At 45.5% G+C, this 60,948-nt stretch overlaps 1 protein-coding gene across 1 annotated transcript; it reads left to right on the plus strand.

The window, feature by feature from the left end:
• Nucleotides 1-15,896: 15,896 nt before the first annotated feature.
• C1H4orf54 (chromosome 1 C4orf54 homolog) lies at nt 15,897-58,438 on the plus strand. Its single transcript, XM_029597247.1, has 2 exons — nt 15,897-19,906; nt 55,314-58,438. Exon 1 carries the CDS (start codon nt 16,013-16,015, stop codon nt 19,880-19,882), a length of 3,870 nt encoding a protein of 1,289 aa, XP_029453107.1. The 5' UTR covers nt 15,897-16,012; the 3' UTR covers nt 19,883-19,906; nt 55,314-58,438.
• The last annotated feature ends 2,510 nt before the right edge of the window (nt 58,439-60,948 follow it).

Here is a 60,948-nt window from a genome sequence, read left to right on the forward strand (position 1 = left end):
AGAGGGGAGACAGTATGAGGGTCTGTGTGTGCGTGCATGAGAGAGAGGGAGCCTCTGTGTGTGTGTATCTGTGTGTAAGAGAGAAAGAGGGAAAGAGGGGACCTGTGTGAGGGGCAGTACTGAGAGAGGGGGTCAAACTCTGGGAGTGGAGATAGAATGGAAGGGATTGAGCCTAGAGGGGGAAGGGAGAGATAATGGCAGGTGGAGGAATTGGGGCCTGAGAGAGCAAAATGAAAGAAGACTGGCCAGGCGAGTGTTGCACACTTAGGCAACATCTGCATAGTATCTTTACCTTTGCTCAAAATAACCTGGAGAAGTCTGCCAGAGATAGAAAAGCCTACTATGATATGAAGACTACTTCTAAAGAGTTTGAAATTGGTGATAAAGTGTTTTATTACAATTTTGGCAAGAACAAAGCAAAGTTAATTTTTACCTTGTTAGAAAGGTCTATTTCCAAATGTGGACAAAGCATCACCTGTTGCATATCTTATCCAAATTAAGAAAGACACTGAAGGTGAAGATCTCTTTAAATGGGTCTACATTAATCAGCTTTGACCTTGCCATTCTAGCAAATTTCTTGGCCAAGAATCTATTCTGGAAATGATGGATACTAACCAAGGCACAGACTAGTTTATTTTTCTTTTACAGATGGAGAACCTAGCTATGATTTCCTGATGCTGCCACTGACAGAAGCCGAGGTTGCCAAACTGATTAAACCTGGTCCTTCCTCAGAAATTGAGAAGCAGGACACCTCTGGGTTGCTAATTAACCCATCACAGATAGTTACACAGAGTATTCCTGTACTGTCTGGAACCAGATCCTATCCCTTCCGAGGCAGAAATCCTGATGTGTTTTGTGGAAATTCCATCAACTTTAGTGAAGAGTTAGGTGATTTGTTGGAGTTTAAGGATGTCCATACTATTGAAATATATATGGACCAAAAAGCCATACATATCGCAGTCTACCATTATAGTTCTCTTGATGCGGATATTTTACAGACTATGTTGTAATATGTGTTCTTCCTACTTTTTGCATTCTTTTGTTTATACAGTACATTATTTTGATCATTCTGAATAGAAAGATTAGGGCCATGCCCTCCCCCGGGCAAAACTGTGTTTTCAGGATTTAATGGAAGCCAAGATTACTGAGGTATAATTTTAAATGATGCCTTAAAGTACTCTTAGCCTTGAATAACCTGAAGGATGTAAGCTTGCTCATATCATATAACAGGATTAGCTCACACTAAATATATTTTATTTTGATTTTTCACAGTCACATGTTAAGTGAAATATATTTACCCACATTTTATTCATGCATGATTATTTTTATCACATATTTTGAGTATATTCATCAGTAATTATTACATATTTTTACATATGATGATGCACCCATTTATTCCAACAGAAATGTCTATTGATTAGGCTTTATTTACTTTACTCTTTTTTGCATTGATACTAAGCACTGATATGAAAAAATTCTCATTTTCCCTTGTGTTACTCTCAATTCACAGTTTTATTTGCTTGTTAGGTTTACGAGGCAATGCGTTCCTTGCAGAGCGTTCCATCTTAAAAGAGAAGAACTATAGAGATAAGCCAGACACGCTATAAAAAGGAGTGTACAACTGAACCAAATTGTATGCAGGACTGAGCAACACTGGATGGAAGTCAAGCCATAGGATGGCTCTTGCAGTTTAATGTGAATGCCTGTGAGAATTGCACTAAGGAGAAAAAGCTGCTACTCTTCTCAGGGCCGGTGCAAGGGTATTCTAGGCGCCTTCTGCCTTGAGCCCGCCCCCTCCCCCGTTGCTCTGCCCTGCCCGGACTCACGCACTCTCTCACACTCCTCTGCGCTGAAGAAGCTGGAGCAAGACATCGGGAGGCGGCACGAGCCGGGATCCGGCCTGAGGGATCCACCACATGGCTTAGAGAAGCCCTGAGTCGGGTGAGGCCAGACGGGTCGCTGGCTCTTGCTGCCACGGCTGCTGCTGCTGCTGCCCCTGGGACCTTGGTGCCCTAGGCCCCTGCCTGGTACTCCTAGTGGTTCCACCGGCCCTGACTGTTCTCCATATCGAGCAATCTATCTTCACCATTCAGTTCAGCTGGTACTGCCAGACACAAATTTGCTAACTTGTGGCTTTGGCAAACTTTGTATCCAATTATGAGACCCAGTATTGTTCCCCAGGTGTCTTCTACTCCATGTCATTATTCCCGTGAAAATAAGCATATACTTACCAGCTAAGAAGAAGTCATATCAGAAGCCCACCAATCCTATACCAGTGGATTGTGGTAATCTCCAGTCAATATCAACTTTTTCATCCTATGCATATGTATGAAATCCTGCTGAAGAAAAAGGCTTTGGACTTACAGATTCGGGACCACCTCCACACACTTCACACAAACCTCGCACCCTGAGACTTTCCATGAGGCTTCTGCCTTGTACCAAGCTTCGAGACTCAGCTCTACTCAGCTTCGCCCTACTCCATCAGTTTTGGACTACTTGCCGTTCTCATCCAGAGCTCTGGAGTCTCAATGGGTAGATGAGATGATAGTATAAGGAAGATTTTGTAAGGAACGGCGGAACTTTTGAGGAAGGGGGAGTCTTTTCTAAAGGGACAGGCTCCAAGTTAACCAGGGTGGAACCAGGCTGCTGGCGCTAACCTTTGAAAAGGAGATAAAGCAGATTTTAAACTAGAACAAAGGGGAAAGCCAACAGTCGCTCAGCAGTGCATGGTTTGGAGGATACTAATGATGCATTAGAGTTAGCGCATCCCAACAGAGAGGTTCCAATAAAAGCAAAGGTAGTCCATGTGCCTATAAGTAAAAAATCACCTGATCTAAAAGATTCCAAATTATTCCTGTCAATTAAAAAGCAGATTGTTAATATAAATAAAAAACACACTTTGAAATGTCTGTAGGCAATGCCAGAAATCTAAGAAGTAAGATGGGAGAGTTAGTGTGTATAGCAGTGAATGATGACATAGACTTAATTGTCATCTCAGAGACATGGTGGAAGGAGGATGACTAATGGGATAGTGCTATTCCAGATTACAAATTAAATTGCAATGATAGGGAGGAGCAACTTGGTGGAGGGGAGGGGTGGGGTGTATACTTTATATCCGGAATGGCATAGAGTCCAACAGGATAAAGATCCTGTAAGAAACTACACGCACAATAGAATCTTTAAGGGTAGAAAATTCCCATGTGAGTTGGGGGAAGAGTATAGCGATAGGAATATACTACCATCGTCTGGCCAAAATGATAAGACGGATGATAAAATGCTAAGAGAAATTAGGGAAGCTAACCAAATTGGAAGTGTAGTAATAATGGGATATTTCAATTACCACAAAATTATGACAAAAGGAGTCAATACAGTAACCCAATAGGTAAACTGTCAATAAAGAGGGAAACCAATTAGAATTTAAATTTTCGCCTATAGTGACGGTGTCATCAAGCCAGACGTTGTGATTTCAACCCAAAATCCAACCGGACCTCTAATCATTCACCATCACTGTAAAACCTATTTTTATTAATTGAAACTATTTTTTTGAATTTTTAAATATTTGTATATATCATAAAAGGTCAAAATTCAGTCAAGACGACTTTCAAATCACAGTCTTGAATGAGCACTCCACTCCATTGACAATGTGAAGAGGAAAAGTTGATAAGCACACTCTCAATGCACGGTATATACACAGCCCTACACGGCCGGTGTTTCGCATAACAAGCTTCCTCAGGGGCATCTAAATGACATCAGCATAGGAGTGTTTGCCAGTTCAAAATGGACACGAAGTCTCCATAGTTCTCACTGGCCGTGTAGGGCTGTGTATATACCGTGCATTGAGAGTGTGCTTATCAACTTTTCCTCTTCACATTGTCAATGGAGTGGAGTGCTCATTCAAGACTGTGATTTGAAAGTCGTCTTGACTGAATTTTGACCTTTTATGATATATACAAATATTAAAAAATTCAAAAAAATAGTTTCAATTAATAAAAATAGGTTTTACAGTGATGGTGAATGATTAGAGGTCCGGTTGGATTTTGGGTTGAAATCACAACGTCTGGCTTGATGACACCGTCACTATAGGCGAAAATTTAAATTCTAATTGGTTTCCCTCTTTATTGACATATTTCAATTACCCCAATATTGATTGGGTAAATGTAACATCAGGATATGCTGGAAAGATAAAATTACTGGATGATATAAATGACAGCTTTATGGTGCAATTGGTTCAGGAACCAATGAGAGAGAGAACTATTTTAGATCTAATTCTTAGTAGAGCACACGATTTGGTGAGAGAGGTAAATTTAGTGGGGTCACTTGGCAATAGTGATTATAATATGATCAAATTTGAATTAATGTCTAGAAGGGGGACAATAAGTAAATCCATGGCTCTAGTGCTAAACTTTCAAAAAGGAAACTGAGAAAATGAGAAAAATAGAAAAAAACTGAAAGGTGCAGCTTCAAAGGTTAAGAGTATACAAAAGGTGTGGAAAGTGTTAAAAAAACACCATCTTAGAAGCGCAGTCTACATGTATTCCACTCACGAAGAAAGTTAGGGAAGGCTGTTGTAAACTAATGACGCCTTAAACCGTTGCTCTCCCAAGAAAATTTTAGAACAGTATTACAAGCATTGATAACAGGATTAGATTACTGTAATGCAATGTTGTTGGGCCTGCCAAGAAGCACTTTACGGCCTCTACAGATTTTACAGAATACCGCTGCACGTATATTAACAGGCACTAGAAAGAGAGACCATATCACTCCAGTGCTCCTCCCTATCGAACAGAGGATAATTTTTAAAGTTTTATGTATTATTCACAAGATTCTACACGAAGACATGACATACTGGTTAAATACAGAATTAGATTACATGTACCGCAATGCAATTTGAGATCGTCAAACAAAGGATTACTCTCAATCCCGAACATTAGATCTGCCCACTTGTGTGAAGTTCGAGAGCGAGCGTTATCAATTGCGGGTCCTAAACACTGGAATAAAATGCCAACGGACCTGAGATTGCAGCAGGATAAGAAGCAATTTAGGAAAGAATTAAAAACATGGTTATTCCGCCAAGCATTTGTAGATGAGCAATAGCGAATAGTGGTGCCTGAAGGCAATTAGTACTTTTTTAGCAGGCTTATCCTTTTATCTAATCTTTTACTGTTTTATTAGGTTTGAAATTTTATATTTCTTGCTCTTTTTAGCTTGTGGTAATTTTATAGCCTTATAGTTTTATAATTTTATTGTTAATAATATAGTTTTATTGATATTTACAATTATAAGAAGCTGTATTTTTCTACTTCCTGTTTTTTAATATGTTGAAAATATGAACCATAGAGATGGACTTTGTCTGCACAACGGTATATAAAATTGTTTAAATAAATAAATAAAATAAAACAATTGCCAGTATGATTAAAAGGTGCAGTGAAAGAGCAATTTTAGCCAAAAGATCTTCCTTAAAAAATTGGAAGAAGGATCCACCTGAAGAAAATAGGAAAAAGCATAATCATTGACAAGTTAAATATAAAACATTGATAAGACAGGCTAAAAGAGAATTTGAAAAGAAGTTGACCAGAGAAACAAAAACTCATAATAAAAACTTTTAAAATATATGCAAAGCAGGAAGCCTGTGAGGTAATTGGTTGGATCATTAGATGATCGAGGGGTTGCAGGGGTACTTAGGGAACATAAGGCTATCATTGAAAGATTAAATGAATTATTTGCTTTGATAATTACTGATGAGGATTTTGGGGAAATATCTATTCCAGAGAGAGATTTTAAGAGTGATGATTTAGATGAACTGAACCAAATCATGGTGAACCTGAAAGATGTAGTAGGCCAAAGAAACAAACTGAAGAGTAGCAAATCGCCTGGATCAGATGGTATACACACCAGAATTCTGAAAGAACTCAAAAAATAAATTACAGACCTATTACAATTAATTTGTTACCTATTATTTAAATCATTCATTGTACCTGAAGGCTGGAAATGGCCAATGTAACCCTGATATTTAAAAAAGGCTTCAGAAGTGATCTGGAAAATTATAGACTGGTGAGCCTGACTTCAGTGCTGGGAAAAATTGTGGAAACTATTATAAAGAATAAAATCACAAAACATTTAGATTGACATGGTTTTATGGGACATAGCCAGTATGGATTTACCCAAGAGACGTCTTGCTTCAGAAATCTGCTACATTTTTTTGAAGGGGTGAATAAACATGTGGATAAAAGTAAATGATGTGGTGTATTGGGATTTTCAGAAGGCATTTGACAAAGTCCCTCATGAGAGGCTTTTAAGAAAACTAAAAAGTCATTGGATAGGAGGAGATGTCCATTTGGGGATTGAAAAACTGGTTAAAAGACAGGAAACAGAGTAGGATTAAATGGTCTGTTTTCACAGAGGAAAAAGGTAAATAGTGGCATGCCACAGAGATCTATACTTGGACCAGTGCTTTTTAATATATTTATAAATAATCTGGAAAGGAATACAATGAGTGAGATGATCAGATTTATAGATGACATAAAATTATTCAGAGTAGTTAAATCTCAAGCGGATTGTGATAAATTGCAGGAGGATCTTATGAGACTGGAAGACTGAATTCCATATGGCAGATGAAATATAATGTGGACAAGTGCAAGGTGATAGGGAAAAATAAACCATGCTGTAGTTACATGATGTTAAGTTACATGATGTTAAGTTACATGATGTTAAGCTCCGAAGCTTCTCCTGCTGCCGAGGAGTTCAAGAGGTTGGCCGGGAGGGAGCAGAGCCGAGCAGGAGGAACGCAGCTCCCACGGCGTGATCGCACGCCGAAGGAGAGAAGCCCAGCGATTTGGCATGGGAGCATGCTGGGAGAAGAGCTGTGACGACAAGGTAGTGAGCAGCAGTGGCGCCGTCGCACGACAAAGAGCAGGCCAGCACTGCGAGGGGCCATGCCAAAATCAAGAAAGTGCAGCAAGGGGAAAAGAAGACCCTGAGAGGGAGGATCAGTGTTAATACCTGGGAGCAGCCTTGGAGGAGTTGGTCAGCTGGAGAGCGACATCTCAGCAGTGCTGGAGAAATAAAGAAGTCTGCAGCAGGAAGAACAGGAGGCTTGAGGAGCCGCTCTTAAAGGGGCAGTTACCAATTTAAAAGTAATTTTTCTAAAAGAGCTGGATCACAGAAGAAGCCTTAATGTATCCCAGACTGGGGTCAAGCACTGCAGCAGTGACCTGAGGCTGGAACCGTGGCCCCACTGGAGGCGGTGTGACCTGCATGCCAGTCCAGATGAAGGATGGCACCTGTATGAAGAATTTGAGCTGTCGCTAATTTGGGCATCCTTTATTTTAATTGAAGAGGACTACAAAGAGGCTATTCAGTATATTGTTTGCCTATGTGTTTTCTACGTCCCACGATGTACCCTGTGACCCTGAACTATGTTTTGCTGTTATTTTGTTTTGCAGGTGGTGACCTACCCTGCCACTCAGAAGACCTCAAAAAGCTGTGGGTTGGTCATCCTTTGGATTTAAAACTTTTGAGTTGTGAAGAAACCTTTTAAAAAATAGAAAAAAAAATTCCAAAATTGTTTGAAAATAGTGTCCTCAGATTTATTTGTATTAGAGATGTGCATTTGTTTTAAACGAAATAGACAATAGCAATGAAATTGTGTATTTTGTCTTGTCTTGGGAGCACCATAAAACAAAAAAACAAAAATGACGAAATTTCGAAAAATTATATTTTATGTTAGCGTGCACTAACGGGACTTAGTGCGCGCTAACTTGATGTCCCGTTAGTGCGCACTGACTCCGAAATTAGGGAAACCCAAAATAAACACCCTCTGAACCATTTTAAAAATGAAATCAAACAAATAACAACCGAAAACAAAAATGACAAACAAAATCTGTGCACATCAGTAATTTGTATCATCCACTTTCAAGTAATAATTTCCTTTGTAGGTTGGGTGCAACTGCCCATCCGGTGCGCTATAAAATTTTTATCACAGGTAGAGACCACAGAAGGAGGTGACCATCTGAAGAAGGCAGACTAATTACTAATTCTCTCATAAGAACATAAGAAAATGCCTTACTGGGTCAGACCAAGGGTCCATCAAGCCTAGCATCCTGTTTCCAACAGTGGCCAATCCAGGCCATAAGAACCTGGCAAGTACCCAAAAACTAAGTCTATTTCATGTAACCATTGCTAATGGCAGCGGCTATTCTCTAAGTGAACTTATTTATTTATTTATTTATTTATTTATTTAACACTTTTTTATACCGACCTTCATAGTAATAACCATATCGGATCGGTTTACATTTAACAAGGGTATAACTTAATAGCAGGTAATGGACTTCTCCTCCAAGAACTTATCCAATCCTTTTTTAAACACAGCTATACTAACTGCACTAACCACATCCTCTGGCAACAAATTCCAGAGTTTAATTGTGCGTTGAGTAAAAAAGAACTTTCTCCGATTAGTTTTAAATGTGCCACATGCTAACTTCATGGAGTGCCCCCTAGTCTTTCTACTATCCGAAAGAGTAAATAACCGATTCACATCTACCCGTTCTAGACCTCTCATGACACCTCTATCATATCCCCCCTCAGTCGTCTCTTCTCCAAGCTGAAAAGTCCTAACCTCTTTAGTCTTTCCTCATAGGGGAGTTGTTCCATTCCCCTTATCATTTTGGTAGCCCTTCTCTGTACTTTCTTCATCGCAATTATATCTTTTATGAGATGCGGCGACCAGAATTGTACACAATATTCAAGGTGTGGTCTCACCATGGAGCAATACAGAGGCATTATGACATTTTCCGTTTTATTCACCATTCCCTTTCTAATAATTCCCAACATTCTGTTTGCTTTTTTGACTGCCGCAGCACACTGTACCGACGATTTCAATGTGTTATCCACTATGACACCTAGATGTCTTTTTTGGGTTGTAGCACCTAATATGGAACCCAACATTGTGTAATTATAGCATGGGTTATTTCTCCCTGTATGCATCACCTTGCACTTATCCACATTAAATTTCATCTGCCATTTGGATGCCCAATTTTCCAGTCTCACAAGGTCTTCCTGCAATTTATCACAATCTGCTTGTGATTTAACTACTCTGAACAATTTTGTGTCATCTGCAAATTTGATTATCTCACTCATCGTATTTCTTTCCAGATCATTTATAAATATATTGAAAAGTAAGGGTCTCAATACAGATCCCTGAGGCACTCCACTGTCCACTCCCTTCCACTGAGAAAATTGCCCATTTAATCCTACTCTCTGTTTCCTGTCTTTTAGCCAGTTTGCAATCCACGAAAGGACATCGCCACCTATCCCATAACTTTTTACTTTTCCTAGAAGCCTCTCATGAGGAACTTTGTCAAACGCCTTCTGAAAATCCAAGTATACTACATCTACCGGTTCACCTTTATCCATATGTTTATTAACTCCTTCAAAAAAGTGAAGCAGATTTGTGAGGCAAGACTTGCCCTGGGTAAAGCCATGCTGACTTTGTTCCATTAAACCATGTCTTTCTATATGTTCTGTGATTTTGATGTTTAGAACACTTTCCACTATTTTTCCTGGCACTGAAGTCAGGCTAACTGGTCTGTAGTTTCCCGGATCGCCCCTGGAGCCCTTTTTAAATATTGGGGTTACATTTGCTATCCTCCAGTCTTCAGGTATGGCAGAGATAGCTCCCGTATCTCATCAGTGAACAGTGAGTCGAGACCAGAGGAATAATAGAACAGAGTTTTCATCTTCCCTTATTAAGGCAGAAGTTTTGCACTTTTGGGTACATGTTTACAGCATGGTGCGAGAGTCCACAGCATTGAAGGGTAGTGGCAGTACCCTCGGATTTCCAGTAGAGGTAGAACTGGCCTGTCTTTATTCCATTACCATTCTCCATCCAAGTTTGGTGTAGTGTAAATATATTATTTGGTTTTCCATTGAAGGATGGAGCTTGCATGCCAGTATGCTAGTGCCTACATCAGCTACAGAGCCTGCTTGGGCCCTGGATCCAATCCAGACAGACTTAGATGCCTGTGCTCCAAAAGTGAGCTGTATTATGTTGTGCGTCACTATTATTTTGTGGTATAGCTGTGGTACTGCAATGCAATAATATGTGTTCTACTGTAAAATTTATGCAAGAGTAACCCATGCCCAGATTTTGCCTACGAGGGAGAGGGGTGTAGCCCAACTACCCTCTCGGTTACCATTAAGCCCAGGGAAATACTAGATAGAATAGATTAATGAATGGCGGGAAGACCCATTCAAATTCAATCCCTCCCTTTGAGGGGGCTGTATAACAGCTCTCTCCTGAGAGTCTGGAGGCCGTCCTTTATAAGTTTCGAAGAGTTAGGAGATAGTAGGCGCTTACCTTTTTTGCACTTTTCAGACCCAGTCAGAGGGAACGGGCTAACTCAGCCTAAGATTCCTAACTCTGGTTGGGAGGGCGGTCCTGCCAGTCTGCTCTTTAGCTGGTATGGATACTCCTCAGGGTTGGTTTGGGAGGGAGGGAAGGGGTTAACTTTTCATGGTAGGAGCATCACTAGACACCCGGACCTTTCTTGGATTCAGGGCATGGGGAACCCTGTGTCTGGGATGCCCAGGGATAGGGAGGAATTGCCATCCGAGATAGTGGCCTGTTGTGAGGAGTAACTCCAATGTTATATTCGGTTAATGGAAAAGGGCCTTAAACTGAGACATCCAGGAGGAAGAGAGAAAGTTTACTCTCTGTCTAAGGATTAGGTTTTTGGCCACCGTGGAAGGGGTTTTCCTGTCCAGTTTAAAGGTTGCCCTGCCCGCCGGGACCTCTTCTTCACCTAATCCAGGAGGGTGGATGGATCCCTTGCTATTAAAAGACTCCTGCACAGACAGAGGAAAAAGGGATTGTAGAAAAGAGCCAGAAAGACTGTGGTGCTGGAAGCATCTTTATTGTACCATTTCCAATTCATTTATCAGTAAAGACTTTAATTTCAGACACTGACTCAGTGCATCCAACATCTTTATTTGGGCCCGCCGCACTCATAGAGAAGAGAGATTACCCCTCTCCCCGGGACAACCGGGAGGAAGTTAAGTCACCCCTGCACTGGACCCTGAAAGGAAACCTTTCTCCCCAACCAAAAGGATCCACACCCTGGGGAAGGGGCAAGAGAGAAGAGCATAAGAACATGCCATACTGGGTCAGACCAAGGGTCCATCAAGCCCAGCATCCTGTTACCAACAGTGGCCAATCCAGGCTACAGGTACCTGGCAAGTACCCAAAAACTTGGTATCACACTAACTCAAGTGTCCCCCAAGACTGCTCTAACACCTATTCTTTTTAACATATCCCTACTTCCTCTGTCATCTCATAGAAACATATAGAAACATAGAAATTACGGCAGAAGAAGACCAAATGGCCCATCCAGTCTGCCCATCAAGTTTCACACTTTTTTTTTTTCATACTTATCTGTTTCTCTTGGCTCTTAGTAACCTTTTGGTTCTATTACCCTTCCACCCCCACCATTAATGTAGAGAGCAGTGTTGGAGCTGCATCTAAATGAAATATCTAGCTTAATTAGTTAGGGGTGGTAACCGCTGCAATAAGCAAGCTACACCCATGCTTATTTGTTTACCCAAACTATGTAATTCAATCCTTGTTAGTTGTCTGTATATAGATCCACTTTTCTTCATTCCCCCTGCCGTTGAAGCAGAGAGTTATGCTGGATATGCATTGAAAGTGAAGTTTCAGTCTTTCTCCCCTGCCGTTGAAGCATGTCAGGGTTCCTGCCCCCAAGAAGTTACAAATGCTTTTCAGGTCCCACCCGTGCAGGATAGGCCCACCGGGGTAGGGTTACACGAGGAAAAACTTATCAATTTCAATCGTTTTTTCATAACTCCTGAACATTTTAACCAAAAATTGTCAATTAAAATATTCAAGAGTTGCGTGAAAGGAATCTGGCGGAACAGGCTGTCGACCGGCTTGTGGCACTCGAGGACCAGCGCTACCTACTTCCTATTTAAATCTTGGCACACCACTTCATAAATGTTGCCTACCCCTGAGCTACACATAGGGAGGTCAATATTCAAAAGTGAACATTTATATTAAGTTAGCCGGATAAGCCTTATCAGGTTAACTTACAAGGAATATACTGCTGATTATCCCCATATTCGGCACTACTTAGCCAGATAAGTTATATCCGGCTAAGATAGACCTGCTCTATGGCACTTATCTAGCTAAGTACCTGAGTCACTAAGGGGTAGATTTTAAAAGATGTATGCGTGCGACCATGTGCATGTAGTTCCCAGCGCGCAGGGTGTGTGTGAGTGTGAATATTTGCAAATGACGCACGGCGATGCAATCGGGGCCTTCCCCAGTTCCCTCCCAGTCCGCTCCAATTAAGGAGCGGACTGGGAGGGACTGGGAGGGAACTCTCTCCCAGTCCGCTCCAATTAAGGAGCGGACTGGGAGAGAACTTCCCTAACCCCCTGCCTAACCTTCCTTCCCCTTCCTCTCTCCTCCCCGACCTCCCCGACCCCTATGCTAACAATAAGTAGGTTTTTTGTTTTCTGGAGCAGAGGTAAGTTACGAGTGCCGGCCGACTGCTGGCGTGCACTTCCCCGGGGCAGTGGCTAATGGCCTCCATCCCGCCCTGCTCCTCCCCATGCCAGACCACGCCCCCTGCCCATCCCTTTTTTCAGTGCCTGGCACTTGTGCACGTATCGGTGTTTACACACGTGGCTGGGCCCTTTAGAAAATGCGTGTGGCGCATGCAAGGCCCGGCCACGCGTGTAAACACCAAAATTTACGTGTGCTGGGCTTTTAAAATCCGAGCTTATGGGTTTTTCCGATAGACACAAAAGGGGAGAAAAGCCTTAATGAATCTGGCCCAAAGTTATCTGAATAAGCAGTGCTGTCCCTTTACGCCCATGGCCTGTGCCTGACTTACCCAGCTATCTACTTAGCTGGATAAGTGGCTTCTCTGGCTAAGTGGCAAGTGCTGAACATAGCCTGATGTTCAGCAGCTGCTACTTAGCCAGCTAAGTGGCTTTGAATATCAGGCTCAGGGTCTTTTTAAACTATTGCAACAAGAATGATTTGCTCTGTTAAAACACAAATTTAAAAACAATATCTACCATTTATAAAACCATTGTACATGCTATGCTACTACAATAAAACTCTTATTATGTACCTCAAAAAGGTGCAGATATTCTACTCCCTTTATATGAACTTGCGACGTACACTATCTGATTTAAATAAGCCAGATAATCTGTAAATCTAGTTGATTCCCCATAATATTCTTCAGCTGGAAACATTTCTAAGTCCCAAATCTGAATGAATCAAATATTTACTCCTGACAGGTTCTTCACATGTGGAATTCATTTTCTTTCTGTCTCATCTCCTCCAATCAAACCCAAACGAAGTTGCCTCTTCAAGGCAAAGACCGCTTTTCCTTTTCAGCAGGACAGTGACCTCAGGAAGTTGCTATGGTGCTAGCCATATAATTGTTTAAAATAGAGTTTCATTCATTTAGGGCAACTAATGCATGCCTGCAATTTCCTGGTTTAGTGAGATGGCCTCCACAGCTTTGACCAGTGCCAGCGGTTGCCGCTCCAGCACTAGTCAAAGGGACCTTCTGCTCTCTCAACAGCAAACCTCTTCCCTTTCAGCTCCCTGACAGTATACAGTCTGTGAAGAAAAGAAAGTATCCAATGTTTTTTCTCTACCACTTGTCTGTATCCTACGAGAGGCAGGCACTATTTCTTCTTCACAGAAGTAAAAATTAGCAAGGAATGATAAGAGCAGGGGCAGATTCCGGGTAAAGATCGGCCCGGGGATTTTCCGCCCAGGCCAGCCCAGGAGGTGGTCTGCCGAGCGTGGCTCTGTCGTGGCCATGCTCGGCAGACCACGTGACCAGAGCGACTGACCCACCAGGGGATGCCCGCTCCCCCGATAGCCCAATCCGCCCCTGGATAAGAGAGAGGGCAGAACTAGCTTTGACTTTCAGCAAAAATATTGGGGCCGATATTCAGCCGTGGAGCAGTTAGTTAAGTTATCCGGATGCACCTAGCTAGCTAGCTTAACTGGGATATTCAGCAGCTAACTTTAGGACAGCCCTACGGTGCAAACCAGAGTTAGATGCATAACTTAACTTAACGCTGCCTCTCCTGGAAACGCCTCCCGCCCACCTCCGGCCTCCAATTTAAGCAGCGTTGAATATCATCATTTTACCATTTCGACGGATAGCTTTTCGGTTATCCATCTAAATGGCTTTTGAATATTGACGTCATTGCTTCATTTCTACCATGTGCTTTCACTTCCTCTGATGTGTGGACGTGAAATGTAATGTAAACAATCCCTGCCCAAGGAAAGAAATTCCTCCTTCTGGGCTTCATGTATATGTGATGGAAATTCAAGGATGATTAATAAAACTGTTTGGTTGAGCATCTCTTGGCAACCACAAGTCACCCTTCAGATCAAATTTAGGTCTGCAAAAATAACTTTTGACCCTATCATCATCTGAATGGTATTTACAGAACGTGCAGTATCAAACAAACACTTCTTTATGGCAAAAGACATTTAGAGGGTCATGTATAAAGCCATTTCTGTGGCTAAAACAGCGTTTTCCTGCAGAAATGAGCTCTTGAAAAATTGCCCAGCCGATATCTGGGTAAAAGCACCAGGCAGAGCCACTAAGTGCAGCCATTTACCAGCGCTGGGGGGGGAGTTCTAAGGGTCAGGATTTGGAATCACATGCATGAAAAAATTTAAAAGTATGCATCTAGTTTAGTCAGAAAAGTTACCGGCACAAAAAGGCATGCAGATATGACTGTGGGAATTCTCAGTGAAAGCATGCAGGTATTTTCACTTTGGAAATTAAATTAGTATAAAGTCCATGGGTAAATGGGATCCAAGGATTTTGCAGATACGCAGCCAGTCTGAGCCTTAAGCCCCTGCACTGCTGATTGCTCTGTATCATTGGAGCATCTGTATGTGGTCATCTCTTATCCTGAGATCGTTCTGCATCACATTCCCCTGTCCACTGGTTGAGCATTGCTTTCATGGAATACAATTTTTCACAAATTAGTGATTCACCCTCTGGTGGTGTGGGTGTGTGTGTGTGTGTGTGTGTGTGTGTGCAATCTTATGTATAGTAATGTGATAATCAGATATTGGAGCCCACTTAGGGTGCCTGGCTGCATGTCACTTCAATACGCTAACTTATTCTTTGATCTGAGCTATTAGGTCGAGCCATTTGTGTAGACATTTCCCCTTTAGTCATTCTTTATTGAAAACAGCAACAAAAGTCATGGACTGGAGGTACTTTTTGTCCCAAACATGACAGAGTAAGATTTTTAATCTGGGCTGAGTACTATCTTTTGTTTTCATTCCTAATTGTATCTTTACTTCTCTGACCAACTGAAAATCAGTTATATTTAGTAAGTTATCTCTGCGCAAGATGTAAACATAGCCAAGTCCATTTATAAAGCCACTTTTATGAGTTCATGATTTGCGCAACTTGTTGGGGGACATCATGTATAATTACTGTTTCCGTTCTAAGACGTACTGGGGTCAACAGAGACCACACAACCCCCCCCCCCCCCCAACCCAATAATATCACCTTTATTTAAGTTTTCTCCCCGGTTGCTGCTCGTTTACTGCGGAAGGGAAGTGGGTGGCGGAGAGTCTCTGTCACTTGAAATAATTGCAGGGTGACGTGTGCATCCCATTCAGGAAAAGGAGAATTTCCTAATGCTTTCCCTTCATTTCTGGCTGCCGGGGGGGGGGAGGGGGGGGTTGTGTGTGTGTGTGTGTGTGTGTGTGTGTGTAGGGGGTCGGGCTGCAGCAGATGCTGCCTGGATTGCTCCTTCTGTTACCGCTGGCATTCAGACTGACAGCTCTTGCTGGAAGACCAACAACTGGGAGCAGGAAAAGAACAGGGAAAGAGAGCTCGACGGTGGCAACAGAAAACAGCGGCCAGAGATCCGCCAGGCCCGATCCTTCTCCCGGGAAGGGCTGCAGGAGTCCCAGTGCTCCGGGCCCACCGCAGCCATGAAGAGAATGCTGGCTCAGACCCAGCTCAAGGCTTCCGCCCGGCCCAGTCAGGAAGGCACCCACGTGGAGATCCACGATTCAACCAGGGGCGCCGGGAACAGCCCCCAGACCATCAAGCTGAGCTTCGCAGGGAGCCAAGTGGCTTTTGTCAGACCGAAGCAAGGCGCTGGAGGCCCAGGAGTATCTGGAAACAGAAACCCCCTGCACCCCGCCTCAACGGCCCACAGGAAAGACTGCTGCCAGATGCGGGCCTGTCATGAGGCGGGGGGAGACCTGCAGCCTGCCACCTCCGGCGATGAGAGCGGAGAGAGCCCCCTGGACCCAGACGGTGCCACTGCCGCTACAGCAGATTGTGACTCTCCCCCTGGGCGGCGGCGGGGGCGGCCAGCGGGTGGCGGCGGTGAGGAGCCCTTCTATATCACCACCCACGAGATCCAGCTGTGCGAAGTGGACCACCAGCTGGACGATGACGACAGCATGGGCCCAGCGGCCTCCCGCTGGCAGTTCGAGGAGGACAACGTGATCTACTCCCTGGTGGACTATGCATCCTTTGGCAGTGAAGAGGGCACCCTCACCGAGGAAGACAGCGATGACAGCCAGGAGAGCGACTCCAGCTGCTGCAGCCCTGCGACCACCATCAGCGGTGGTGAGCGGCCCCCGGCGAGTGAGAGCACGGATCTGGTGAGCAGCAGCAGCACCACCAACACCACCACCAGCAGCGCCTCTGAAACAGATACCCCTGGCACTGGGAGCCAGAGAGCAGAGGGCCAGAGCCAGCAATCAATCAAAGCGGCTCCCCGGGCTATCAATGAGCCCAATGAAACTGTGGGGAAGAAAAACATGATCGTGGCTGCTGCCAAGCGTGGGAAGGAAGCCACGAGCCAGCTGGCAGGCAGAGTCAAGCAGCAACCGCTGACCACTAGCCATCCCCAGCACGAACTGGCCAAGCACATCGCCCTGCCAGGGCGCCTGCAGACTCGGGGCTGGGGTGCCCCCGCCGAGGCCTCCAGTGGTGCCTCCAGCGCTGTCAGTGAATTGGACGAAGCGGACAAGGAGGTGCAGAGCCTGACGGCCCGGGCCTTCCATAGCTTAGCCTACCCCTACTTTGAGGCAATCAACTTCAGCTCCAGCGCGTCCTCCTCCACCGTCTCCCTCCCTGAACAGCGCTGCTGCTCCACTGCCACTCTGCTAGACTGCAAAGCTAGAGGCGCCCAGCCCAAGGAGTCTATCTCAGACGAGCAGAGGAGCATCAGGGCTAGCGTCTTCAAGCAGGAGCCCCGTGGCAATCAGCATTGTCAGCTGCCTGTGGACAAGACAATAGGCAGCCAGGCCTGTGCAGGGGCTGCAGAGACATTCACCGGGTTCCCCAACCCTCCAGGAAATGCAGCAGCATCATCAATTTGCAGGGATGAGATTTCAGAGAGTGGCATGCCAAGAGAGCTGGGGGCTAGTGCTGGGGAGCAGTCCTGCCAGGTGGCAGAAGCCATGGAGGGAGTCCAGAAGAAGTCTCACCTTGCCTCCACTCTGCTGAAAAATGTCATCTCTAAGAAAATTCAATTGGAGCAGGAGTTTAAGATGGAGCGGGGAGAAATTACAGAAGCCATTCAACAGCGTCATTCTGACTCTGCACCGGTCAAGGAGCTGGATGGCCCCCTCGGAGTCTTCCAGAGGCAGGGCTCGCACTACCATGAGGGTGGCTCTGACTGCACCGTGGTCGCAGTAGACAAAATCAAGCAGCTCTTTGAGGAGAAGGCGTCCCCAAGCTGGGACTGCAGCCGGCAGAATGGAAGTGCAGATGCCAGGCTGCCCAGCCTGGAAGCTACTGTCAGTGATGGTCAGCTGAGCACAGCTGAAGGGCTCCTCCAGAGCAGCCAACACAGCGCCTTCCGATCATGGCACCAGAAGGAGCTGCAGAGACTGGACCAGAGCCAGCAGAAGGAGAAAAAAGTGGCCCGGGACAAGGACCAGAGGGCTGACCTGGGCGAGGTCTCAGTGGGACGCTCCACCAAGATGTCTCGCCTCTTCATGCCCAGCATCCAGCAACAGATGCCCTTCAACAAGCAGTCTGAGAAGCAGGTAACCAAGGACTCGGCCACATCTGCCCTCTACACGCATCAGACCTGCTTCAGCCATGGTGGAGACCATGGCAAGGAGCCACCGGCCGCCCATGTCACCACCCAAACACCTGAGATCCAGGTCACATCCAGGATGGCAGAGAGCAAGGACCAGCCCTTCAGCATTGCTAAGCTGCTGACCCCCAACCTGGCTTGGGCAGCTGAAGACAGAGGGCGACTGGTAATGCCACTGCCTCCAAAGGGTGAGGAGAAGCTGCCCCAGTTCCTGGTGCGGGATGTGCGAGAAAGCAAGCCCAAGTCCCTGGGCACCTTACACCAAGTGAGAGACGTCCGCAAGCTGATCAAAAGCTCCCACCTGGGTGGGAGCAGTGGTGGCAGCGGGGGCAGTAGTGTCTGCCCATCGCAGGCCAAGTCCAAGCTGGTCCTGTCTAATGTCCCTGCCTCATTGTCCCCGCTGGTGATCACCTGCCAGGCAGTGAACAACAAGGAGGAGAAGACAGGGGCAGACAAGCCACACCCCTCGCCATTGCTGGACACAGTGCTAGTACACAGAACCTCTGGCAGACTACCTGTGGCTACCATCGCGCCCAGCAAGACCAACCCCCGCTTGCCGGTGGTGAAGATTGTGTCCAAGGCGGCCAACTGGAAGATGGACAAACCCAAAGACGAGGAGCCAAAGGAAGAGCCCAGTGCTCTGCAGAAGCTGACGGCTGCTGTGAAGAGCATGGAGCAGCTCTACACCTTTGAACAGCATAAGTGGAGGCGTAAAGATGAGCTACTGGGGCCGGTGACTGATAGCCACGTGCTGTCAGCGCTGGTCAGTCAGGAGCAAGAGGACGAGGAGGAGGAAGAGGGAGAGATCAGGGTCCCCCATTGCCAACGTTCGGCTCCGAACACCGCCAGGTTCCACCAGACAAAGGCGGTGGCGCCTGGGTTGGCATTCCATGAGGTGGGAGAGCAGTCCAGGAGGAGGGCCCTGCGCACCCCAGGCACAGAGAGCAATGGCCCTGGCAAGAGCCTTGTCACACTCAGTGGTGCTCAAAACCTACCAGAAATTACCTGTAATTTTCCGCCTCCTCCCTCCAGCCCCGTCACCACCGCTAAGCTGCACACAACCAGAACCTCCAAAGCTACCCATCCTCCGGGGCTAGAGGAAGGTGGGGGCAAAAAAGGAAGCCGCACTGAGCAGGCAGGTCTGCATCCCTTGACAAGCAAGCACCAGCCAGGGGTCATCGACTATGGCAACTACCTGACCGTCTTGGCCAAGGGCGCTGGCGGCAGCAGCAATACGACGAGTGGGGCAGAGGGACCCGCGCTGCCAGCCACTGCCTACCCTCCGCTGCTCTTCTCACCACCGCTTTTGCCTGCCGCCGCACCCGACCAGCAGCGCAAGCTGATGCTGGACCTGAGCACAGGCCAGTATTATGTGCTGGAGGTGCCCAAGCACAGACTCTACGAGCCCGAGGGCGGCCGACGTCTAGAGGTCCCCGGCCAGCCCATCGCAACCCTGCCCATCTCCCCACTGGCCCTCAGCCCCGCCTACATGCTCTATCCTGGCTTCCTGCCCACAGGCGGCCCCCTGCTCCCGACCAGCAGCCTCTTCTCCGACAGCGGCTCCGAGGTGCCCGAGGCAGGGAGCCCCTATTTGCAGGCCATGGGCAAAGCTACTGCTTCTTCCCCCAAAGACCAGAAGCCTGGGGTCAGTATGGCCGCTCCCCCGCAAGGCCCTCAGATCGTGGCAGCACCTTCCTTCGATGGCACCACCATGAGGTTCATCGTGGAGCACCGGTGAGACGGTGCCTGGCTCTTTCTCCAGGTAAGCCGAGGAGAGGTGCCGAGGCTGGCAGTCCCTGCGAAATGCAGAAAGAAAAGTCGATAAACCAACAAAACCTAATGGCGATATCTTTTCATTGCAATAGCCTAATGCATTTCTGGCCAAGCTTTGGGGAGCTAAAAGTACCTTCCTCCCAAAAGCAGCTCATGAAATGTATTTAGTCTGATATAAAAGGTAGCGCCTTACTTTAATTTTGGTTTGTTAACTTGTATTTCCCTGCAGTCAAATGGATGAACAGGGCAAAGGCAGTCCTTTATCCAAACGACAAGGAGTAACACCAGACATGTTGGCAGATAAGGACTACTCTGCCCTCTCAGCCTGCCCCTGCCTGCACTCTCAGCTCTGGTTCCCTCCCCTGCCCCTCTCTGCTAAAGGGGGATTTCCCAGCTGTCGTTAGTCTAAGCTCGACATAGCAGGAAATCCCACTCCCCACTAATTATACCTGAGAGGGACCACAAAGTCCTGCCCAGCCCCTCATGGTGGCCGTCTCGCCCTGTACTGCTGCTTCGCCAGGTCTCGAGCTAGGGAGAGAGGAAGTGATCAGGAGACTTCATTTATTTCTTATATACCAACATGCTGGATACAAAACCTGCCCAACGTGATGCCCTGCATTAAAACAATGCTACAAGGTGGAAAGAGCTGGGAGGTGGAGGGTGAGGCTAGAAAAAGGAAGTGAAATCTGTGAAATACAGATGTAAGAGTGAAAGCTTGACAAATGGATGGGAGCTGGAGAGAATGACAGAGGTGGAGAGGGAGGTTGGAAAAAAATGGAGGAGAGACTAAGGCATAAAAATGAGATGGATACGTTGGAGCCACTTCTCATAGCAAACTGTTTTGTGGCCTTAGAGTGCAGATTTGAACATTTTTCACTCAGAACAATCATCCATCCCCCCTATCCCTTCCCTTTCTAATGAATTCACCTACCCTCCCTCCATATCTCACCCTTAATCATTTCCCATGCACTCCCCCATCCTCCCACTAATCCTCCCCCTTTACACTCCCTCCCCTTCTCCCCCTTTGCTCTCCTTCCCTCCAGACCTTCCCTCCAGACCCCTCCATCAGCTGCCTCTTGTGGCTTTCAAAGGTTTCCCGCAGCGGAAGCAGCAGACAGCATTTGGAAGGAGGGAGGGAGGCTGCTGGACTCTTCTGCTGGCCGAGTAGGGGGATTGATGGAGGAGCGGCCCGGGGGAGATAGGTGAGTGGATTACGGGCACGCTGGGGGGGAAAAAGGTGGAGATGGGGAGGTTGGAAGGTGCATCTCCCTGCCCCGCAGCTGCTGCTGCTCCTCTCCCCGCGCTGCCTCTGCTCTGCTATTCTCCCCAGCTGGGCCTCAGTGCTCTCCAGCTCTTTGCACAACTACAGACACTTGTATGGCACCACAGCTCCTGGTGAATTTGAACTGCACACTGCCCAGGGGAAGGCATTAGGGCTACAAACTAGACCCTGCAAGGGGAAGAAAGAAAGAGCGCAAAAACTCACTCTTCCGGGTGGTCATAATTGTCTGTTGCTGTGCCCATGTGGTAGTGCCCAGCTGATTCTACCATTCTGGGCACAGAAATTAAATAACATTTGCCACCAGAAATGTTAGTTTACTCCACCTCAGATCAAAGATGGAATTATATTTCCAGTGTAAGCTCTCTGGGGCATGCACCTACAGCTGAACAAAATATAATCTCTCTGAGGCAGGCAACTTCAGCTGAATAGTATGCACTTTGGTGCTGTGCATCCCATACTGTGCAGTTGTAGGTGGCCACACTGGAAATCTTACACATTGTAGGTGCCTTCCCCAGAGAACATGCATTGTAGATTTAACTCCTTTCTAGTAGTGAGGTAGAGAACCATACTAGGCACAACAATAGATAACATTGTCCACCAGAAATGTGAGTTTTAACTCCTGGGTCTGAGATCAAGTAACTTCCAGCATAAGTTTTCTGAGGCAGGTACAAATCTGTCACCGCACACCTACACTTGAACAGTGCATGCAGAGAGTCAAAGTTGCACACTGTTCAGCTGTTGGTGCCTTCTCAGGAGAGCTTAACATTTCTTCATCTAGCTTTAGGTACTTTCCCCAATGAGCTTAGGCTTTGGTTTTGCTTGACATGCCTTACCAAAACAGTCTTGTATGCTACAATATGCTCATAAGTTGAATGCTCAGTGCCGATCACACATGCAATACCATTTTGGCAAAGCATAGCCAGGAAAATGAAAGCATAAGCTCTCTGGGGATGGCACCTACAGCTAGCTGAGCAAAGTGTAAGCTCTCTGGGGTGCTAAACAGTTTACCAAAGTCAGGATGCACAGCACCAGTGTACCGTTCAGTCGTAGGTGTCAACCCCAAGGATTTACGCTGGAAATTAAACTCCTAGGGCTGAGGTGAAGCATTTTCATATTGCTGTTGGTGGAAATTATTCTACTGCTGTGCCCAGTGTGGTAAAAGCAGCTAGAAGCTACCACATGGGCACAGCAATAGTATGCGGCGATAAGTTAAAACTGGACAATACCACTTTTTGTAATTACTCTTTCTACTTTCTGATTGAACCCTTGATGCACAATTGTTGTGTGCACATATTGAATTAAAATACTAGCGTTTTGGTTAAAGTGGTATTGTCCAGTTTTAACTTATTGCCGCACATTATTTTGCTGTTGTTTATCTATATGTGTGTGCCCTTTACTCCGCTTGTCTTGTACACAGCAATAGTATAGCATGGCCACCAGAAATGTGAGCTAAGTTTTATTCCTGCTCTGATCCAGGGGTTAAATTTCCAGCATTGATAAAAAATGCCTTAAACTTTTTGCCCTTTAATGCAGCTCCCTGCATTGCTGGGGAATAGCTAATGCCTTCTTTTACATGGGTTTGGCATACTTAATGAAAATTCAAAAAGCATGCATGTAATTTATTCAGAAAAATTAGTATAAAGTCCGTGGGTTAATGAGACCCATGGATTTTGCAGATACACAGCCAGTCTGAGACTTACGCCCCTGGATCGCTGTTTGTTCTGTTTCAATAGGGCACCTGTACATGGTTGTCTCCTATCCCGAGATTGCTCTGCATCACATTCCCCTGTCCACTGGTTGAGCAATGCTTTCATGGAATATAATTTTTCACAAATTAGTGATTCACCCTCTGGTGGTGTGTGTGTGTGTGTGCGTGCGTGTGTGTGTGTGCGCAATCTTATGTATAGTAATGTGGTAATCAGATATTGGAGCCCACTTAGGGTGCCTGGCTGCATGTCACTTCAATACGCTGGCTTATTCTTTGATCTGAGCTATTAGGTCGAGCCATTTGTGTAGACATTTCCCCTTTATTCATTCTTTATTGAAAACAGCAACAAAAGTCATGGACTGGAGGTCCTTTTTGTCCCAAACATGGCAGAGTAAGATTTTTAATCTGGGCTGAGTACTATCTTTTGTTTTCATTCCTAATTGTATCCTTACTTTTCTGACCAACTGAAAATCAGTTATATTTAGTAAGTTATCTCTGCACAAGATGTAAGCATAGCCAAGTCCATATATAAAAGCCACTTTTATGAGTTCATGATTTATGCAACTTGTTGGGGGACATCATGTATATTACTGTTTCCGTTCTAAGACGTACTGGGGTCAACAGAGACCACAAACCCCCCCCCCCCCCAGACCCAATAAAATCACCTTTATTTAAGTTTTCTCCCCGGCTGCTGCTGGTTTACTGCGGAAGGGAAGTGGGTGGCGGAGAGTCTCTATCACTTGGAATAATTGCAGGGTGACGTGTGCATTCCATTCAGGAAAAGGAGAATTTCCTAATGCTTTCCTTTCATTTCTGGATAAAGGGGAGTGGTACTGGTGGGTTCGGGCTGCAGCAGATGCTGCCTGGATTGCTCCTTCTGTTACCGCTGGCATTCAGACTGACAGCTTTTGCTGCAAGACCGACAACTGGAGGCAGGGAAAGAACAGGGAAAGAGAGCTCAGTGGTGGCAGCGGTAGCACCACCAAACCACCAGCAAGACCTCTGAAACTGATACCCCCAGCACGGGGAGCCAGGGAGCAGGGAGCCACTCAGCGGGCCAGATCCACCTGTCAATCAAAGTATCTCCCCAGGCTATAAATGAACCTAACGAGGCGGTGGGGGAAGCAAAACATGATCGTAGTTGCTGCCAAGCGCGAGAGGGAAGCCATGAGCCAGCCGGCAGCCAGAGCAAAGCAGCAGCCATCGGCCACAAGCCACCGACAGCATGAGCTGGCTAAGCACTTCATCGCCTTGCCGGGGCGCCTGCAGACACGGGGCTGGGGCGGCCCCGCCGAGGCCTCCAGCGGTGCCTCCAGCGCCGTCAGCGAGCTGGACGAGGTGGACAAGGAGGTGCAGAACCTGACGGCGCGGGCCTTCCGCAGCCTAGCCTACCCCTACTTTGAGACAATCTTCTGCTCCAGCGAGTCCTCCTCCACAGCCTCCTTCCCTGAGCAACGCTGCTGCTCCACTGCCAATTTGCTGGACTGCAAGACAAGCACCGCCCAGCCCAAGGAGCCCATCCCAGGCAAGCAGTGGGGCTTTGGGACCAGCGTATTCAAACAGGAGCCCCATGGCAATAAGCAGATTCAGCTGTCCAGGAGCAAGTCGATGGATAGCCAGGGCCATGAAAGGGCTGCAGGGAACTTCTTCCGCCTTCCCAAGCCTCCTCAGGAAAAGGCGGCGGCATCATCGCTTTGCAAGAATGAGATTACAGAGAGAGATGTGCCAGGAGATCTGGGGGCTGGTGCTGGGGAGCAGCCTGCCTTGGCAGCAGAAGCCATTGAGGAAGTCCAGAAGAAGTCTCAGCTTGCCTCCACCCTTCTGAAAAATGTCATCTCCAAGAAAATGCAGCTGGAGCAGGAGTTCAAGATGGAGCGGGGGGAGATTATAGACACCACCTACTGGAATCGCTCCAGCTCCACACCGGCTAAGGAGCTGGATGACCCCCGGGGAGGGTTCCAGAGGCAGAATTCACGCTACTCTGAGGGCGGCTCCGACTGCACTGTAGTCTCAGTGGATAATCTCAAGGATTTCTTCGAGGCAAAGGCATCCCTGAGCTGGAACTACTGCCAGCAGGACAGAAGTGCCGGTGCTAGCAGGCCCTCCCTGGAAGCCACTGCTGGTGATGGTCAGCCTAATGTGGCCGAGGGGCTCCTCTCACGCAGCAAGCACAGTGCGTTCCAATCATGGCACCATAAGGAGCTGCATAGACTGGACCAGAGTTGGCAGGAGGAGAATAAAGTGGCTCGGTATAAGGACCGGCGGGCCAACTTGGGCGAACTCTCGGTGGGACACTCCACCAAGATGTCCCGCCTCTTCGTGCCTGGCATCCAGCAGCAGGCACCCTGCGACAAGCAGCCTGAGAAGCAGGCGACCAAGTGCTCAGCCACCTCCTCCCCCTATGCGCACCAAACCTACTTCAGCCACAGCAAAGCCCAAGGCGAAGAGCCACCGGCACCTTGTGTCACCTCCTGTGTGCCCAAGATCCAGGTCATGGCCAGGGCAGCAGAGAACAAAGATCAGCCCTTCAGGACCACCAAGCTGCAGACACCCAACCTCGCCCAGGCAGCTGAAGACAGAGGGGGGATGACAGTGACGCCTGCAAAGGGAGAGGAAAAACTACCCAAGTTCTTGGTGCGGGACGTGCGGGAAAGCAAGCCTAAGACCACGGGCACTATCCACCAGGTGAGAGACGTCCGCAAGCTGATCAAAAGCAATCACCAAGGAGAGAGCAGCAGTAGCGGGGCCAGCACTGTCTCCCCCCAACAGACCAAGTCCAAATTGGTCCTTTCCAATGTCCCCGCCTCACTGTCCCCGCTGGTGATCACCTGCCAGGCGGTGAACAACAAGAAGGAGGCGCCAGGGGCAGCCAAGCCGCAGCCCTCACCAATGCTGGACACGGTGCTGGTGCACAGGACCTCCGGCCGACTGCCTGTCGCCACCATTGCTCCCAGCAAGGCCTGCCCCCGTCTGCCGGTGGTAAAGATTGTGTCCAAGGCAGCCAACTGGAAGCTGGACAAACCCAAGAACAAGGAGTCCAAGGAAGGGCCCAGTGCCCTGCAGAAGCTGACGGCTGCCGTGAAGAGCATGGAGCAGCTCTACACCTTCGAGCAGCACGAGTGGAAGCGCAAGGATGAGCCGCTACGGCCGGTGACCGATAGCCACGTGTTATCAGCACTGGCCAGCCAGGAGCGGGAGGAAGAGGAGGAGCAAGGGGGAGGGGACTGGGCCCTCCAGCACCAGGATTCGGCTTCAGATGCCACCAAGTTCCAACGGACAAAGGCGGCCTTGCCTATGCTGTTGTGCCACGAAAGAGGAGAGCAGCCCAGGAGGAGGGCCCTGCACACCCCAGGAACTGCAAGCACTGTCACCAGCAAGAGGTTTGTCATGCCCAGCAGCACTCCAAAGGTGCTGGGAGCTGCCTGCAAGTTTCCAACTCCTCCACCTACCTCTGCTAATACCAAGATGCCCACAATGGGAGCATCCAAAGCCGTTCACCATCCAAGGCCAGAGGAAGGCAGTGAAAGAAGAAGAAGCAACTCCACTGAGGCAAGTCCACCACCCCTGCCCAGCAAGCACCAGGCAGGGGGCACTGACCATGGGAACTACCTGACTATTTTGTCCAAGGACAGCGGCAGCAATGGCAGCCGCAGCAATCCCCCGAGTGGGGGAGAGGCACTCGTACTGCCAGCCGCAGTTTACCCGCCACTACTCTTCTCACCACCACTGGTGCCCACCGCCCTGTCTGACCCCCAACGCAAGGTGCTGATGGATCTGAGCACAGGCCAGTGCTATCTTATGGAGGCACCAAAGCACAGACTCTACGAGCCCAACAGCAACCGCTACCTGGATGTACCCAGTCTGCCCCCTGCACCTGTACCTGTCTCCCCACTGGCCCTTGGTCCCACCTACATGCTCTACCCTGGCTTCCTGCCTGCCGCTGCTCCCCTGCTCCCAGCCAGTGCCCTCTTCTCTGACGCAGTGTACAAGGTGACCGAAGCGGATAGCCCCTATTTCCAGACAACGGGAAAAGTCGCTGCCTCCTCCCCCCAGGACCGGAAATCTGGAGTAGGCATCTCCTCCCCACCGCAGGGCCCTCGCATTGTGGTGCCACCATCCTTCGATGGCACCACCATGAAGTTCATTGTGGAGCACCGGTGAGACGGTGCCTGGCTGTGCCTGCAGGTAAGCTGGGGAGAGGGACCCATGGCGGCAGCCCCTTTAATAAAAACAGAAAGGAAGGCCAAGAAGCCAAAAAATGAAAGGCGATATCTTTTCATTGCAGTAGGTTAATGCATTTCTGGCCAAGCTTTGGGGAGCTAAAAGTACCTTCCTCCCCAAAGCAGCTCATGAAATGTATTTAGTCTGATATAAAAGGTAGCGCCTTACTTTAATTTTGGTTTGTTAACTTTTATTTCCCTGCAGTCAAATGGATGAACAGGGCAAAGGCAGTCCTTTATCCAAACGACAAGGAGTAACACCAGACATGTTGGCAGATAAGGACTACTCTGCCCTCTCAGCCTGCCCCTGCCTGCACTCTCAGCTCTGGTTCCCTCCCCTGCCCCTCTCTGCTAAAGGGGGATTTCCCAGTTGTCGTTAGTCTAAGCTCGACATAGCAGGAAATCCCACTCCCCACTAATTATACCTGAGAGGGACCACAAAGTCCTGCCCAGCCCCTCATGGTGGCCGTCTCGCCCTGTACTGCTGCTTCGCCAGGTCTCGAGCTAGGGGGAGAGGAAGTGATCAGGAGACTTCATTTATTTCTTATATACCAACATGCTGGATACAAAACCTGCCCAACGTGATGCCCTGCATTAAAACAATGCTACAAGGTGGAAAGAGCTGGGAGGTGGAGGGTGAGGCTAGAAAAAGGAAGTGAAATCTGTGAAATACAGATGTAAGAGTGAAAGCTTGACAAATGGATGGGAGTTGGAGAGAATGACAGAGGTGGAGAGGAAGGTTGGAAAAAAATGGAGGCGAGACTAAGGCATAAAAATGAGATGGATACGTTGGAGCCACTTCTCATAGCAAACTGTTTTGTGGCCTTAGAGTGCAGATTTGAACATTTTTCACTCAGAACAATCATCCATCCCCCTATCCCTTCCCCTTCTAATGAATTCACCCACCCTCCCTCCATATCTCACCCTTAATCATTCCCCATGCATTCCCCCATCCTCCCACCAATCCTGCCCCTTTACACTCCCTCCCCTTCGCCCCCTTTGCTCTCCTTCCCTCCAGACCCCTCCATCAGCAGGCAGGAGGGGGAGCACAGGAACCTTCCCCCTTCCTGTCTGCTGCCTTTTGTAGCTTTCAAAGGTTTCCCTGCAGGAGAAGCAACAGACAGCATTTGGAAGGAGGGAGGGAGGCTGCTGGACTCTTCTGCTGGCCGAGTAGGGGGATTGATGGAGGAGCGTCCCGGGGGAGATAGGTAAATATATTGGGCGGATTACGTGTACGCTGGGGGGAAAAAGGTGGAGATGGGGAGGTTGGAAGGTGCATCTTCCTGCCCGGCAGCTGCTGCTGCTCCTCTCCCCGCGCTGCCTCTGCTCTGCTATTCTCCCCAGCTGGGCCTCAATGCTCTCCAGCTCTTTGCACAACTACAGACACTAAGGGCACCACAGCCCTTATTGATTGTGAGCTGCACAGTTCCTGGGGAAGGTATTAGAGCTACAAAGTAGACAGTGCAAGGGAAAGAGATAAAGATAGACCGCAAAAGTTAACTCACATTTCTAGTAGTCATGATCACTTTTCCCTTTAAGCTGCACATATGCGCGCCCATGCACAACGCAGCCATGCCCAATTTGTTCCCCCCCTCCTCCCGCCCCCGTGCATGAAGACAAGCAGGGCCTTGGTAGAGCCATCCCTCCACAGCCTGAAGTGAGGAGACCGGAGGGGGCATGATGGTGCCCCTACCATCACAGCACGACAAAAAGAAGAGGTCCCATAAGTCCAGGTGCTCCTTCTTCTTCCTGCCCATGCAGCCCAGAAGAAAAAATTTGCCAGAGCTGCACAGGCAGGAAAGAGGAGTGTTGACCCACGTGCAGAAAAGGAGCAATGCCTGTAGCAGGGCTGCCGCATATCCTATCTTGCGGCAGCCCAAGAAGAGGAAAGGGGAGAGGGAAGCTGAGGCCCTGTAGAGAGAGAGAGTTGAGAGACAGCATGTGAGAGTGAGAGCTTATGTGTGTGAGTAAGACAGCATGTGGGAGAGAGCTGGAGTGTATGTATGAGAGACAACATGTGAAAGTGAGAACTGTGTGTATTTGTGAGAGACAGCATGTGTGTTTATGTGAAAGTGAGAGCCTGTCTGTGTGGGGGACAGAATGTGAGAATGAGAGCCTGTGTGTATGTGAGAGAGATAGCATGTAAGAGTGGGAGCCAGTGTGTATGAGAGAGCATGTGAGAGAGAGAGAGAGAGAGAGAGAGAGAGCATGCAAGAGCATGTGTGTCTCTGAGAGAAAGTCTGTGTGTGAGACAGCATGTGAGAATGGGGTTCTGTGTGTGAGAGAGCATGAGAGAGTGTTTATGTGTGTGAGAGGCAGACAGCATATAAGAATGAGGCCTGAATGTGTGTTTGAGAGAAGAAGGGAAGAAGACAGGTGGAGAGAGAAGATACAGGAAAAAAAAGAGTCCCATTAAAAGGAATTGGTAAAAGACCAAAAAAGGGAATGTGGAAAAAAAACAACCTGGGACCAATTGATTAGAAAAATAAGGTCAGACAACAAAAGTAAAAAAAATAAAATTTATTTTGAAATTTTAGTGATTGGCATATGTTATCTTTGGAAATGTACATTATGGGGTAGATTTTCAGACGAGCGCGAATAGCCTACTTTTGTTTGCGCTCCAGGCGCAAACAAAAGTACGCTGGATTTTAGTAGATACGCGTGTAGTCGCGCGTATCGGCTAAAATCCTGGATCGGCGCGCGCAAGGCTATCGATTTCGTATAGCCTGCGCGCGCCGAGCCGCGCAGCCTACCCCCGTTCCCTCCTAGGCCGCTCCGAAATCGGAGCGGCCTCGGAGGGAACTTTCCTTTGCCCTCCCCTCACCTTCCCCTCCCTTCCCCTACCTAACCCACCCGCCCGGCCCTGTCTAAACCCCCCCCTTACCTTTGTCGGGGGATTTACGCCTCCCGGAGGGAGGCGTAAATCCCCGCGCGCCAGCGGGCCTCCTGCGCGCCGGGCCGCGACCTGGGGGCGGGTACGGAGGGCGCGGCCACGCCCCCGGGCCGTAGCCACGCCCCCGTACCCGCCCCCAAAACGCTGCCGACACGCCCCCGAAACGCCGCGACGACCGGGCCCGCCCCCGACACGCCCCCGACACGCCCCCGACACGCCCCCCTCCGAGAACCCCGGGACTTATGCGAGTCCCGGGGCTCTGCGCGCGCCGGGAGGCCTATGTAAAATAGGCTTCCCGGCGCGCAGGGCCCTGCTCGCGTAAATCCGCCCGGTTTTGGGCGGATTTACGCGAGCAGGGCTCTGAAAATCCGCCCCTATGTATTTGTATTTTGTTTTTTCTTCAGTATTTCACTGTTCAGAGTCTGGTTTCTCAGGCTTTCCATTTTATTTTTGTCTGCATGTTTCTGTTTCTAATTTGTAGTCCCTTATTCTGTATTAGGTAAGGGTCTGTCTTAGTTCTGCATGTGTAACTGAAGTACAATATTTCTGCTGGCATGAAGTTTTTCTGTAGAGCTTTGTAGCAGTATGGCTTGTTCTATTAACCACAGTAGGTGATGTACTAGTGTTCTAGGGCATGGTATAACATTTGCATTACTGCCATGACATAGATAAGGCTGATGCCATTTGAGTTCTGAGATAGTGCTAATATGGTTTGGCAAGGTTCTAGGTGTTTGGCTTTTTTTTTTTTTTTACAGGAGTTTTTGTTCTCAAAGCGTTTGGCAGTGAAGGGTTTGTAGTTACTGAGATGAGTGTGTATATGGAAGAGGAGGAGAATTGAATGAGTATGCATGCACGTGAGAGTCTGGGGAGTGAATTAAACTCTGGAATTCATTGCAGAGGATGAGGTTATGGCAGTTAGTATAACTGGGTTTAAAAAAGGTTTGAATATGTTCTTAGAGGAGAAGTCCATAAACTGCTATTAATCAATAAGGAATAGTACCTTGGGATCTATATAATGTTGGATACTTGCCAGATAATTATCACTTGGATTAGCCACTGTTGGAAACAGGATGCAGGGCTTGATGGACCCTTGGTCTGTCCAATTTGGCAACTTCTTATGTTCTTCTGTTCTTAGTGAGTCTGTGTGCTTGTGTTTGTGACAATGAGTATGTATACGTGAGAAAGAGTAAGAGAGTGAATATACAAGTATGTTAGTGTGTGTGCATATGTGAGAAAGTTTGTGTGTATGTTACTACCAATGTTCCCTCTAAGGACTGGGTTGCTGTGCGCATAAAATTGATAGGCTTATTGCATCAAAGAAAGTAGTGCTCACAGGGTAATGAAACAAAAAATCTTTGCTTACAAGCAAAACATTTTCACATAGCAACCAGATATCGGTGCCCACTTAGGGTGCCTGGCTGCATGTCACTTGAATACACTAGCTTATTCTTTCATCTGAGCTATTAGATCGAGACATTTGTGTAGACATTTCCCCTTTATTCATTCTTTATTGAAAACAGCAACAAAAGTTATGGATTGGGTTACGAAAAGTCTCCAGTGCAGGGGAAAAGGAAGGGGCAGAAAAATTCTCCCTTTCCCCAAACATGGAAAAATACAAACTTGCAAAATCTTGACTCAGGATCTTGTCTCACACAGGTGCTGCAACCTCCTCTTACACTGGTCAAAAAGATGACCACCCTGAGCAGGGGATTCTGCTGGCCAGGGATGGAGCAAGTCAAAATTATAGAAACCTGAAAAAAACTGTAAAACTTCTTAATATCTCTCTTCCTTCCCGCCCTATTACAGGAACTGGCAAGGAAGGTGCTTCTCTGATCCTATGTCAGATTGGAGGGCCTAACTCAGAGAGCACAAATGAAACACAACCTTCCCTTCTGAAAGTAAACTACATCTGCCCTATCCTCATCTAAACTAGCCCCTCTTGTGCCTAAGGGATATCCAATTCCAGTCAAACCCTGGGGGAGATGCTGTAATGAATGGTTTGTCCCTTTGCAGCTGATACTCAAAGGCTGCAAAGGGATATGTATATATATATATATATGTATATATATATATGTCCCTTTGCAGCTGATACTCAAAGGCTGCAAAGGGACATATATATATATACATATATATAAATATATACATATACATATATATAAATATATACATATCACTTTGCAGCCTTTGAGTATCAGCTACAAATGGACAAACCATTCATTACAGCATCTCCCCCAGGGTTTGACTGGAATTGGACATCCCTTAGGCACAAGAGGGGGCTAGTTTGTCCATAATGAATGGTTTGTCCCTTTGCAGCTGATACTCAAAGGCTGCAAAGGGACATATATATATATACATATATATATATATATACATATCCCTTTGCACCCTTTGAGTATCAGCTGCAAAAGGACAAACCATTCATTACAGCATCTCCCCCAGGGTTTGACTGGAATTGGACATCCCTTAGGCACAAAAGAGGGCTAGTTTAGATGAGGATAGGGCAGATGTAGTTTACTTTCAGAAGGGAAGGTTGTGTTTCATTTGTGCTCTCTGAGTTAGGCCCTCCAGTCTGACATATATATATATATATATATATATATATATATATATTTAAAAGGGGTTTATATACTGCTTTTTTGGTTTACAACCATTAATATACTTAATAAATAACATAAAAGACATATCATAAAACAATATAAGACATAAACAATTGTAGGGATAAAAGGAGCATAGGTATCAACTAGAATCTGAGTTATGTGGGGTATAGCAAGCCGAGAAACTGCCTACCAAGAGCTAGGGAAAGATCTGAATGCCATTGAAAATAGAAAGGCCTTTAGGTTTTTTTAAAGTTCTTGCCTTAAGTGGTCTGGGATGGAATTCCAGAGCGTGGGACCGGCTACTGAGAAGGTGTGCCTTCTGGTAATGTCGAGCCTAGCCAGACACACAGATGGTATTTCCAGAAGGTTTTTATGTAGGGACTGTAACTGTCTGCTAGGTTGGTAGACGCGAAGTAGTGAACAAAGCCATGTGGAAGGGTCATTATGTATTAGACTGAGTAAGATAGAACTTTGTATTTAATTCTGTATTGAACTGGTAACCAATGTAGCGAGTAGAAGATTGGAGTGATATGTTCTTTCCAAGAGATGTCAGTTAGAATATGAGCAACAGTGTTTTGAATTAGTTATAATGGACAAAGTGCTTTATCATGGAGACCAAGATAGAGGGCGTTGCAATAGTCTATACCAGTAAGAATGAGGGATTGTAGGACTGTGCGAAAGTCATCAGCAAATAGTAAGGGACGGAGTCATTTCAGCATGTGGAGTTTGAAGAAGGAGTTTCCGACAGTAGTAAAGATATGAGAAGACATGGATAGATTTGAGTCTATAATTTCTCCAAGATTTCTTGCTTTAGAGATAATGGGAATAGATAGGTCGTCTATGGACAGATTATGAAGGGGGCTTGCAAGCAGAATGGGGGATAGGTTAAGGATTTCTGTTTTGGAAGTATTTAATTTCAAAATGTTTTGGATAACCATGTGTTAATAGTTTTAAAGTAAAGGCATACGGTAGCAAATGTAGTGGACCAGGATGAGAGTAAAGTATGAAAAACTGGATGTCATCAGCATAAATCTTAAATTGAATATTGAGACTATTGAGGAGATGACATAATGGTATTAGATAGATGTTAAACAGAATGGCAGGTAATGAAGAACCTTGGGGGACACCAGAGGAGGGGATGTACCAGTCACATGAATAGGGACCAATGTTGATCTGATGAGGACGATTCGATAAGTAAGAACGTAACCAGTTTAGAATGGTGTCTGCTATGCTAGTGGACTGCAGCTGGCAAAGGAGAATTTGGTGGTCTAATGTATCAAAGGCAGCTGAGATATCTAAGAGCATGAGTATGTAATCAGTATTAGCGTCAAAACGTCTTATTAGGGTGTCAAATGAGGAAAGTAGTAATGTCTCTGTGCTGTGGCCTTTGCGAAATCCATGTTGGTTTGGGTGAAGGAGAGCATTTTCAGATAGTTAGTGAGTTGATGTAGAACTACTGATTCCAGTATTTTTGCTAGCCTTAATAAACTTTAAATGGAAAAAAAAAAAGAGATGCAATGGGGGGTAAATTATAGAGGTTTGTGATTTTCTCATTTTTTTTCTTTGGGATTCGACAGATAGAAGTTTGTTTAAACAAATACCGGAGTCTAAAGACTGGTTTACAAGATAACATAGGAAAGGGCTAGCAAGGTCACCTAAGGCTTTTAATAGTTGACCAGGACAAGGGTTGAATGGAGAAGATGAGATTTTTGTTTTATGTAATATACGAGTAATTGTGGCCGGATCTACATGAGAGAAAACAGACCAGGTGCAAACAGGTGGTAGAAAAGCAAGTTTCTGGCTGGTAGTTTGTGGAAAACTACTAGTAATTTTGAGAATTTTATCTTAAAAATACATTGCGATGCGATTACAGAGAGCATCCTCAATGTCAGAGTCATAGGTTTGAGTGATATTTGTTAAGGTCTTTACAATATTGAAGAGTATAGACGGGTTTCTATTGGCAGCCATTATTTTCTGTGAGTAGAAGGTTTTTTGGCAATGTCTATTTCTTTTTTATGTTTTCTCAAACAATGGAAAAATGAGGTTTTGGTGGAGGTTGTACAGTGTTTGCATCAGTGACATTTGTGGCATCTAAGAGTGGATTTCAAAGTTTGCAAAGATGCAGAAAACTGAGGGTTTGGATTTTATAGTTTGGAGGGTTAGAGGAGCTATAGTGTTAAGGGTGATGTAGATTGCTGAGTTCCACAAAGATACAGTGCTGTTAATATCAGGGCTAATCGTTCGGTAAGAAGGCTTCAACAAAAGTTTCTGTGCTTATTTTCTTTCTTTTGTATTGGATCTTTTTTTCCTTGACAGAATTAAGATGAATAGAGATGATTTTAGTGTTGACGGAGAGGTGGATGAGTGAGTGATCAGACCAGGATACAGGGTGTAAGGAGAGTTTGGTTGGGGGGAGTGAGATAAAGCTAGGATTGTAAAATACAAGGTCAAGGGTACGGCCTAGATTGTGAGTGGGAGCAACAATCAGTTGTTCCCAACTGAGACCAACCATGGCATCTAGAAAAGAAGTTTCAGATGGATGAGGATGAGAGGGGTCTAGGTGGAAATGATGGGTCGGAGTGTTAAAGACCCAGGGGACAATAGATGGTCACAAAGTTTGTATGGATAGGTCTGGGGTAGTGACTTTTTGTAAGGTCGGAGAGAGGATTTGACCATTGCTAAGAGCTCTTCACAATGGTGGCAGGGCCTAGGTTCAGAGAAGGGGATATATTCAGGGGGGCATAAAGAGTTAATTGTGACAGAGTCAGAATTAGATAACCAAGTTTCGGTTATCTTTCAGTCAAAAGGTTTATTTTATTTATTTATTTATTATTTTTATATACCGACATTCAATTTCAATCGAGATATCACACCAGTTTACATTCAGGTACTGTAGGTATTTCCCTATCCCCAGAGGGCTTACAATCTAAGTTTTGTACCTGTATCATCGATAACAGCAGTTTTTTTCCTAAGTGACTGAGCATTATAAATTAGTAGAGTAATAGAGGAAAATACAGCCAGAGAGGTAACAATAGAGGGTACAAGGGGTCTCTACATCCTTCCCCCCCCAAAAAAAACAAAAAAAACTGAGGAGATGGGATATGTCCACAGATTTTCCAGAGGCTAATAATAAACACACAACAATGACAATTGATATTATGAAAATTTAGTCTAGCCACATGGGGGAGATCTAACCCCAGTGGTGCCTATAACTGGCAGCTGACTACCCAAGGGCTGCGACTAGGAACATCTAGTGGAGACCCCAAGGGGGACTCTACACCAATACCTATTTTGAAGTCTCAAAACCTAGGCTCATGTCTAGATGTTGGATTCCTTCTCCTCATCTGAAATAAAGCACAGAAACACCTAAACTTACACAAAGAAAAATATACTCTTTCAGCTTCTATTCTTCAGTTTTCTTCCAACAGGCAAATACATTTCAAGAGTACTGCTCAATTAACATTGCAGAATTTTATTGATCAGCTCAAGGGAAATACCAGGCTTGATCACAGATCTGCACATTTTTACCTCCTGACAGAATCCTTTTCTTTGAGTACTTAGTAGGTCTCCCATCCAGATCCACTACAAATACTGCATGATATCTCATGCTGAGGCCCACCTGCCACTGCACATACTGCTTGTTTATAGTGGATGTTGCCAATGGATGATCCCAAGAATAGTGTTTGTAGGCCATATCCCTCTTCGTCTAGTTGTGCATCTCTTGGTACATCCACTCATCTTGACTTATTTCATTCACTCACATCGCAGGCAATGGCACACATAGATAAGAATAATCCCACAGCTCGAACATCAGTCACCTCATGAACCACTCATCATAGAACCAAACAGGCAATTTCTTCATCTCAGACATTCCAGTTCACTTCAGGGTTCAGTTAAGCACTCTGGGGGTAATAGGAACTGTGGCTAAGTTTATCTCTTCTTCCCTATCAGCTATGCTAATGAAACCATGAAGCAGGCTTAATATTTTTCTCCTCCATGATATAGTGATGCTTTCAGGCAATCAAGTCTCAAGTTCAGGGCTGGACACCTACCAGCCTGGGGAGAGCCAGATGTAGTAGACTCCTCAACTGGAGACCCCATAGTTAATATTGCAAAGTCCAATATGGTCTCCATTTTGAGTAATCTGTTCCAGAGATCTATTTTGAGAGTCCAAATGCATTCATGGTCACTAATACCACCTCGGTTCCTACTGAACTCTGCGCTTCCCAGGATATCATGTGCTCGATTCACAATGCAGGCTCTTCACTTGGCTGACCTAGGTATGGTAACTCCAAACTCAACATGGGAACAGGGTCCAACACCTTCTCATGTAGTTGCTTCACCAACTTTCCCATCCTCTAATGGGAGACCTCTCTTCTATTCTATCCGATGTTGGGGACTCCGCTCAGGTCAGACTCCATGTCCCTTAGGTGGAGGTACCAACACAGGGGATGCCTCCTCACCTCTAACCGATTCCTTTCTATCAGGGGCCACTACAGTGTTTTCTGGAGGATTAGTTAGTGTATCCCTGGTACTATTCTGGTGTCCTGGGACCAGTTACTGCCGCATGTTCCTGCTAGTTGTTTTATGGCCTCCTTGGTTCTGTTGCTGTCGCCGTCTGAAAAGGTAGGCAATTTATGGGGCCCCGCAACCTCTACCTCAGCCTCTCTCTCTGGTACCACACCAGCAGCCGGTAGTGCTGCTCGCAACTCAGAGACATTGTAGAACACAGCTGGGGGGGGGGGGGGGGCAATACTGGATGGGTCACCAGCTCATACAAGGACTCTAGGCAGTATGCACATTGTATCACCACCGGACATGGGTCTTGAACCTCGTGGCATCTGTGACACTCAGGCCTCTCAAAGTTGACTCCTCCCTCACTCAAAACTATACCTGGTTCTTCAGCCTATATGCCAAGTGCTCTCGGGACAACAGTTGGATTTTTTTCAGTTCTCTTTTTGCTGCTGTGATCACACTCCTCTTTCTCAACATAGCTCTCAAGATGGCTTCCACATCTGGTATTGGTCCCTGGTTCTTCTCACGTGAGCCCTCTGCTGATTTGTGGATAGGTCTCAGATGGCGTGTGACATCAAACACTGGAAATGCAGTCCCTCCTATGCTGGTACACACAAGCTCTTCGGCCATGTGGGTCATCTTACTACCCACAAGCAGGAAAAGTGGCCATTTTTTCTAAAAACTGAAGCATCTTGAAAAAAGGTACAATTTAGCAGTTTCTTGGTCAAACAGTGCAGTTTTTATTGAAATTGGTCAAAATTGATGGAGCACAAGTAACCTCTCCCATCCATGATTCCTATTTGGATGCCAATTTTTATAATCTCCCCTCCCCCAGGTCAGGAGTATACTGGATTCATTCAACTGAGGTGAGGGAACACTGTGTCCGGGTCCCGTGGATTGGGGGCAGGCTCATCTGCAAGGTCAACTGGGCAGAAGTTACCTCCAAAAACGAAACGTACAGCAGGTGGTGCTCAAAACAGAAAAACTGTTTACTGAGAAAAAATAAACCGACTCAGCCAGTACAAAAAAAGAGTCCACAGCCACACAACAGAAACAGCAGGAAAATTCAGGTACAAAAACACATGGTCCAAAACTCTTGCAGTTCAGTCTTCAACTTCCAATCTAATACATTATGATGTCACTTCAAAGGCTAACCCTCTCTCCTTACTTCCCAGGCCTTCGGTGGTCCCAGAAAGAAATTACAGATTCTCTTTTGATAACTCTGAAATTATCACAACAATTGCAGAAATGGCCCAGAGTAACTTCTTCCCCTTCCTTCAAGCAGTTGAAGTTTCCCAGTCCTTGCACTGGAGCTCCATGACAGGAACAGAGCCCCTTGCTCTTCTTCTAGCCTCCAGTACAGCATCTGCTCACTTGCTTCCGTTCCCATAATTCTTCCAAACTCCTGAGGGTCCATAAGAACACCGGCTTCTATGAACTCCAACAAAATCCGCCCTTCCCCAATATTCCCTTCTGTACCTCAAGGGAGGCGGTTTTATATCCCCCAGAATTTATATCCCCTTTAGGGGAAGCACCACCCTGTCACTCAGCTAGCTTTCTCATACAAGCTAAAGGAGTGCAACCGACCCATGTCTGGTGGTGATATGGTGTGCATGCTGCCTAGAGTCCTTGTATGAGTTGGCGACCCGTCCAGCACTGGGAGCCCCCAGTGGTGTTTGGCAAGGTCTCCGAGTTGCACTCATTGCTACCAGCAGCTGGTTGACGCAAGAGAGAGAGAAAGAGGCTGCAGCAGAGGTGGTGGGGCCCCCCTAAGTTGCCCACCTTTTCGGAGGTCAGCAGCAGAACCAAGGAGGCCACAGAACAACTGGCGGGAATGTGCAGCAGGTTTTGGATCCAGGGAACCATGGTGAGCACCACTGAACGTCCTCTGAACCTTCTTAGAGGATTCCCTATTATAAAAGATAGGAGGACATTTCAAAACACCTCTGACCCTTTCCTGAACCCTCCAAGCCCGAAGATTAAACATTTTAACACATAAACTGCACTCTAATACACTCTAGTGGCCAAGCAGGGAACGTACATGGCAGTATATGATTTTTAAGCTGGACTGAGTATTTATCTTTTGTTTTTATTTTATCCTTACTTCTTTCACTAACTGAAAATCAGTTATGCTTAGTAAGTTATCTCTGTATAAGATGTAAGCATAGCCAAGTCCATTTATAAAGCCACTTTTATAAGTACACGATTTGAGCAACATGTTGTGGGGTATCATGTATTACTGTTTCCATTCTAGGACATCCTGATGTCAATATAGTAAAAAAAAGCACCCCAAAACAAACCAGATCCAATATCACCTTTATTTAAGTTTTCTCCTCAGCTGTTGCCAGTTTATTGTGGAAGGGAGGCAGATGGCAGAGAATCTCCATCATTTGGAATAATTGCAGGTTGATGCATACATCCCATTCAGGAAAAGGTGAATTTCCCAGTGCTTTCCTTTCATTTCTGGCTGCCAGGGGTGTTGGACTGCAACAGATGCTGCCCAGATTAGTCCTTCTGTTACCACTGGCATTCAGACCGACAGCTCTTGCTGCCAGACCGATAACTGGGAGCAGGGAAAGAAAGCTCAGTGGTGGCAGGAGCAGCAGCAATGACCAGATCCCCTCCAGGCCAATCCTTCTCCAGAAAGTTCTGCAGAAGCCCAGCACCCCGGTCCCCAGCAGCCATGAAGAGAGTGCTGGTCCAGACCCAGCTCAGAGCTTCCCCGCAGCCCAGCCAGGAAAGAATCTACGTGGAGATCTGTGATTCCCCCAGGGTCAGTGGGGAGAGCCCCCAGACCAGCAGACTGAGCTTTGCAGTGAGCCAAGTGGCCTTTGTCAGATCCAAGTGGGATGTTGGAGACAAAGTTGTATTTGGCGATGGGAGGCCCCGTGCCCTGCCTCGTTCACCCATGGAGATGATATCTGTGAGGTCCAGGCCAGCAATCGGGCGGGGGGACAGGTTTGGGGGTGACCTGCTGCCTGCCACCTCAGGCAATGAGAGTGGAGAAAGCCCCCTGAGCTGGGTTTGGACAGTGCCACCACCACATCAGCAGACTGTGGCTCTCTCCCTGGGGGGTGGGAGTGGGGGAAGCCTGCAGGGGCAGCAGTAAGGAGTCCTTCTACATCAGCACCAACCAGATCCAGCTGCGTGAGATGGGCCACTAGCTGGACGATGAGGTCAGCTCTCACCCAGCAGCTACCTAGTGAAGTATGCGTCATTGAGCAGTAAAGAGGATATCCTCACCATGGTGGAGGGCAATGATTCCCAGGATGGTGACTTCAGTTTCTGCAGCCCCACCACCACCACCATCAGTGGCAATGAGTGGCATCTAGTGAGTGAAAGCACGGATAGGGAGAGCACCACCACCACTATCACCGTTAGCAGCAGTAGCGCTCTGAAACATACCTCATGGCATGGGAAGCCAGGGACTAGGGAGCTACTCGGAAGACTAGATCCACTTATCAAACAAAGCCGTTCCCTGGGCTATATAATGAGCCTAGTGAGGTGGTGGCGAAGCAAAATATAATCACTGGTGCTGCCAAGCGTGGGAGGGAAACCAAGAGCCAGCCACCAGCCAAAGTCAAGCAGCAGCCACCAGCCACCCCCAACATGAGCTAGCCAAGCACATCATCACCTTGCCAAGGAGTCTGCAGACATGGAGGCTGAGGGGTCTCTGTTGAGTCCTTCAATGCAGTTGGTGAGCTGGACGAGGCAGACAAGGAAGTAAAGCACCCAACAGCATGGCTCTCTGCAGCTTCGCCTACCCCTATTTCAAAGCAATCAAATTCAGCTCGAGGAAGACCTCCAGGAAAAAAACGCAGCCTGGGACAAGAACCAGTGGCTCAACTTGGACAAGCTCACCTTCCTTTGACTGCACCACCACAAGGTTCTTCGTGGATCACCAGCGAGATGGCACCTGGCTGGGGAGAGGGGTCCAGGATGGCAGCATCTACAATATAACAGAAAGGAAGGCAAAGAAACCAACAAAAGGCAGCCCTGAATTAACCATTAAGTAAAATAAGTACATGTATAGAGCACCAAGGGAAGGGGGGAAACCACAGAGTGTTGAAAATTTGCATTTTTTCTGTTGCCCCCTAGTTATAAGTAAATAATATACTTATATTGCTTACTGCTATATAGTGTTAAATAAATTTTTTTTTTTAAAAAGTTAATATTTAATATTGGTGTGGGGGTCTGGCCTGGAAGAAATCTGAAACTTTTATCTTTTTAATCTTTTTATTTAATAATTGACAAACAAAGAACAATACATTTAACAATGCATCCATATAAAACATAGCTCATAGACACATACAATCCATGTATTAAAGAATAACCATATGCCCAACATCTCTCCCCTATGCTCATCATCTATTCTCTAGCAATATCCCATATAAAGTTTTTAATTGTGTCTTTATTAGTTGCTCACTATGGAAAAAATATTTCCCTTTTATATGAATATTTCACGTGACTTTTCTTAAAAAAAATGATGTGCTCCAAGATACCAAAAATGTTATAAGGAGAGGGTGGAACGTTTCATAAGTTTTTCAATGTCATTACTACCATGTAATGTACCAATTTTTAATCATTAATGATCCACCTCCATCCTAAGTATTTTTGATTTCTGAAACGTGTGCCAATGTGATTTAAATGTTTTTTATAATGTTTTTTATAACTACTTCCCAAATATTTTTTTCATAGTGAGCAACTAATAAAGACACAATTAAAAACTTTATATGGGATATTGCTGGAGTTGGGATTGATCGATTGATTAATATCCTAGTAAAAAATCTTTGGTGCATGGTATTTTGGTTCATCATCTATTCTCACTCAGCACCGTATGTTTGAACAGCTTGTTATCCCACTCAGCCCCCTCCCCCAGTCACATACCTCCAGTAGCCCCCAGACTTTGTTATACAAAAACAACTTTTTACAAAGAGAAAAAGTCATCTTTTCAATAACAGCAATATCATGAACCTGGTTATGCCAATGAGATTTCAATGGCTGAGATTTCCAGCATGTTTTGTTTAAGCTGTGGACCCTTGGACTGGGACGAGAGTTGGTGCTACCACTGAGGGGCGGCCCCCAATGGTCCTCATCGCCGGAAGGTGGTGCAGGTGAGGGCGACCCAGCTGGAGCTTCACATATACCAGCCCTCATTCCCCTCATGTTGAGCCCTTGGGTACCAGGCCTGGCAGGTCTTAGGTGTGGGTCTCCTCAGTGAAAACGGGTCCAGCGGCAGTCAGAGGTAGAGTCAGGAATTCGGGTCGAGGCAGACAGCGAAGGTGCAAAACGAAGAGCCAAGCTCAAGGTCAGGGGCAGGCAGCAGATGAGCGAAGACGAGGCCAAGGGTCAAGACAGGCAGCAGACCAGGCCAAGGGTCAACAGGCAGCAGACGAGCAGAGACGAGGAAACAAGCTGGTCAGAACCAGGAGATCAAGCCAAGGAAGAGGGAACATGAACCAGGGATGAGGAATGGCACAGAGTCAGGAACAACAGGAACAATCAGGAAAACAGGATCAGGAACCACAGGAATAGGAATCACAGGATCAGGAACCACAGGATCAGCAACTAGCACTCCAAAGAGAAGGACCTGTTGCCAAGGCAAAGAACTGAGGACTGAGCCAGGGTTTAAATAAATACCCCTAAGTCCTGTTGTCATCTTTAGGGGCCGGGCCGTGGTTTCCCGCCACGGGCCGTTTAAGAGTAGAGCTGAGTCGAGTGTGTGCGCCTAGGGAAGCGTCTGTGGAAGAGGGGGTCGACGGCATCTAGAGCTGCAAGGAGGCTATGCCGGCAGCCGACTCGGAGTCAGAGCACACTGCGCCGGAGAACAGAGAGCTTGCCGAGTGTTGGGGTAGGTAGGGGGGGACCAGCCGCGGGTTGCCGCGGTTGGGAGTCCCAACATATTGCAATTGTAAATCTGGAAGCATGGAGAAGATGATCACATAATTTGCATTCAGAGCTCGCAAGAGACATATCAGCCCAGAGGTCAAGAAGACAGAGTACCAGGGTAAGACCCACAGAGCCCCTCAAAATATCTTGGATTTTGCTTTCTACTCTTTGCCAGAAACTCTGCACCAGAGAGCACATCCATCAAGCATGGAAATAGAATCTATCTTCCCTATAGCTTCTCCAGCAGAGTTGAGAGGCCAGTGGTGAAAACTTGGCAAAGCATAAAGGTTCTCCTCATAAATTTTTACATTAATTCAATTCTTTTACTGCAAATGGAGATATGATGCACTCTCTTCTAAACACTCCCTAACTCTTTTTCTGACAGATGTAATCCTAGATCGGCATTCCATTGCACCATCAAGGTGGCATTAGTCTCCCTGTCCTCATAAGACAAGTAAATTGATTTATAAAGTGTGACTATGACCTTTCTATTTGTTCCCAATGCATAAGTATCTGGTCTATTCCCATACACCTTCTCCCAACCCATACGGCACCCTTTATCCTAATCAGATGAGCCTTGATTCTCTCAAAACTCTCTCTCAATAATTTTTCTAACTCAAATTTGTTCTTTAAAGTATCAAAAGAAAGCATCCTTCTTCATTCCACAATTGGTCCAGATGCCTAAACCACCATGCGCTAACATTGGTGTTGAAGGAGGCAATAGAAATTGAGGGATTCTCTCTCAGGACTGCCATTGGTGCATGGTAATCCCCAATTGTTTATACACGTCATGCCACATTTGAGGCTCATACAGCCTTCCTGGCTTGAGAAGATATGGGTGGTAGACATGGTAAAATGGCTAGGTTCATTTCCCCTGCCTCTCCCACCTCCAGCGAAAGCCATGGTTGAGTTTGGTCCCTGCCCATCTACACTTTCAGGTATGCAAGTCTGGAAGTCCAGTAATATCCCATAAGGTTGGGCAATGCCATGCACCCCAAATCTTGGTTCGTCATAAAGTACTTAGCTTCACTCTAAGAGATCTTCCCTGCCATATAAAGCTTGAAATGTATCCACTGAGATTGTCAAAATATCTCCTTGGCAAATTGAGGGGGATATGCTGAAAAAGATAAATTAGCCAGGGTAAAATATTCATCTTGAGTATCCCAGTGCATCCCGTCCAAGTAATCAAGAGTTCAGCCAAGTTTTGTTGTGTTATCAGTGCATAGATTGTCCTATATATCAGACCACCTCTGAGGGATATAAATACCCAGATATTTAAAGCCATCCCTAGCCACCCGGAAGTGACCTACACAGTCCAGCAGCAACCTATCAGTAACCTCTCCCAACAGAAATATCTCCAATTTCTGATCATTAACTTTGAACCCTGATACCCTCCTATATTCTTCCAGTATCCGGGGGGAATCCTAGGTAATGGTCCTGTGAGGTCTGTGAGGTATAGCAACAAGTCGTCCGTGTACAGAGTAACAAAGTGGAATAGATGCCAGATATCCGATCAGAATATTTTATTCAAAGGAGATAAACGAGCCCGACTCTGGCCGAGTTTCGCCCCTTACATATGGGGCTGCCTCAGGGGCTAAAATACATAAACAAACATATGTAACTAAATTAAAAAATAATAAAAACGTAAAATCTGAGACAACAAATAAAATGGTAACATATAAACTTGTATATAAATGTGACAAGACAATAGGAAGTGATTAGAATATCCACATATTGTGATCTTTTGAAAATGATAATATCCTAAAGGAACCTAATTTTTGTGACATATTTGAACTAAATAACTCTAACGACGAACAAAGATGTGTGACTCAGCGGTGAAAAAACTTTTGCTAGAGGGATAATACCAGTCTTACCTGTATGCAATTGAAGCACATGTAATCCGATGGCACTGTTTCACAGAATGGATAATCTAAAAAAGTATGCATATACATAAAAATGTGATTAATTAATACATCTGAAATTGGAACTCAAAAATTAAAAATAAGATGTGTAGCATCAAAATAATAATATAATCCCAAACCAAATTGGTACAGAATATATTGTACATAAATTAAAAATGAGTGGAGCAACTTCAAAATAGGAAATATGACAAATTGCCTATGTGAGTAAGAAATCAAAATTCATACAGGGATAAGTCTAGAAATAATGGAGCAAGCGGTGTTGGTGAGCACACAACAGGAATTCTAGGTTTTATAGCGAAATATAATCTTTTATTTAAGAATGTCTTTAAATGTAAAAACAATGCAAAAATTATTTACATAAAAACGCTACAGGTGATACTGAATCGAATAGGGCATTGCTCATTAAATGATTAATATTAAGCAGCTGACCTGTTATGTTATTGTGAAATATTATTGACCTGGAGATTCGTGTTATCAATGCTCGTGAACCTGTAGCGCTAAGAAGGACTACACTTTTGTGATAATGACGTGATGTGCTCCCAAATTCAATACTTCGTAAAAATTAGAAACAAAATCAACAATAGTCATCAGATTGTTTGGCTATTGAGCTCTTACAGATATTTGGCAAAAACATATTTATGGTTTTCAAAGAAGGGGGCAGTATTGCTGAGTCTAGACTACTTGGAGACGGAGCGAAATGTAAGAAGTAAATTAAATCATTACCAGTCACATTAACCACTACATATCTATCCTTGTTCTTGGAATTTTAAGCAGTGTCGCTGAGGTGTAAGTTTAGTGAGCGGGACCGCTACAAGGTATAACTACAAATTGACACTGGCTGCATACACAGACTGAAACGCATAGGGCCAAATTTTCTAATATACATGCAGATGTAGATTTATATGCGCAACCCAGTGCACACAAATCTACGCCCGATTTTATAATATGTGCGTGCATCCGCTCGCATGTTATAAAATCCGGGGTCGGCGCGCGCAAGGGGGTGCACACGTGTACCTTGCGCATGCCGAGCCCTAGGGGAACCCCGATGGCTTTCCCTGTTCCCTCCGAGGCCACTCCGATTTCTCTCCCCCCCCCCCACCTTCCCCTCCCTTCTCCTATCTAACCCGCCCCCAGCCTTACCTAAATCCCCCCTACCTTTGTTCCCTTCTTTACGCCTGCCTGAGGCAGGCATAACTTGTGCGCGGCTGCCGGCGCACAATCCCCCGGCATGGGCGCCATACTGGAGGCCTCGGTACCGCCCTCTGACCGCCCCCGGATCGCCCCCAGACCAGCGCCCCGCCCACGCCCCTTTTTCAAAGCCCAGTGACATACGCGCGTCCGGGGGCTTGCACGCATTGCCGATCCTATGCAAAATAGGCTCGGTGCGTGCAGGAGGGGTTTTAAAGGGTTACGCACGTATGTAACGCATGTAACCCTTTTAAAATCCACCCCATAATGTTTGATCAATGAATGAGTGACAAAACCCGAATGGATATGAAGAATAGGGTATCAACAAAACACTTTCACAACTTACATTGCCTGTGTTGGACCGCGTTTGTGATCTGTCTCCGCTTCAATCTGCAAAAGGAGTGAAGCTCTAGGACTGCTTGTTTAAACGCTGAAAAACCACGCGAAATACGGTGGGCGTGGCTAAGGTTGAAAACCCGTATATAAAAAGTAATAATGATGAACAATAACAGTAACATGGGAATAGACTTAGTTTTTGGGAACTTGCCGGGTTCCTATGGCCTGGATTGGCCACTGTTGGAAACAGGATGCTGGGCTTGATGGACCCTTGGGTCTGACCCAGTATGGCAGGTTCTTATGTTCTTAAGGCAATGCTATGCTACTGCAATATCTTGTCATGAAGGCCAATATCACTGTGGTGGGACCCAGCCTCCGGGCCAGGCTCTGGCATCAGGCATGGGTCCAGGCTGAGGCTCCACCATCAAGACCAGGTCTTTGGGCCAAGATGTGGCGTCAGGCCCGGGGCCTAGTCCTTAGCCTAGGCTAAGGCCCTTGCATCTGGTACGGGCTGAGGCCAAGTTCACGGCATCAGGGCATAATCTCCGGACCAAGCCACGGTGTTGGACCCGGACCCGGACCCTAGCCTAGGCCAAGGCCCAGGCATTGGGACACAGCCTCTGGGTCAGGCTCTGGTGTTGGGCCTAGGCCTCAGATCCCCCTGGAGAGGGTATAAGTGGGGGCCAGGGAGAATACTGGCACCAGCAGTTTTTTGGGTGGGTGGGATGAGTGACGGCATGGGAAGCCTCAAGAGGTCCCGTTTATTTTATTTTATTTTTATGTTTCTTTGATTTTTTAATTAAAGAAATGAAATAAACTTTAGACAAAAAGAAATTCATGGAAAACTTAACCCTCACAAATTGAAACGAAAAATGAAACATTTTTTTTTTCTTTTTCCCACCCCTATTATCTAATACCTTAAAATATGCAGATTGAACCTTTCCTGGGTGAAGCACTTCCTCTAACCAGGGTGTACAGTTGTTACATTAATTATTTTTATACAACATATGTCAACATATTTCACTGTATTTTCCAAGTATCAATGATTGGATATTGTGCAATACATGGAATACAGAAAAAATGAAGAGAGGGTATGGGGCAAATCTGAAAAGGAAATTGTCTGGACAGCAGTATATTATGAGGTTGGAGATCTATTGAAGGACTCTGGAGGCTTTATTAACTATAGAGCTGAAAAACTGCCAGATCTCCAAATAGAATAATATACTTCTGTACAATTGGACATTGTGTGCGCATTTTTAATTATCATTATTATTGGATGCCTCTGTGTTTTGGCATAGGGTTATATGACCCTTCACCTCTAGATCACTAGTTTAAACTCATTTCAAGGTTGATAGTAATCCTTGAGAGCCATTGGGTGGTCTCTGTGAATTGAGTAAGGTGATCTCAGTCCAGTTCCCAGTAGAGAGGTGTCCTCAATACTAAAAAATATATATAAAAATGATCACTTTCAGCACTAATTGGCACCCTTTTGGGCAGTAGAGAAGGCAAGGACTGATTAGACATGGAAACTGCTGCACTCTTGCCTGTAGGGATGGTCCCTTCAGAGCAGGCTTGAGTCACATTGGTAGTACAGTAAAGGGAGGATTGCAGTATTATCCCATGTTGACTAATAATTTGCTATGACAAGAAGGTGTTAAAAACCCCTCTAAATGTATGCTAATCATCATTAACATTTACCAGCTAAATAAAAAGTAGGGAAATTGCCACTGTAAAATTAATCCATCATTACAAATTGAAGAAATGCTAAAAAAAACCAAACCAACAACCCTGTTTTCTCATCCTTTTCCTTAGAAAAGTTACTCAGATCATAACTTTTTTCTTAATCATCTAAAAAGCTCAACAGATAGAGATTTCCCTGCCAGGGAGATTTAAATTATAATTTTTAATCACATTGCCCTATGTAAAAATGATCTATGGTGTTCAAAAATAAAAATGTGCACAAAAACCATGCACAACCAGTGGATGATCTTCAATTCTATATCCCTCTATCTAAATCATTTGAAAAAAAACAACACCTCAAATTTCTGAATACATGATTAAAATAAAAGAAAAACTAGCTCAATGGAAACTCTCAATGAACCCTGAAATAATGAAAACTGAAATCATTTGGTTAAGCCGCAACCCACAAAAACCTATACCACCAGGGATAGATTTTGGATGTTGCCAAGTAACCCCTGCAACCCAAGTGAGAGATCTAGGGGTCCAAATCGATGAAAGTTTTACAATGAAAGCCCACATAAGCAAACTAATTAGATCTGGTTTCCACAAGCTGTGGATTTTGAACCAATTGAAACCTCTATTAAGCACAACAGATTTCAGAACAGTTTTGCTATCTCTCATTTTCTCAAACCTCGACTTCTGTAATTCATTACTTCTAGGTCTGCCATCTAGTCACTTAAGACCCCTGCAACTTCTGCAAAATGCCACGGCTAGACTATAATCTGGAGCAAGAAGATTTGAGCACATCACTCCAATTCTGATGGCTCTGCATTGGCTTCCTGTACTATCAAGAATATATTATAAAGTTCTAGCTATAATACACAACAACATTAAACTGAACAACGATGTGCTAGGAATAACATTTAAACCTCACATCCCCCAATGAACTCTCAGATCACAGAACAAAGGCCTCCTAGAAATTTCAAACTTGAGAGGCTCTCATCTAACACCAATCAGAGATAGAGTGATCTCAATCGCCGGCCCAAAACTATGGAATTCCATGCCAGAAGAACTTTGAACACTAACAGATAAAAAGAAATTCAAAAATGACTTAAAAACTTGGCTATTCAAAAGTGCCTTCTACTTGACTGAAACACCCAGTTCCCCATAACTCAGATAACATAAATAATTCTTGAACAATCTCCCCCCCCCCTCGCTAACCCTTTAACCTTATTCTGTTTCTACATTAGAAGTCTACCAATGCATTAATTCTGTTTCTAATAGGGGTGTGCATTCATTCCCTACGAATCGGGAATCCGCAACGTATAGGGCCCTATTCGTTGTATTCGTGGCAAGCGAAACGTATCGCGATTCCCCACGAATACAACGAATCTTCACCGAATTATTCGGCCGCCTAAATGAGCCAATTTAAACAAACCCCCCACCCTCCTGACCCCCCCAAGACTTACCAAAACTCCCTGGTGGTCCAGCATGGGGTCCAGGAGCCATCCCCTGCACTCACACACTCGGCTGCCGGTTTCAAAATGGCGCCGATAGCCTTTGACCTACTATGTCACAGGGGCTACCGTTGCCATTGGTCAGCCCCTGTCACATGGCCATCGGTGCCATCTTGTGCTCCTACCATGTGACAGGGGCTGACCAATTGCCCGTGACATAGTGAGGACAAAGGCGATCGGCGCCATTTCGAATACTGGCATCCGATAGCCGGAGTGCAGGAGGTCACTCCCGGACCCCTGCTGGACTTTTGGCAAGTCTTGTGGGGGCCAGGAGGGTCCCCCAAGACTTGCCAAAAGTCCCTGGTGTTCCAGCGGGGGTCCAGGAGCGATCTCCTGCACTTGGGCCGTCGTCCAGTAAGGAGCCTACCACTTAAAAAGTTAAATTCCAAAATTAGTACCCAGAGGGAGAATTCCCACCAGACAAGTTGTGTACTGGATAGGCAAACCCCCTCCAAACAATGGCTAAGACCACCAAACAGGGTTTGCTTGGTTCTTCTGGTTGGGCCTGTAAAAATAACGAAAGCTAAGCTCCTATCTAACACTGTTCACAACTCAAAGGACTGCCTCTCTAGCAGTAGCCAGAGCCCTGCTTTCAAAAGCTCACTAGAGGGATGGTCATTCCAGACCCTGCAGAAGGAAGGGCTGTATTTGAATGAACCCTCCCCATTTTCATCCTGCACTAGTTAGCTGACACTTGACACTCAGGCCTAAATGGTAACAGAATAAAGGGTCTGTTACACTGAGTTCCCCAACAGCAATTGTTTTCCCATGAAAAGTACATCTTTCTTACATAAAAACAATTTCTGTGTTAGATTTGTATCTGACTCTTGATGGAAGGTGGCAACCAACTTGCAGCTTCAAGTGTGTCATGATGGGATTGCTCAAAGGACAGCCACCAAGTCACAACTTCCAGAGGAACCTCTGAGACTTCCCTCATTGTATTCACCCTCCAACCATTATAATATGCCAGAATCTTGCATATGGCCACCTTTACAAGGAAGGATTAGCTACAAAATGATTGTCCCTTATCTGTATGATAGTTCCCCAAAGAAAGAGAGAAATGAACAATGTTAGCATCATCATTATTTTACTGATTACAATTGGGTGATCTGAGACGCTTGCCCAAGATGATGCCATGAGAGTGAGCAAGAAGGATTTACTCCCCCTAATTGCAGGGACTCCCCTGATTCTCAATTCAGTTTTCTATCCAGCAGAGTAGGGTTTTCCAAAGTTGGTCCTTGAGATCCTTAACTTAGTTTAGTTTTCAGGATAACCAAAATATGCAAATGAATCCAGCTTATGGACCAAATGCATGCAAATATAGCTACCGAATATTCAATGTGGGTGTCTTTGTAAACTAGACTTGGTTAACGGTCATGAGGACTGAGTTTATTTATTTATTTTATTTCTTTAGCTCAGGCCTTTCATTGGTAAATCAAGGCGAATCACATTCAAGAACTCTAGGTATTTTCCTGCTCCTAGAGGGCTTACAGACTGAGGAGTGAATTTTCAATGGGTTTCCACTCATAAAAAGAGCATATACACACTTAAGTAGCATCTACACACTTGTATGCTATTTTGTAAATATCGAGAGTAGGCATGTATATTTGGTTTCAGGTGTACATTTTATTATCCTAAAAAAAGAGCGATCTAGGGTTATTCTGGGGTGGGGTTTAGAAGTGCAAGTGGAAATTACTATTTTATAAGAGATATACACATATACATTATCAAACTTCTTTGCACACTTTTACACCTGCTAAATGAATCATGCCAGTGAAATTGGCCTAGTCTGTTGTCTGCAGTTTTCAGGAGGGAGGTCTGGGTGAACTGGGGTTCAGGGTGAATTTAGGTGGGTCGAGGTAAACTGGAGAAGGACTGAGGGAACTGGCAGAGGTATTACTGAATTGGTGATTTCAAGTACCCAGGCAAGAAAGTATTTTCAAAACAGTATACTTGTGTAGGTTGTAAAATACCTGCCTCTATTTAATTCTGGGTATTTATTCATGCAAAGTCATGATTATTTCATATGTAAAATACAGTATACTTTGTATATGTATATAAAATGGGTAGAGAAAGTATGCTTGTTCTTGCATTTGAGATCTTCACACTTACTGAATGTTGTGTTTGAGGCATTGTGGACCCTTGGTCGCAGTGGAGATGACTTCGCCCACGGGGAGGAGCCCCATGGGGAACCACTGCGATAGGCTGACACAGATAGCAGACACGGAATGGATAGAGTCTTTATTGTACTGCTGTAAATAGATGGTGAAGCAGGAAGGTAAGGCACTGATCTACAAAGTGCCAATACACTCAACAGGCTCAGAAGTATATTCTCACCCAGATGTTCACGATAGGCAGGAGCCTGCACTGCAGGTAACGCTGCGACTGGTGGGTGGAATTGGAGCACCGGATCGTAGAGGTACTCACAGAGTGAAGGTGTCTTCCTGATGGTAGAATGGTGAGACCGAAGGTCTGTGGTGCAGGATATGAAGTAGATTGGCCCTCGAGGAGCGAGTACCCAATGGTCCAATATCCTGGAAATGAATAGAAAGAAAAGACCCCCGAGGAGCAGTTGTCTTGGTTAGTGAGGACCCCGAAGGGAAGTTGGAAGCGAGAGACCCCCAAGGAGCGGGTGTCTAGAGTTTCTGCTGGAGCGAGGCCCTTAGCTTGAAAGTGGCGTCGAAGCGTGCAGCTTAGAGCAGGTAGAGTAGCGAAGCGAAGTCTTTGCTAACTCAAATTGGTAGCGGAAGCGGAGGCTAGATATACCCGGAGGTACTGACGTCATGCGTTGGAGCCGCCTCCGAGGTTCCCGCCATGACGTGTATTTGAGCATTGGAGATGTGCGCGCCCGCGCCCTAGGAGGCCACAGGAGTGAGCATGGCAGATGGGTACGCCCATGCTAGTCTGGAAACACCGAGGCCCTCGGCACCTGAGACAGCCATCTTGCCCAGAGGAATAGAAAGGGGAGAAAAAGAGGTAAGGCAGAGCGGTTGCAGCCGTCTGCGACCGACAGACGCAACACTGAAATATACATACACACTTTTAGAGCAGAAAAACATGGTATTTTATAAACTCTGCAGCTTCCACCTCATATTCCTTCTCATATTCCATGCATTAAGAAAGGTGGGAGGAAGGCAAAATGATTACCGGCATGGTTAAAAGATGAGGTGAAAGAGGCTATTTTAGCCAAAAAACACATCTTTCAAAAACTGGAATAAAGATCCATCTGAATAAAATAGGAAAAAGCATAAGCATTGTCAATTAAGTGTAAAGCATTGATAAGGCAGGCTAAGAGAAAATTTGAAATGAAGTTGACTGTAGAGGCAAAAACTCATAATAAAAACTTTTTAAAATATATCCGAAGCAAGAAACCTGTGAGGGAGTTGGTTGGATCTTTAGATGACGGAGAGGTTAAAGGGGTTCTAAGGGAAGATAAGGCCATTGCAGAAAGACTAAATAAATTATTTGCTTCTGTGTTTACTAATGAGGATACTGGGGGAATACCAGTTCTGGAGATGGTTTTCAAGGCTGATCAGTCAGATGTACTGAACCAAATCACTGTGAACCTGGAAGATGTAGTAGGCCAGATTGACAAACTAAAGAGTAGCAAATCACCTGGACTGAATAGTATGCACCCCAGGGCTGTGAAGGAACTAAAAAATGAAATTTCAGATCTATTAGTTAAAATGTGTAACCTATCATTAACATCATCAATTGTACCTGAAGACTGGAGGGTGGCCAATGTAACCCAAATATTTAAAAAGGGTTCCAGGGGCGATCTAGGAAACTATAGACCAGTGAGCCTGACTTCAGTGCTAGGAAAAATAGTGGAAACTATTCTAAAGATCAAAATCACAGAGCATATAGAAAGACATGGTTTAATGACATACAGTCAGCATGGCTTTACCCAAGGCAAGTCTTGCCTCACAAAAGCTTCATTTTTTGAAGGGGTTAATAAACATGTGAATAAAGGTGATCCAGTAGATGAAGTGTGTTTGGATTTTCAGAAGGCGTTTGACAAAGTCCCTCTAAGAAAACTAAAAAGTCATGGGATAGGAGACAGTGTCCTTTCATGGATTATAAACAGAGTGTAGGATTAAATGGTCAATGTTCTCAGTGGAAAAGGATAAACAGTGGAGTGCCTCAGGGATCTGGACTTGGACTGGTGCTTTTCAATATATTTATAAATGATCTGGAAAGGAATACGACGAGTGAGGTAATCAAATTTGCAGATGATGCAAAATTATTCAGAGCAGTTAAATCACAAGCGAATTATGATAAATTGCAGGAGGACCTTGTGAGACTGGAAGACTGGGCATCCAAATGGCAGATGAAATTTAATATGGATAAGTGTAAGGTGATGCATATAGGGAAAAATAATCCATGCTGTAGTTACACGATGTTAGGTTCCATAATGGGAGCTACCACCCAGGAAAAAGATGTAGGTGTCATAGAGAATAATACATTGAAATTGTCGGCTCAGTGTGCTGTAGCAGTCAAAAAAGCAAATAGAATGTTAAGAATTATTAGGAAGGGAATGGTTAATAAAACGCAAAATGTCATAATTCCTCTGTATTGCTCATTGGTGAGACTGCACCTTGAGTACTGTGTATAATTGTGGTTGCCACATCTCAAAAAAGATATAGTTGTGATGGAGAAGGTACAGATGGAGAAGGTAAAGTCTTTCTTATGAGGAAAGGCTAAAGAGGTTAGGGCTGTTCAGCTTGGAGAAGAGATGTCTGAGGGGGGATATGATAAAGGTCTTTAAGATCATGAGAGGTCTAGAACGGGTATATGTGAATCAGTTATTTAACACTAGGGGGGCACTCCATGAAGTTAGCAAGTAGCACATTTAAAACTAATTGGAGAAAATAATTTTTCACTCAATTCACAGTTAAGCTTTGGAATTTGTTGATAGAGGGTTTGGATAATGTAGCTAGTGTAGCTGGGTTTAAAACATTTTTGGATTATTTCGTGGATGAGAAGTTCAATAACTGCTATTAATTAAGTTGACTTAGGGAATAGCCACTGCTATTACTGGCATGGGTAGCATGGGATATACTTAGTGTTTGGATTCTTGCCAGGTACTTGTGGTTTGGCCTCTGTTGGAAACAGGATGCTGGGCTTGATGGCCCCTTGTTCTGACCCAGTATGGCAATTTCTTATGTTCTTAATTTATAAAATATTAACATAACGTGTCCACTTATAAGCACAAATGCTATACCACAGATAGGTTTGAAAGTCTGGCTCTAATTTTGTACCTGAGTTTGTAAACCCATACTAGATGACTTCTTCACCATGGAAGCACTGATTTCATTTGAAAAGCATTCAAAAAGTGCATGTCTTGGAAGTTCAGCCCACTCCCCTCTCTGCAATATCTGAAAATTGCTGGCTACGTTCTGCTCAAACTTGAGGTTCTTGATTGCACCCGGACCCGTCAGAATGTGAAATTATCACTCTAGATATTCCAGGCAGTTTGGAAATAGTGATAATAGCTGTAAATGAAAAAAAAAAACCCCAAAATCCTTCTGGTAACAGTGAGCTAGACATCAGTTCATCTCCCATGGCAATGGCAGAAATGTGATGTACGTTAATCTTGAAAGCATGCGCTTTACAAATGACTTTTTTCCCTTGTCTGTGTTTTTGCAGGAGCAACTGATGAGAGCGATCCTACTTCAATTTGAAAATCAAATGGCAATGCTAAGTCTTCTTCTTTTAAAACAGCTTCTCCAGTTTTCTTATTTTTCTGCTCCATAAAAAGCGAGTGTGTAAGTTTCTCTTTCTGTTTTCATGGTCCACACCCCTCTTTCAGAATTACCTCACATGTTGGGAGCATATGAAACAGACTGATTGCTGAACCTATTGCATTATTTAATCTTAGGGTTTTGCTTTTGTAAGATTAAATGACATGGCAAAATGAAGCAATTTATCATATGAACTGCTCCATGATGTCTGGGACCCTGTTGGAATTTTTAAAACCTGTAAATGTGACTCAGGTTCATGTTGCATCATAATATCTTTGTCTGTTGTGAATGATGTATCATTTACATTTCCTAAAATGGGTTTTAATCCTTTTTGACTAATATCGGAAGTGGTATTTAATCATTCTGCTCTACAAAATACTTTTAGTCTCCCTTGTTGGCATGTTTGCAGCTTAGCTTTGCACACGTGGGAACATATATTATGTCGGCACTATACTTCCTTTTGTCACGTACTCCAATTAAGATGTCCCGAAACTGATGAGCAGCATGAGAATCATTTTAGGACCGTGGTTTTTCAAATCTGATCTTCAAGAACACCGCCTCCCCTAGAAGGTATGGATTGCAGGTTGCCCCTAATAAATATTCATGAGATGCATTTGCCTGCATTTGGTTAATTGGGTTAATTTGTTTAGTTGGGTTGCCCTGAAAACCAGAACTTTGGGGGTGGGACCAGACTTGCAAATGGATGATTTAGGTCCTTTTCTTAAAAAGTTGTCATTGCCCTTACAGTCCCAGCTTGATTTGTTTAAAACATGCTGGGACTGTGGTTACTGTGACCTTCTGGAGTGTAGTTACTGTGACCTTCTGGGGTGTTTGTTTTTTTTTAGGCGTTAGTAGGCACACGTACATGCAAGTGCTCACCTCCACTGTAAGAAGCCAGGAGGGGATGGAAATACTTGCCAAACATTAACAAAGATAAAACCAATTTAGGCTGTCCGAAGAGGGGGAGGGCCTAACCTTGTTACAAAAACTGTACAGGTCAATGGACAATGTTATTATTGTCCTTAATTTTTCCTTTATCTGGAAAAATAAATAAATAGCGAACTTTTATCGCTTATGCCTTTTTTTTTTTTTGCTGAAGAAATGGGGGTAGGAAAGTGGGTGGTTATTGTCAGGAGGCAATTTTCAGACCCCTGATAAATGTATTTGAAGCATTTTGTTAGTTTCTAGACCCCGGAGCCTTTTTATCATCTAACGAAGCAGGCAGACCTTTTGTATATCTACATTAGCAAGGTTTGTATTTTTTTACACCAAAGGTGCAGATGAAAACATTGAAATTTGTAGTGCAATATGGGGAATAAGGTTTTGTTCGAATGATTCATACAAAGACAGGGCTAGAAGGAAAAGTATGTCTTTTGGCAGATATATGCCACCGAGAGCACACTTCAGATGGAGTAGAAAATGTGAGGAATGGATCTGAGAGGAAAAGTGAAAAGTTTGCTCGTTCAGTTTTAATGCAGATAAGTGTAGAGTCATGCATTTGTGATGCACAAATCTAAGGGCATAGTATGTGATGGGGGATGGGATGCAGATGTGCACCAAACAGAAGATAGGTCTTGGGGTGATCATATCTGATGATCTCTAGGTTGTAAAACAGTGTAACAAGGCAATGGCTAGAGCCAGAGGAATGGTAGGGTGCACAGGGAGCTGTCTAAGCAGTAGAAAGGAGTGGATAATGTGCTGTATAGGTTGCTGGTGAGATCTCATCTGGAGTAATGTGTTATACTTGAACTTGGTTTGTGGGCCCTTGGGTTGTGGAGAGAGTTGACTCCACCCACAGGGAGGAGCCCTGTGGGGACTCTCCACAACAGGCAGGGTCTCAGCAGTGATGGACACAGGAGTCAGAGATATATTTATTATACAGCAAAGAGAAACCCGAGGAGCGGGTTTAGTAAACTCAGTCCTTGAGTAGGAAGACCTGAGATGGTAGTGGTCCACAGAGCGGGGTAACCTGGGTAATACTTGCTTCTAGTAGTTCTTGTGCGTGGTGGTTCCGGTAGTGGTCCGCAGCGCGGGGTAGGCCAGAGATAGATGTTGATAGCAGGCACAAGGCAGCGTGCATCCGGTAGTGGTCTGCAGAGCGGGGTAACCTGAGGATCCACACAGCAATAGAGAAGGAGAGTTGAGATCAGGTCCAGTACTCACTCCGTAGTATTGTAGTAGAGATATCGTTGAAGCAACAGCGGAGACCCAGAGCAGGAACACTGAAGGGTCATCTGTAGAAGTAGCGAGAGGTGCTCACTGAGCTGGTGAAGGTGAGACTCGCAGAGAAGGTTCTCCGAGAAGCGGATAGCCCTGAGTGCAGCAAGGCCCCCGAGGAGTGGGTACCTGAGTCACTCAGTCTGGAATGCAGGAACAGCAAGGCGAGGCGTCTCTGAGAAAAGGAATTGAGCAAGATGGAATCCTTGCTAACTCGTTGGTAGGAAGGTCTGGTAGGCTTAAGTACACGTAGCCAGTGATGTCATGCGGAGGGGACGCCCCCGAGGTTCCCGCCATGCCATGACGTGCATAAGAGGGAGGCAGGCACATGCACGCGTGCCCTAAGTTACACCAGATTCAAGATGGCGATCAGGTTCACCCACGCCATCCCAAGAACGCCAGAGAGGTCGGTGTGCAGAGGCAGTGGTGGCCATCTTTGCCAGAATCGGAGCTACAGGGCAAAATGAGGTGAGCAGCAAAGGTCGCTGCCATCTGCGACCAACGGGCGCAACATAATGATTCATTCTGGAGGCTATACCTCCAAAAGACAGGGTAGATGCAATCCAGAAATGGACTACTGAAGTGGTTGAAGGTCTGGCCCATAAGCCCTGTGAAATGAGACCTAAATGTCCATGCCATAGAGGAAAGGTGCGGTAAATAGGAAAGAAACATTCAAATAACTGAAGGGTATGAAACAGCACAAGAAGCAAAACCTTTTCAGCTGGAAGGTACTGCAGTTTTAGAATAAGAGGTCACAATGTGAGGCTTCAAGGTGGGGTAGCCTGAGGAGCAACACTGGCAAAGAGCGATAGATATATAGAATTGCCTTCCGGGGGGTGGGGGGTGATGGGGCAAAAAACTGTATCTGAGTTCAAGAAAGCATGGGGATAAGCCCAGAGGATCGCTAGTTGTGAGCGAGTGATTATAAAGCCAGCAGTAGGATGGCCTATGCATTACTGCAGAAAGAAGAGTAAATGGATGAATTAGATCAGGGGTAGGCAAAATATTTATCCTGTGGGTCGCACTGAGGACTTAGTCTAAATAGCAGGGACCAATACCCCCTGGAAATCTATAGAAAGCAGTCACCCTGGGAGTCTGCAGAGCGGGGGTGGGGAATTCTGATGGGCCAGCGGTCACATCAGTACTGGCCCAGTGATGTCACTTTTGGCCAGAAGGGATAAGCTGTAGCTGTCACAGGCTGGGGCCTGATGCGCCCCTGCAGACCAAGTGGATTCTTCTCGTGGGCCATGGACTAGATGGTGCTTACTGTATTTATGTACCATTAAATTCTGTGACTGTATTCTGCGTAAACTAGCTAGATGTGTTTTAATTTAAATATTTCACATTGCTCATTTCTCAGCCATAATAGTCATGGTGCCCCTTTATTCAGTAAATTTCAGAAGTGGGCAAAACCTTATGCGCATGAGTAAATCTCTGCAGTACAGCGGTATTTATTCCTTTCAAGTTTACATATCTTATTTGTAGCAAGAGAAAAACTGCCATGGGTTGAATGTCTTCCAGTGAACGGAGAGGTGGGATATTAATTTGCAAGAAGTATTCAAAATGAAATCTTGTTTTTCCATACACAAAGATACTGCAGGAGAAGCTGCATTTCTAAACCATTTTGGATTTTTTTTAAACAGGTGAATAGAAACTGTGGAAATCTTTTGATATCAGACTTGTAGCCCACACATTTTGCAAACCTGGTGCCTGAGATGTAAAAGCAGATGGCTCTAGTGTCTCCTGAACTGTGACTGGGACAGCAGACCGCTACCATGAGAGACCTCCCTGCTTGGCACTGAGAATGAGGCTTGATTTGTGCTTAAGGATTCTAAATATTTTGTGACTGCTGTGGTGATGGTTCGCAAGCTTTTTCAAGTGCATGAGGACTTCTGTAGGGAAAAAAAAAGAACTGGAGAGCAGCGAAGAAAGATAGCACCTCATGAACAGGATGGACTGTGCTGCTGAACTTCTGCTGCGATGGGATACTGGCCTTTCCATTGAATTTAAGGATACATTGATAGGTGAATTTTAAAAGCCCCGGGCACGCCAACACCAAGAGATAACGTGAGTATGTCCGGATGGCATGCAGCGAGTGGATTTTAAAAGCCGCCCATGTACACACGTATATCCAGGTATGCGCACAGCTGAGAGAGCCCCAAAAAAGGACAGGACATGGGCACAGTCTGAGTAGAACAAGGGCGGGACATGGTCATTCCAGGACTTTCACATGAAATGTGCCCATAAGTAGTTAAAGCACATAATTTTACTACTGCTAGGGATGGCATGTAAGTCATAAAACAAAATAAACTATGCTAGCCAGTGGGGTTTTAAGGGTTGGTGCTAACAGGGGAAAAGGGAGGCTAATAACATAGGGGGATTTGGGAGTCCTATTCCTTAACTGGGCAAACTGGGAACAAACTGGGAAAACTGGTAATAGCATCGGCGCTCATCCCTTATAAAATTCCCCCACTTACAGCGGTAGAAGCGGCATTTGCGCGCACTCGTCCATGTCCATATAAAATTGTGCACACATGTACATGCATTCAGCCTATTTTATACTATGTGCACATATACACGCATATGTCATAAAATGGCCACATCCTTTGGTGTGAACTGGCATATGTGAGCGCCTGTATGTTAGTATCAAAGTTACCATCTTAGGCCTGGATTTATTAAAATGCACTAAATATTGCATGTGATAGGAAAAGGGGTGTGTTTTATGGTAACAGGCTGTTATTGCAAACTGTGCTGTCTTAGTGCTTTGCATAGGTATTAGTGCTAACTTTTTGTGCTTTGTGATGTGCCAGAATTGTTGTATTTCCTACATATAACCACTGGGGGGGACCATTTTAAGCTGCTGAAGGGCTAGCCTAATTAGCATAGCCCTTGAGAATGAGAGAGAGAGGGAGAGAGAGTAGTCATAATGCACTCATACTAGGTAGGTATTTACACCTCTATATGAGGCCCACCTAGTCACTCGAGGTGAGGGGTTTAGGTAGTGTAGGGGTTAGGGGCCACTTTGACATTGATGTACGAACAGAACAGAACACTCTTGTGAAGATTTGATGACCTTCGGAGTGAGGAAACTCACACAAAGATGAGATTTGTGCAATGTTCTTTCAACCTAGCATGATGGACTCTCTACCTGGGTAACATCAAGCTAGATTGAGAGAACATTGCACAAATCTCATCTTTGTGTGAGTTTCCTCACTTTGAAGGTCATCAAATCTTCACAAGAGAGCACTGTTCTGTTCGTACGTCTCACTTTGAATGTCAAAGTGGCCCCTAACCCCTACACTAATACCTAAACCTCACCTCGA

The sequence above is a fragment of the Rhinatrema bivittatum genome, chromosome 1, assembly GCF_901001135.1.
Source record: "Rhinatrema bivittatum chromosome 1, aRhiBiv1.1, whole genome shotgun sequence".
Taxonomy (NCBI): Eukaryota; Metazoa; Chordata; class Amphibia; order Gymnophiona; family Rhinatrematidae; genus Rhinatrema; species Rhinatrema bivittatum.

Bases quoted from the DNA above. Each gene is read 5' to 3' on its own strand.
- C1H4orf54 (XM_029597247.1), top strand. From the start codon at position 16,013: ATGAAGAGAATGCTGGCTCAGACCCAGCTCAAGGCTTCCGCCCGGCCC.